This window comes from Mustelus asterias, chromosome 2, assembly GCF_964213995.1.
Source record: "Mustelus asterias chromosome 2, sMusAst1.hap1.1, whole genome shotgun sequence".
Lineage (NCBI taxonomy): Eukaryota > Metazoa > Chordata > Chondrichthyes > Carcharhiniformes > Triakidae > Mustelus > Mustelus asterias.
In genome coordinates this window covers 80037567-80109655 of record NC_135802.1, presented here as the reverse complement: position 1 = coordinate 80109655, position 72089 = coordinate 80037567, and the positions used below count along the sequence as shown (strand labels likewise).

General features: G+C 42.3%; 1 protein-coding gene across 1 annotated transcript; it reads left to right on the top strand.

The window, feature by feature from the left end:
- The first annotated feature begins 16261 nt into the window (after positions 1 to 16261).
- pdk4 (pyruvate dehydrogenase kinase, isozyme 4) lies at positions 16262 to 65161 on the top strand. The gene is made up of 11 exons (XM_078237965.1): positions 16262 to 16409; positions 21563 to 21704; positions 32237 to 32308; positions 33725 to 33909; positions 35326 to 35415; positions 38091 to 38168; positions 54342 to 54418; positions 55024 to 55122; positions 56796 to 56906; positions 61819 to 61932; positions 64740 to 65161. Exons 1-11 carry the CDS (start codon positions 16292 to 16294, stop codon positions 64881 to 64883), a joined length of 1230 nt encoding a protein of 409 aa, XP_078094091.1. The 5' UTR covers positions 16262 to 16291; the 3' UTR covers positions 64884 to 65161.
- Positions 65162 to 72089: the final 6928 nt, after the last annotated feature.

Sequence of the window (72089 nt, the reverse complement as noted above, 5' to 3'; positions counted from 1 at the left end):
GGGAAGTGTAGACAGAGTCAAAGGATGGGAGGCTGGTTTGCGTGATGGACTGGGCTTCATTCACAACCCTTTGCAGTTTCTTGCGGTTTTGGACAGAGCCGGAGCCATACCAAGCTGTGTTACAGCCAGAAAGGGTGCTTTCTATGATGCATCTGTATAAATTGGAGAGAGTCATAGCAGATATGCCAAATTTCCTTTACCTCCTGAGAAAGTAGAGGCTTTGGTGGGCTTTCTTAACTATAGCGTCTGAGTGGAGGGACCAAGACAGGTTGTTGGTGATCTGGATACCTAGAAACCTGGAGCTCTCAACCATTTCCACTTCGTTCCTGTTGATGTAGACAGGTACGTGTCCTCCACTACACTTCCTGAAGTCGATGATTATCTCCTTCGTTTTACTGACATTGAGGGAGAGATTATCATCATCACACCAGTTCACCAGATTCTCTGGTCGGAATTTTACTAGCATGTCCACCTGAGGTTCGTATGATCCTACCCGAGGTCAATGGAGAATGTCATTCTCTGAGCCTCGCCTGCCCTCAGAAGCTGGGCGGACATGCCGGTAAAATTCCGGCCTCTATCTCTTTCCAGTGCTCTGTCTCATCATTGTTTGTGATCTGACCTACTATGGTGGTGTCATCAGCAAACTTGAAAATTGAGTTGGAGGGGAATTTGGCCACACAGTCATAAGTGTATACGGAGTATAGTATGGGGCTGATGACACAGCCTTGTGAGGCACCAGTGTTGAGGTTAATTGTGGAGGAGGTGTTGTTGCCTATCCTTACTGTTTATGGTCTGTGGGTTAGCAAGTCTAGGATCCAGTCGCAGAGGGAGGAGCCGAGTCCTACATCACGGAGTTTGGAGATGAGTTTTTTAAAGAATAATGGTGTTAAAGGCTGAACTGTAGTCTATGAATAGGAGTCTGACTTAAGTGTCTTTGTTATCCAAGTGTTCCAGGGTTGAGTGTAGGGCCAGGGAGATGATGTCTGCTGCGGACCTGTTGCGGCGATAAGCGAAATATAGTGGATCCAGGCAATTTGGGAGGTTGGAGTTGATGTGTGCCATGACTAACCTTTCGACGCACTTCATAATGATGGATGTCAGAGCCACCGGATGATGGTCATTGTGTCACGCTGCCTGGCTTTTCTTTGGTTCAGGGAGACAAAGTTCCATCTTCACATGGAGGATATTCTCCATCATATTGTGTGGCTCTACTGTACTAAACGGGACAGATTTTGAACAGATCTAGCAACTCAAGATCGTGAGGTGCTGTGAGTCATTTGCAGCAGCTGACTGTACTTAACCACAATCTGTAACCTCATGGCCCAGCATATCCCCCACTCTACCATTACCATCAAGCCAAGGGCTCAACACTGGTTTAAGGAACAGTGCAGGTGGACATGCCAGGAACAACATCAGGTGTACCTAAAACTGAGGTGTCAATCTGGTGAAGCTACAACACGGGACCACTTGCATGCCAAACAGCAAAATCAACAAATAATTGACAGTCCTGTCACGTCCAGCCGTGAATGGTAGTGAACAATTAAACAACTCACTGGAGGAGGAGGCTCCACAAATGGGCCCTGACAATATTCCAGCAATAGTACTGAAGATTTATGCTCCAGTACTTGCCGTGCCCTCAGCCAAACTGTTCAAGTACAGCTATGACACTGGCATTTACCCAGAGATATGGACAATTGCCCAGGTATGTCCTCTACACAAGAACAAGACAAGTCCAGCAATGGCTCACTTCTTGTGAGCTGTCCCCAGCATACCCTCTAATTCTATCTTTTCTATGAACAGTATGCTTTATCTGTGTAGCACGCAAGAAACAATACTTTTCATTGTATCACAATACATGTGACAATAATAAATCAAATCAAATCAAATGACCCCATCAGTTTACCCTAGATCATCAACAAAGTGATGGAAAGGGTCATTAACAGTATTATCAAACAGCACTGCTTAGCAATAAACTGCTCGCTGATGCTCAGTTTGGGTTTCACCTGAGATACTCAGCTCCTGATCTCATTACAGCCTTGGTTTAAACATGGACAAAAGAGTAGAATTCCAGAGGTGAGATGACCGTGACAGCTTTTGACACCAAGGCTGCATTTTAGCGAGTGTGGCACCAAGGAGCCTTAGCAAAACTGGAGTCAAAACTGAACTAGGAGAAAACTCTCCGCTGGTTGGAGTCAAACCCAGAGCACTGGATTATGGCTGTGATTGTTGGAGGTCAGTCATCTCACTCTAGGACATCAGTGCATTAGTTCCTCAGGATAGTATCATAGACACAACCATCATCAGCTGCTTCACTAATTACCTTCTTTCCATCATAAGATCAGAATTTGGATGTTCCGGATGACTGCACAATGTTCAGCACCATTTGCAACTCCTCAGATACTGAAGCAGTCCATGTCTAAATGCATCAAGATCTGGACTATATCCAGACTTGGGCGAACAAGTGGCAAGTAATATTTGCGCCTCAGAAGTGCCAGGCAATGACCATCTCCAACCAGAATCTAACCATCACCCCTTGACATTCAATGGCATTATCATTGCTGAATCCCTCACTATCAACATCCTGGTGCTTCCCATTGAGCAGAAACAGAACTGACTAGGCATATAAATGGCATATAAAGAGCAGGTTGGAGGCTCGGAATCCTACAGCGAGTAACTCACTTCCTGACTGCCCAAAGCCTGTCCACCAAGGTACAATTCAGGAGTGTAATGGAATACTCTCTCCTTACTTGCCTGAGAGCAGTTCCATTAACACCAAAGAAGCTCAACACTATCTAGGACAAAACAGTCCACTTGATTGGCACCCCATCCACAAACATTCACTCCACTCATCACTGATAGACAATAGTGGTTGTTTACTAACTACAAAATGCAGGAACTCACAAGGGCTCCTTGGACAGCACCTTCCAAATCCATGACCATTACCATCTAGAAGGACAAGGGCATCAGACACACGGGAACACTACCAGCTGGAAGTTCCCCTCCAAGCCACTCACCATGCTGACGTGCAAATATATTGCCGTTCTTCACTATCGCTGGGTCAAAATCCCTTCCAAACAGTACTGTGGGCATATCTACACCACATGAACTACAGCGATTCAAGAAGGCAGCTCACCACCACTTTCTCAAGGGCAATAAATGGCCTAATCATCCTATGAATTAATTCTTTAAAAATAAATGATCTTCTGCTCCTTCTAACACTCACTGGTCTCTCAGTCACACTTCAGAAAGGGCTATCTATTATGAATCATTTGACTTTTAAAATTGTTATTCTTTTATAAAATGTTACGTGGGAAGCATTTTGAAATGTTACTATAGGCAAATTTTGCATCTTTACCAATACTATGCAGTACTTCTAAGTGACTATTTCATCATCCCTGATGCTGCTGAATTTACAGGCAGTGATGTAGATACATTCACATCGAAGTTATTTACTAGTTGACATTTCTATCAAAACTGCTGTCACAAAACAAATAGCACTCTTGCGAAGATGGTACACTGCTTTTTAATTGATGCCCTCATCACCGTGTTACCAAAACAATTCAGGGAGCCAACAGCCTGGATAGCCGTCCTGTTTCAAAGAACAAAGAACAATACAGCACAGGAACAGGCCCTTCGGCCCTCCAAGCCGGCGCCGCTCCCCGGTCCAGGATTGAATCCTGAATCCAGGATCCCCGCCCAATTTTCCAGCCTATCTACATACCAATATCCTATCCACCGAGCTGTCCCTCACAGCTACGATGCTTTGTTCATTACAACCTATTAACTCACCCCCACCCCCCCATTCCAGACCATGTGATCTCCAGGGAGAGGCGAAAACCCAGAGTGAAAAACCCCAGGGCCAATATGGGGAAAAAAAAATCTGGGAAATTCCTCTCCGACCCCCTGAGGCAATCGAAACGAGTCCAGGAGATCACAATGGCCCTGATCGGAAAATGCTTCCCAACCCTAGTCATTTCCACTTCCACGAACACCATATGAATTCCCTGCCCCCGAGACAGGTTCCCAACTATCCGCAGTCTCGCTCTGTACTGGCACCAGCAAGATGATCATAGAATGAAGCCTTGAAACGAGAAACAAGGAACAATTAGCCCGCGCCGCTCCCTGGTCCAAACTAGACCACTCTTTTGTATCCCTCCATTCCCACTCCGTTCATATAGCTGTCTAGATAAGTCTTAAACGTTCCCAGTGTGTCCGCCTCCACCACCTTGCCCGGCAACACATTCCAGGCCCTCACGACCCTCTGTGTGAAATATGTCCTTCTGATATCTGTGTTAAACCTCCCCCCCTTCACCTTGAACCTATGACCCCTCGTGAACGTCACCACTGACCCGGGGAAAAGCTTCCCACCGTTCACCCTATCCATGCCTTTCATAATTTTATACACCTCTATTAAGTCTCCCCTCATCCTCCGTCTTTCCAAGGAGAACAACCCCAGTTTCCCCAATCTCTCCTCATAACCAAGCCCCTCCATACCAGGCAACATCCTGGTAAACCTCCTCTGTACTCTCTCCAAAGCCTCCACGTCCTTCTGGTAGTGTGGCGACCAGAACTGGACGCAGTATTCCAAATGCGGCCGAACCAACGTTCTGTACATCTGCAACATCAGACCCCAACTTTTATACTCTATGCCCCGTCCTATAAAGGCAAGCATGCCATATGCCTTCTTCACCACCTTCTCCACCTGTGACGTCACCTTCAAGGATCTGTGGACTTGCACACCCAGGTCCCTCTGCGTCTCTACACCCTTTATGGTTCTTCCATTTATCGTGTAGCTCCTCCCTACATTATTCCCACCAAAATGCATCACTTCGCATTTATCAGGATTGAACTCCATCTGCCATTTCCTTGCCCAAATTTCCAGCCTATCTATATCCTTCTGTAGCCTCTGACTATGTTCCTCACTGTCTGCAAGTCCTGCCAGTTTTGTGTCGTCCGCAAACTTACTGATCACCCCAGTTACTCCTTCTTCCAGATCATTTATATAAATCACAAACAGCAGAGGTCCCAATACAGAGCCCTGCGGTACACCACTAGTCACAGGCCTCCAGCCGGAAAAAGACCCTTCCACTACCACCCTCTGTCTTCTATGACCAAGCCAGTTCTCCACCCATCTAGCCACCTCCCCCTTTATCCCATGGGATCCAACCTTTTTCACTAGCCTACCATGAGGGACTTTGTCAAACTCTTTACTAAAGTCCATATAGACAACATCCACGGCCCTTCCTTCGTCAACCATTTTGGTCACTTCTTCAAAAAACACCACCAGGTTATGGAGGCATGACCTACCTCTCACAAAACCATGTTGACTATCGTTAATGAGTTTATTCCTTTCTAAATGCGCATACATCCTATCTTTAAGAATCTTCTCCAACAACTTCCCCACCACGGACGTCAAGCTCACCGGCCTATAATTACCCGGGTTATCCTTCCTACCCTTCTTAAATAACGGGACCACATTGGCTATCCTCCAATCCTCTGGGACCTCACCTGTGTCCAGTGACGAGACAAAGATTTGCGTCAGAGGCCCAACGATTTCACCTCTCGTCTCCCTGAGCAGCCTTGGATAGATTCCATCAGGCCCTGGGGATTTGTCAGTCTTTATATTCTCTAACAAACCTAACAAGTTTCAGAGCAAGTCATAATGGCGTTGCAAAAAGCTGCAAGATGCCAACAGAATTTTCAACTATCAATTGGAAGGCAGGGGACCTCCTGTCTGAGTTTATTTTGTTCTGACAACACAGTGCTGTATTTCTGTACCCCAATATTTCTGAACCAGATAAACATGCCTTTAAAATCAAAGTTGCTATCGGCAATGGAAGTCTGTCCGGTGACCACCTTAAAAATCGGAACAAAATATAGTCAACACACAAAAATCAATTACAAGTGAAGTTCAATCTCGGAATACACTGTCTGGAGTTCATGCCTTTATGCAACAACCAACGGAGACCCTTGACCAATTCGTAAGTAGATACAAGGACACAGAACGTGATTGTGACTCATATCTCAACAGTGATACAGTCAGATACCGAGGATAACCAGATCATCGGTTTACAAAGTGAGTAGATATTCAGCATGGTGAAATCAAATAATGTATTAGCACAGTGACCCCAACAGAAGCCTTTATTGTCATCAATTTTGCTTCCATTGTCCACTCTGCCCTCACCTTCACATATGACAACCTTGATACTTCCCTTCCTTTCCTTGACTTCTCTGTCTCCATTTCTGGGGATAGACCATTAACCAAAATCCCACTGACTCCCACAGCTACCCCCCACTTGCCAACACTTCCTCACACTTTGCTTCCTATAAAGAGGCAATTCCATTCTCCTAGTTTCTCCGAATCCATTACATCTGTTCTGACAAAGCTTCTAATGTATTTCCTTTTCCTCAACTCAAGATTTCCACTCACTATGATTGACGGGGTCCTTGGTCATGACCATTACAATTCTCGCAATTCTGCTCTCACCCCAAGCACGATAGGGTTACTTTAGCACTGACCTTCGAGCACACTACCCCCCCTATTCACTGGATCACCCCCTGCCTTCAGGAAACATATCTTCTTCTCCTCTCCTTCTATTAAGGGACCATTCTCTCTACAACACATGATTCACCTCACAATCATCCAGTACAGCCCCTCCCCTTCTCACAGCACTTATCCTTTGCGATCACAGTATATGCAGCTCCTACCATTTTACCTCCTCATTTCCCACCATCCTACTCCAAACAGCAATTTACTGTTTCAATTTAGCTCTGTATTCATTGCTAACAATAGTCTAGTCTACACTGAGAAGACTAGACACAGATAGGGTGTTTTTGAGGAATACTTGCACTCAACTTCAAGCATGACCATGTGCATCTGGTCACCTATCATCTCACTTCTCTGCCCCACTCTGAACTCTGTCCTTGATCACCAAACCTGTTCCAGTGAAACCCAATGTAAGCTCATGGAACGACACCTTACATTTTGATGAGTTATACCACAGAGCAGCTGGTGGATTAGGTACTTGGAAAATTGTAATTCATCCTCCACCCTAACCGCAACACTTGCACCCACCCTCCCCCACCACTGCCTACCCTCAGTGTTCCACCAGCAAAACGGAGATGGATCATGAAGTTTTGGACAATTTTTCAGCAGAATTTTTGTTGTGGTGATGTAGACACAGGCAAGATTGTAGCAAGCCATTGAATTTGAATGCAATAGTGTGAAGGTAATTGCAAGCTTTAAAAACAGCAAACTCTCATCAAAAAGATCAAGAGCCTACTAGTGAAAACTAGACTGTCTTAAAAATGTCAAATACAGTCATTGCACTTGTAGCGTGCAGAGGAAACCATCTCTCACCTGTGTAATGCAGGGCTTTAATTCTGCTTGGGCAATGTTGCAGAGTTCTCCTGTGCCTAAGTGAAATAAATTGTGGCCATAGAAACTGAAGAGTGGCATTACCTTTATTTCCACTGATAACACCCTGTGAAAGGTGGACAGAGCCTGTTAAAAATTTGATCCTGAATTTGGGGTGTTTTACTCCTCTAATTCTGGCCTCAGGGTTTAGCACAAATGCAGATTAACACAGAAAATCCTAACGCTGGGGTCTTTCATTCACTGCTTCACCAAAACCCCCAATCAGTGAAAGCAATTGAGCTGACAAGAACTTCCCCTTTTCTCCTCAGTAAGAAGTCTCACAACACCAGGTTAAAGTCCATTTTATTTGGAATCACGAGCTTTCGGAGCACTGCTCCTTCCTCAGGTGAGCATGGCTACCCAAGTCCAACACCGGCATCTCCACATCGTGGCCTTTTCTCCTCAGGTTCAGCTGTTGGAAATCTCATTAAAAAGTAAGCCCTGTTCAATGAGTTATAGGTGTTTTTAACAGTGATCTGAGTACTAACTTATCTGGCCCTAAAAATTATTGGAATGTTGTTAAATTTTTTAATTATAGTTAATTATTAGGTTTTGAATAAACTTTTCTTCAATATTTGTTCAAGACATTTTTAGATTTTATCCAAACTCCACTTGTATGTCTCAATCTTTATTTTACTCTCTGTAAATTATTTTAAAAGTGGATTCATTATTAGTGTATTTCATTTTCTGGTTTGCTGTCTGTGAAAATTCTTTAATGTGATTGGGTGCTTAGAGACTTTGATGACATCAATGCAGCACAATGCTGGAAATTCACATTAAACAATGCTATAATCGGTTGCATGTCAAGAGAGGAAATGTTCTCATGAAAAAGAACACTGCTTCACCATTGACAGCCAATTATGGGCTATTAACTTAACACTTCAGTGCAGTACTCAGTGTCAGATTGATAGGGTGATGGTGGGGGGTGGTGGTGGGGACAGAGTTTGGGAGTGGGGGGGGGGGCGGATATATTCTATGAAACATTAAACCGAGGCCCCAGCTCCAATGCAGAGAAACGTTCCTGGTGTTATTCAGAGAAGAGCAGGAAGTATCCTGGCTGACATTATTCCCTCCATCAACAATAAATGGTCTGTTCATTCATCATCTGTTTGAGAGACCTTGTCATTCAAAAGTTGATTGCTGTGTTTGCCTTCATAACAGCAGTAATTGTATTTGATAAGTGATCCTTTGATTGTGAAGCATTTTAGAATATCCTGGGAACATCATAAGGTGCTCTAGAAAAGCAAGTCCTACAAGTTCTACATGCTTTTTTAAGAAAATTATTGCTGTACGTTCCATTTGTTGGAAAACAAGTTATATACCAAACTACAAATATAAATATGTTGAGGTAGAAATTAGGCTCTAGCACCCATTTTTTAGGTGCTAGCATCTCAGCACTGAAAAATGGAGCCTGTGATGCACACTCACAGCACCAACAGGAAGTATGCTGGACACTATTCTGATAAAGGGGTAGCATGCAGAGCAGGCAGATCATAACATCAATCAGTGTGCAATGCTGAGTTGAGGCCACTGCTGCCATTTACAAATACTGCATCCATCCTACGTCTTAACCGCACACATCTGAACATAACATTGAAAGGCATGATGTGTTCATTCCAGGAAGACAGCTGATGAAGGATTGAACTGGAGCCAATCTTTGCACACTTTTATAAGCACTTATTTACAGAGTTACACATTACAAATTTGCACCTCTTAACCATACCCACCATTTCATTCCATTTATTTATACTCTTTTGAGCTCAATGGGTAACCAGTTAAACTAAATCAAATAAACCTCGGGACAATCTGTTAGTTAATGCCCACTATGTGCATAAAATGAAACACAATTAATATACTAATATACAATTAATATATTAATAGATTTTCTTCTCTCCCTTTAAATAAAAATCAGAGTTGCAAAATGAATTCAATCAAAAGCCTCCATATTCTGTACAAACCATTGCATTGTTAGAAGCCCCTCCTCTTGGAGCAGGGTTCAAAATACATGTGGGCGGCGGAAGAATTTGCCCTTGAAACTTCACAAATAACCTGCAGGAAATCAAAGACGTGGGTGAAAAATTCAAAATATTGAAAGATTTTTCTTTCAGTGTATTTTGATTGGAGGAGTTGTGAGTGTGGGAGAGAGTGGGTACTTCTCCAATCACAGATTCTGCCTTTCCCATGCTTGCTGCTCCAGCTCCTCCAATGACAGGTTCCCTCCTTCCTGTTCTTGCTATTCCTCTCGGGAGAAAATCAACGATTGAAAGAGAAGCAAGGGAGAGAGGGAGGGAACCTGTGGCACAAGGTCAAGGAGCAGTTATTCTGGCTGGTCCCGCAACCACCATACAGGAGACTTTTGGCCGGCCTGTTAAAAATTGCTTCGTCCAGCTGCTGATCAACGAGAAGAGGGAGGAGATAATTAGAAACTCATGTAGTGCAGATCAGAACAGATTATATTTTCACTGGGTTACATGTAGCTCTAACCATTTTTTTTCAGCAATGTCTCAAAAACAAAATATCTGGTCATTTTCATTTTTCTGCTTGTAAGGGCTTGCTGTACATAAATTGACATTGCCTAATAAAGGGCACTTTCAAAATGAAAAACTAGCCCCCAAAATCCAAAATGTAGCCCTTGAGAAACTTAAGCTAGTTTTCATTTTCTCAAAAGGATCCTTCGAAAAATAAATATTTTGACCACCATCTGGGATCCCTAACAATTTATTTGTTCATGCATTTCATTTTGTAAAGCAACAAGACATTTGATGAGTAGCAGTCATCCATTTAATTTTAGAGATGTCCTTTCTCTACAACATTTGTTTCTAGGCCGAAATATGTTATCCCATTACCTTTTATGACTTGTGTATTTTGTAGGGTGTACATTATCCCACAATGGACATCCAGTGGATATACTTTCTTCAGTACATCAATTGTACATAAACTTATTTGGATTTTTAATTCTTGACAAATAGAATAACTGCCTTCACAAGTATTTCACCCGCCAAAGACTTTGATAAACCTGTTTATTTTCTTAGCTTTCCAAGCTAAAGGACAATACCTCCTATTCTTACTCAAAGGAAGTAAGTGTGCCAGAATACTGATCAGGGCAATTTGCGTGTGAAGTATTACTAAAAATGATTAGTTTGAGTCACCCAAGAAGTATGCATTTCTCCAAATGTATTTATTTTTAGTGTTTAATTTGCCCTCAAAATGTTCTCTTTAGAGTGCTTCATCATGCTAACTAACTACAATGCATTAAAACTAGCATCTCGTCTGAGTGTCCAACAAGTTGAACTGACCGATCAAGCTTTCCAATTGATCAGTCTCTGCATTAGATATATTTTTTATTTGATGGCCTTGTGCAATTAACTGGGATGGAAGTCATAGTCTATAAAAGGATTGTTGATTTCATGTTAATCCACAGATATTTTACTTAATATCTAAACCAATATATTTAAAAGCTCCACAACCTGGGCTCACAATTGTAAAATCTACTCTATTCTTATTAATAACACATTTTTCAAATGTCACAGTGGGTCAGGCTAGTGGTATAGTTGGTAAGATGTGCCATTTGAAGATAAACTCCCTTGATGCAGAGCCATTCAAGCTCGGTGGTAGCAGTTGATGAGTCCAATGGTGCAGTTCAGGCAAGCTGAAGAATACAGAATCCAGATTCAGAAGCCGAGAATAAATTGTTCCCAATACTTGAAGATAAAATTGGTGGATCTGCTCCATCCAGACCAAATGAATGAGGGTCTGCAGATGTGTGCCTTTTTGGCAAAGGCAGTGCCTATGGAATTCAGGTTGGTTATATTCTGCTGTTGGCTGGGGATCAGGTTACCTTCTGGAAGGAGCGGAGCTAAAATCATTCACAAGGAAGTGAGAGTTTTGAAAAAGTTTGTGGTCGAGTTTAATGACCTATATGCTGTGTGGACTGCCAAGACAATTCGTAAGGACTAGTTGTATCTTCTATTCAATGTATAATTTATAGTTTATAATCAACCACAATTTGCCTGTTAATTCATATTTAATTTTTGTTGATTCTGGATAATAGAGTATAGGAGGTATCTAAGAAGCATTGCTTTGTTTGAATCTTGTGTTGTAAGAATTCTTCTGTTTTAAAATGTGGAATCTTGTGATTCTTTTTAGTAAACAACTAAGATTTTGGATTTAATTTTTTAAAAGTTACTGATTTTGACTGAAATCGTAACAAAATGTAAAAACCCATTCATCCATTGTTCTAATGGAGGTGTTAACCTGCTTAAAACAAAACAGGCTAATATGTCTATAATAAAAATAAAGAATCATAAGCGTCAAAGGAACTAGGAGCAGGAGTAGGCAATTCAGCCCCTCAAGCCTGCTTTGCCATTTGATATGATCATGGCTGATCTCATCTCAGCCTTAACTCCATTTCCTTGCCTATTCACCCTAGCCCTTCAAACCCTTACTAATTAAAAATCTGTCCACCTCTTCCTTAAACTTACTCAAGGTCCCGACATCTACCGCACTCTGCGGTAGTGAATTCTACATACTCACGCCCATTTGAGAGAAGTAATTTCTCTTCATATCTGTTTAAATCTGCTACCCCTTATCCTAAAACTATGACCTCTTGTTCTAGATTGCCCTACAAGAGGAAACATCCTCTCCACGTCTATTTTGTCAACCCCCCCTTATCATCTTATACACCTCAATTAGATCTCCTCTCATTTTTCTAAACTCCAGGGAATATGGGCCTAAACTGTCCAATCTCTCTTTGTAAGTCAAACCCCTATTTTCTGGAATCAATCTAGTGAACCTCCTCTGAACTGCTCCCAGTGCAATTACATCCCTCCTCAAGTAAGGGGACCAAAATTGAACACAATATTCTAAATGCGGTCTCACTAATGCTTAGTACAGTAACAGCAACACTTCACTGCTTTCATATTCTATTCCTTTCGCAATAAATGCCAAGATTCAATTTGCTTTCCTTATTGCCTACTTTACCTACATACTAGCTTACTGCAATTCATGCACAAGGACACCCAGATTCCTCTGCACCAAAGTTTCTCTTCATTTTGATTTGATTTATTATTGTCACATGTATTGGGATACAGTGAAAAGTATTGTTTCTTGCAGGCAATACAGACAAAACATACCGTTCATAGAGTACAAAGAGGAGAAGGAAAGGAGAGGGTGCAGAATAATAATTTGCCTTTGTATTTTTCCTACCAAAATGGATAACTGCACACTTATCCACGTTAAACTCTATCTGCCAAATTTTTTGCCATTAACTTAACCTATCCAAATTTACAAATTTCTTATTTCATTATCGCAACTTACCATCCCACCTATTTTAGTGTCATCTGTAAATTTGGCTATGACACCTACTATCCCTGCATCCAAGTCATTTATATAGATTGTAAAGAGTTGGGGCCCGAGGTCCGAACCCTGTTGAACCCCACTAGTTACATCTTGCCAACCCAAAAAGGACCGATTTATCCCAACTCTGCTTTCTCTTGGCTAGCTAATCTTCTATCCAAGCTAATAAATTACCCTTCATCCTACAAAAACTAACCTTGCATATTAACGTTTTGTGTGACACTTTATTAAATGCATCTGAAAGTCTAGATATACTACATCTGGAGGATCCACATTATCCACTTTGCTTGCTATATCTTTGAAGAATTCAAGTAAATTAGTCAAACATGATTTACCCTTCATAAAATCGTGTTGATTCTGATGGATTACGTTTTGACTTTCTAAATGTCCTGTTATTACTTCCTTCATAATAGATCTGAATAATTTCCCAACGACAGATGTTAAACTAATTGGCCTGTAGTTTTCTACATTTTGCCTCCCTCCCTTTTTGAATAAGGGCATCATATTAGCATTTTTCCAATCCAAAAAGCTTCCCACCGTTCACCCTATCTATGCCTTTCATAATTTTATACACCTCTATTAGGTCACCCCTCATCCTCCGTCTTTCCAGTGAGAACAACCCCAGTTTACCCAATCTCTCCTCATAACTAAGCCCTTCCATACCAGGCAACATTCTGGTAAACCTCCTCTGCACTCTCTAAAGCCTCCACGTCCTTCTGGTAGTGTGGCGACCAGAACTGGGCGCAGTATTCCAAATGCGGCCGAACCAACGTTCTATACAACTGCAACATCAGACCCCAACTTTTATACTCTATGCTCCGTCCTATAAAGGCAAGCATGCCATATGCCTTCTTCACTACTTTCTCCACCTGTGACGTCACCTTCAAGGATCTGTGAACTTGCACACCCAGGTCCCTCTGCATATCTACACCCTTTATGGTTCTGCCATTTATCGTATAGCTCCCCCCTACGTTAGTTCTACCAAAATGCATTACTTCGCATTTATCTGGATTGAACTCCATCTGCCATTTCTTTGCCCAAATTTCCAGCCTATCTGTATCCTTCTGTAGCCTCTGACAATGTTCCTCACTATCTGCAAGTCCAGCCATTTTCGTGTCGTCCGCAAACTTACTGATCACCCCAGTTACACCTTCTTCCAGATCGTTTATATAAATCACAAACAGCAGGGGTCCCAATAAAGAGCCCTGCGGAACACCACTAGTCACAGGCATCCAGCCGGAAAAAGACCCTTCCACTACCACCCTCTGTCTTCTGTGACCAAGCCAGTTCTCCACCCATCTAGCCACCTGCCCCTTTATTCCATGAGATCCAACCTTTTGCACCAATCTACCATGGGGGACTTTGTCAAATGCTTTACTAAAGTCCATATAGACGACATCCACGGCCCTTCCCTTGTCAACCTTTCGAGTCACTTCTTCAAAAATCTCCACCAGGTTAGTGAGGCATGACCTCCCTCTCACAAAACCATGCTGACTATCGTTAATGAGTTTATTCCTTTCTAAATGCGCATACATCCTATCTCTAAGAATCCTCTCCAACAACTTCCCGACCACGGACGTCAAGCTCACCGGCCTATAATTTCCCGGGTTATCCTTCCTACCCTTCTTAAATAACGGGACCACATTAGCTATCCTCCAATCCTCTGGGACCTCACCTGTGTCCAGTGACGAGACAAAGATTTGCGTCAGAGGCCCAACGATTTCATCTCTCGTCTCCCTGAGCAGCTTGGGATAGATTCCATCAGGCCCTGGGGATTTGTCAGTCTTTATATTCCCTAAAAAACCTAACACTTCCTCCCTTGTAATGGAGATTTTCTCTAACGGGTCAACACTCCCCTCTGAGACACTCCCAGTCAACACATCCCTCTCCTTTGTGAATACTGACGCAATGTTAGTTCTAAGTTCCTGCCTTTCCATAACCTCTGCATTTTCTATTTTATTATTGGGATGGAACTCATGTCCTCTGCAGTGAAAACCGAGGCAAAATATTGATTATGTGCCTCAGCCATTTCTATTCACTCCCCAGTCTCATCTTCCAAGGACCCAACATTCACTTTAACTCTGCTCCTCCTCTTTATGTACTTATAGAAGCGTTTGCTGTCCGTTTTTATATTTTGCGCTAGTTTTCTTTTGTAATCTACCTGTCTTTTTATTACTTTTTTAGTGACCCTTTATTGATCTTTATAAGCTTACCAATCATCCAGTGTGCCACTGGTCTTTGCAATACAGTACATCCTAATTTTTGTCTTTATCTGATCCTTAACTTTTTCCCCCTCTTATCAACTTTCATCCTCTCTGGAATATATTTTAGTTGGGAATACTTAAATATCTCCTTAGATATGTGTCACTGTTCATCAACTGTCCTACCTTTTAGTCTTCCTGTCTAGTCCACTAGGGCCAAGTCTGTCCACATGCCTATTTAATTTCTCTTTTTAACCTCCAGAACACTAATGTGGGACTCCAGTTCCTCACTCTCAAACTGAATTTGAAATTCTAGCATGCTATGATCATTCTCCTCTAGAGGATCCTTAACTATGAGAAAATTTACTACTTCAAGCCCTACTTCATCACATAATACCAAATCTAGAATAGCCTGCTCCCTGGTTGGTTCCACAACATATTAATTCAAAGGACAATCTCTAGTACATTCAATGAACTCTCCCTTGAGGCTACTCTAGTCAATTTGATTATTTCAGTCAATATGCATGTTAAAATCACTGCTGATTATTGCTGTAACCCTCTAAACACTTAGTCAGCATCTTAAATCTATGCCCTCTGGTCTTAGACACCTGTAAGAAGTTTAACAACACCAGGTTAAAGTCCAACAGGTCTATTTGGTAGCAAAAGCCACAAGCTTTCGGAGCCTTAAGCCCCTTCGTCAGGTGAGTGGGAGTTCTGTTCACAAACTGGGCATATAAAGACACAAACTCAATTTACAAAATAATGGTTGGAATGCAAGTCTTTACAGGTAATCAAGTCTTAAAGGTACAGACAATGTGAGTGGAGAGAGCGTTAAGCACAGGTTAAAGAGATGTGTATTGTCTCCAGACAGGACAGTTAGTGAGATTTTGCAAAAATTCACCTGACAAAGGGGCAGCGCTCCGAAAGCTAGTGGCTTTTGCTACCAAATAAACCGGTTGGACTTTAACCTGGTGTTGTGAGACTTCTTACTGTGTTTACCCCAGTCCAACACCGGCATCTCCACACTTAGACACCTCTACCATGGGAAAATATCTCAAATAATCTGTGCCTCACCTGGTGCCAGTGTCACTGCTGCCTGCTCACTATTTATCCGCGTCTCTATTAGTTTATGAGAGGCCAATGGCGAAGTTGGTTTATTTACACTAATTCCCATTGGCTGCCTTGAGCAGACATCACAATGAGCACCGCATACCTGTCAGATTCTGGCCAATGAGTGCTCAGGAACGCCCAGTGCCTCTTTCCGATTAGGTGTGTTCTCTGTCAGTCTGGCTGGGCGGCTCGCACTCAGGCTGTGGGGATGAAGATTGTCCGCTGGTTACTGAAGGGCCCGGGCTCAGCCCCCACCCCCAGGCAGCTGGAGCATTTCTCCAAGTTCTCGCCGTCTCCACTCTCCATGAAGCAGTTCCTGGATTTCGGTAAGAGACGGGTTGGAGTTCGGTGTGAGAAGCGAGGCGATTCCGTACCCCGTCCCGCGCTCTCTGTGCCCTCACTGACCCCTGTCCCGGGGTCCCTGTGTCCTGCACTGACCCCTGTCCTGGACTGACCCCTGTCCCCTGTTCTGGGTCCCGTTGTCCTGTATTGACCCCTGTCCTGGGGCCCCTGTGCCCTGCACTGATTCCTGTCCTGGGGTCCCTGTGTCCTGTAGTCACCCCTGGCCTGGGGTCCCTGTGTCCTGCACTGACTCCTGTCCTGTACTGACCCCTGTCCTGGAGTCCATGTGTCCTGGACTGACCACTGTCCTAGTGTCTCTGTGCCCTACAATGACCTCTGTCCTGCGGTCCCTGTGTCTTGCACTGACCCCTGTCTTGGGATCCCTACGCCCTGCACTGATTCCTGAGCTGGCGTCCCTGTGCCCTGTATTGACCCCTGTGCTGGGGTCCCTGTGCCCTGCACTGATTCCTGAGCTGGCGTCCCTGTGCCCTGTATTGACCCCTGTGCTGGGATCCCTGTGCCCTGCACTGATTCCTGAGCTGGCGTCCCTGTGCCCTGTATTGACCCCTGTGCTGGGGTCTCTGTGCCCTGCATTGACCCTTGTTGTGGAATCCCAATGCCCTGCACTGATTCCTGTCCTGGGGTCCCTGTGTCCTGCACTGACCCCTGTCCTGCGGTCCCTGTGCCCTGCACTGATTCCTGTCTTGGGATCCCTATGCCCTGCACTTATTCCTCTTCTGGGGTCCCTGTGCCCTGCACTGACCCCTGTCCTGGGGACCCTGTGCCCTGCACTAACCCTTGTCGTGGGATCCCTATGCCCTACACTTATTCCTCTTCTGGGGTCCCTGTGCCCTGTACTGACCCCTGTCCTGGGGTCCCTGTGCCCTGTACTGATTCCTGTCTTGGGATCCCTATGCCCTGCACTGATTCCTCTTCTGGGGTCCCTGTGCCCTGTACTGATCCTATCCGGGGGTCCCTGTGCCCCGCACTGACCCCTGTTGTGGGATCCCTATGCCCTGCACTGATTCCTGTTCTGGGGTCTCTGTGCCCTGCACTGACCCCTGTTGTGGGATCCCTATGCCCTGCACTGATTCCTGTTCTGGGGTCTCTGTGCCCTGTACTGATCCTATCCGGGGGTCCCTGTGCCCCGCACTGACCCCTGTCCTGGGATCCCAATGCCCTGCACTGATTCCTGTCCTGGGGGCCCTGTGCCCTGGACTGACCCCTGTCTTGGGGTCCCTGTGTCCTGCACTGACCCCTGTCCTGGGGTCCCTGTGCCCCGCACTGACCCCTGTCCTGGGATCCCAATGCCCTGCACTGATTCCTGTCCTGGGGGCCCTGTGCCCTGGACTGACCCCTGTCTTGGGGTCCCTGTGCCCTGCACTAACCCTTGTCGTGGGGTCCCTGTGCCCTGCACTGATTCCTGTCTTGGGATCCCTATGCCCTGCACTTATTCCTCTTCTGGGGTCCCTGTGCCCTGTATTGACCCCTGTCCTGGGGTCGCTGGGCCCTGCACTGACCCCTGTCCAGGGGTCCCTGTGTTCTGCACTGACCCCTGTCCTGTACTGACCTCTGTCCTGGAGTCCCTGTGTCTTGGACTGACCGCTGTCCTGGGGTCTCTGTGCCCTCATTGACCCATGTCCTGGGGTCCCTGTGCCCTGTATGGACCCCTGTGCTGTGGTCACTGTGCCCTGCACTGACCCCTGTCCTGGGGTCCCTTGTGCCCCGTACTGGCCCTGTCCTAGATTTCCTCTGTCCTGTACTGACCCCTGTCCTGTACTGACCTCTGTCCTGGGGTCCCTGTGTCCTACACTGACCCCTGTCCTGGTGTCTCTGTGCCCTGCACTGACCTCTGTCCTGGGGTCCCTGTGTCCTGCACTGACCCCTGTCCTGGGGTCCCTGTGTCCTGCACTGACCCCTGTCCTGGGTCCCTGTGCCCTGTATTGACTCCTGTGCTCAGGTCTCCATGCCCTGTATTGACTCCTGTGCTGGGGTCCCTGTGCCCTGCACTGACCCCTGACCTGGGGTCTCTGTGCTGACCCCTGACCTGGGGTCCCAGCGGCACTGTCTCCTATTGATGTCACCCTCTCATTTACTTGAGGGAAATATATCCTATTTCTTTTCATCCCGAAGGAGTTCACTGTACACTAAATTGCCCCTCAGCTTGGGTTTCCCTTTCTCTGCATCTGCCACTCGGCTGGAAATGGACCTGTGCCCTGTACTTATCCATCTCGAGTGTGAGGCTCCCTACACCTGTCCAACCCCATAGAATATCTCTGTTACTTGCAACCACCCATCTCTTGGGAGGGAATCGCTTTGCATCCCAGGATCAGCATCTGCTTACATCTACATTTAGATGCCCTTGTGGCTTCACCCAATTCCAGGGTTTCATGTATCCTGTATTTATCTCTTCACAGGTGTTCCTGTATCCGGATCTGCCCCTCTTCCCAGAGAGGAGGGCCCTGTGCTGGGGTATGGTGGGGTGGTCCCTGTGCCCTTTAACTTCTCTTCTCCCCAGTGGATTCTTAGGTGGATCTTTCCACCTTATGGTCTCCCTGTGATATACAATTGTTTCTCCTGCCTGGAAGAAATGTTAGCCCTACCACTTTAAGAATGAAATCCTTTTCAGCAGCAAGATTTAATCCAGGATCGATTATATCAATTTTTCTTGCAGGCTTCATTAATTGCTTTGGTAATTGAATTTGGAGTGTTTAGATGGCTTTGTTCAATGTTTGGCTTTTGTTATTGCTACCGATCACAAACATTATGGTTCTTTCAAGCCTTTGAATACGCTTTAATCATATGAATTAGTTTGTGACACAAATAACCACAGTATAAAAATAACACACTGCGAGAGGTAGCCATCATCAGCTGCCTCACAACGCAGCCATAACCTAAAGTTTATTTGCAGGGTATTTGTAATATTTTTGGATGTTTTCAAAGACACTGTGGTATACACAGTAAACCATTATTGTAACAATAATGTAAGATTACATTGTTCATGTCTCTGTGTTGACCTTCGTATGTTCTTCTGTTCCTTTTCAAAGTGACATACCTTTGGGGCTCTGCATTCTTGGCTATGACAAGAGCCATATTTAGCTGAACTTTGTTCTAAGGAAAAGTCAGTCCCAAGCTATTATTACAAGCAGTGTGTATCTTTATTGTTCTCTGCAATGCCATAATGTTAAACAGCATAAGAGTTTTAAAGAGGGAATGCCTGAAGATTTTTGTGTCTCAGTTTCTAAAGCATCTGGAATCATGATCTTACCTGCTTCAATTAAACAATTTTCTAGTTTTGGGAATATAAACAAAAATTCATGTAAGACAATAATTCAAAAGTACCTTGGGGGAGTGAAGCAGTCCTTCACTTTAAAATGTGTTCGTATTTAAAAATCATAAAAACCCAGAAGGTAATATTTTCATAGAAGAGGGAGGCAAGAAGTGGTTGTTCTTTGATAAACCTTTTTTCACATGTTGGTCAATGTGAGGTTATCCACTTTGGTGGCAAAAACAGGAAGGAAGACTATTACCTGAATGGTGGCAATTTAGGAAAAGGGGAAGTGCAACGTGACCTGGGTGTCATGGTGGAACTGTTGCTGAAGGTTGGCATGCAGGTACAGCAGGCGGTGAGGAAAGCTAGTTGCATGCTGGCCTTCATAGCAAGAGGATTTGAGTATAGGAATAAAGATGTCTTGCTGTTTCTTCTCCCAGTTTGAGGAAGAACATTCTTGCTATTGAGGAAGTTCAGTGAAGGTTCACCAGACTGATTCCTGGAATGGCAGGACTGACATACGAAGAGACACTGGATCGACTGGCCTTGTACTCACAGGAATTTAGAAGAATGAGAGGGAATCTTAAAGAGACATATGAAATCCTGATGGGACTGGACAGGCTGGATGTGGGAAGAATGTTCCTGATGTTAGGGAAGTGCAGAACTAGGGGTCACAGTCTAAGAATAAGGGATAAGAGAAAACTCTTATGCTGTTTAACATTATGGCATTGCAGAGAACAATAAAAATACACACTGCTTGTAATAATAGCTTGGGACTGAGATGAGGAAGACCTTCTTCACTCAGAGTTGTGAACCTGTGGAATTCTCTATTATAGAAAGCTGTTGGGACCAGTTTGTTAAATATGGGGAGATTTGATAGAGGTGTATAAGATTTTGATGGGTATAGATAGAGTGAATGCAAGCAGGCTTTTTCCACTGAGGCTAGGGGAGAAAAAAAACAGAGGGCGTGGGTTAAGGGTGAAAGGAGAAAAGTTTAAATGGAATACTAGGGGGGTGGGGGCTTCTTCATGCAGAGAGTGGTGGGAGTGTGGAATGAGCTGCCGGATAAAGTGGTAAATGCACTTTTAACATTTAAAAAAAACTTGGACGGGTTCATGGATGAGAGGGGTGTGGAGGTCCAAGTGCAGGTCAGTGGGACTAGGCAAAAAATGGTTTGGCACAGACAAGAAGGACCAAAAGACCTGTTTCTGAGCTGTAATTTTCTATGGTTCTATGTTCAGGAAGGAGCTGCATGTGGCTCTTGTGGCTAAAGGGACCAAGGGGCATGGAGAGAAAGCGGGAATGGGATACTGAAAGTGCATGATCAGCGATGATCATATTGAATGGTGGTGCAGGCTTGAAGGGCCGAATGGCCTACTCCTGCATCTATTTTCTATGTTTCTATGTTTTTAAGCCTATTAGATTACTAAAGGGATTTTAGTGCACATATACAGATGATTTCTTGTACACACCTTTAATAGTGTGAGCAATACAGTTGGAAAATGTTCGAGCTACTCCATTTATTGAATATCTGATGTGTTCCAAACATGACCAATTTCAGTTGTACCAATATTTAGATATGTATTGGGATACATGTCTCTATAATATTTTGCACATTACTGCATGCATGAAAAAGCAGGGTTATAAAGCTCCAATGGATCACAGTGCAAGAGTGATTGGCGGAACACGCTGTTGTTGCATTTTAGCTAATCAATAAAATTAAGAGTATTTTAATATAGGACTTTGTTTTCTCTCTTCCCTGGCCATTCTTATATTTGAAGGGAAACCTTGATTACATGACAATCTGTATAGTTTTCCTGATCAAAGCACGTTTGTTGAAGCCTCGAATCATGCTGTCTCCATTAGGTTCCGGAAATGGTTGTGAGAAGACGTCCTTCGTATTCCTACGACAAGAACTTCCAGTACGGCTTTCCAATATCATGAAGGAAATCAATCTGCTTCCAGATAATTTACTGGGAACTCCATCTGTTCAAACGGTTCAAAGTTGGTGAGTGATGAGAAAAATAGAAAGGGTATGGAAAAAAATGTTTGTTTAGTTTTTGTATGGTGCACGAAGATTGAATTTGAGTAACATTTTTTTGTTGAGGCTCTTGGCATTATAGATAACAGTGTCCTTCTGATTCTCTGTTTGGTTCCTTACAACATATTAGTGTTTTCTGGACAATTACTTGAACTTCCCTATAAGGATAATAACTGCTTTTAATCATGTTAGTTGTTTTTCGGTCAGGATACAGCGGGGTAAAATATCACTCTTGGCATTATTTTCCATCACCAGCTGCACCATTAGCAAAAAAAAACTGTTGTCAGTTGTTAATTTTAATGTTAACCATTTCTGTTGTAGCATTTGAAAAAATTGCATCCTTGTCAGTTAATTTGACTGTCCAGGAGGCTGTTGAAGCTGGATAATGTTAATAGCATTCTGGCTCATTCTGTGAAAGATATAACTGTGGGAAGTGATTTATGCTAATTTTACCAGAGAGGAGCTGATTGAAAACTAGGGGCAGAATTTAATGCAGTACCGCATTGCAAGTTTAGTTGGGTGGGGGGAGGGTTATTTAATCAAGTGGACCCTCAGCACCCAGGCCTCTGCACCCTTTGCGTCGCCCCCTCGGTGTCTACCCACACCACCACCACCCCCCCCAACCACCCCCCACAACACCCTGCACTTCTGCCATCTCACCTGGGATTGAGCGATGATACCGGGCCTTGGGTTGGTGTCATAGCGATAGCAGCCACCACCTCCTCAGTGGCGTTGATGTTCAGTAGAACAAATTTGTTGTCTGGAAATTAGACCAATTTTCATTAAAACTTGTTTACCCAGGTGCTCTTACTAGTACAAGAAACAAAGGACAAGAGTCGACTCACAATTATACTTAAATAAACTTTGGTCTTTATCTCAATACTCGTGGTACCAGACTTCTTACAAAACTCTTTTAAGTCAAATAAACAACTCTATCTTTCATTCTCTTACTGGCTGACAGCTCTCACTGGGCGAGACTTACACCTCCAGAGTTATTGATCTGAAGGGAAGGCACTGAAGGAGTATCGGCAGCTCTCCAACCAGAGGATGAAATCCCAGTCACCTACATTATATACAGATATAGGTGTTGAAGGCAATTTTTTTCTTTTAAAATTTTATGCTTGTTTATGCTAATTTCATTTGAGTTACATAGATCAGTCAAAAACTATCTACATTGTTTAAAGAACAGCTTGACTTTGCTCGCTGCCCAAAATGTTGAGAAATAGAAAAAGATAAAACATATTGTGCAACCTGGCAGAGTGTTTGGGATTCATTCTTCCTTCGCCATTGAAAATGGTGGCAAAATAAAATATTTCATCCTTCCGGTGTGAAAAAGATAGTAATTATTTATATTTTGAAACTGACATTATTGCAGATGAATATTTGATGCTTTGTGGTCAAACCTTCTGAGTAAGTGAGTGAAATGTTACTTTTCTGTAGCATAAACGTTATGGTATTGTTTTTGAGTCTGCAGATTTTTGAAATTTCTGCTGATTGTTTGAAACAACTAGACAGTTGTAAACCATTCTATGCTCAATCTGTGTGCTTTCTCTGATTGCTGCACTGAGCGAGCACCATGTAGGACAAATTTGTTGTCTGGAAATTAGATACTTCAACCAGTTTGGACTAGAACTCGTTTACCCAGGTGCTCTTACTAGTGCGACAAACGAAAAACAAAAGTCGACTCGCAATTATATTTAAAATAAACTTTGATCTTTATTTTACAAAACTCTTTTAAATCAAATAAACAACTCTACCTTAATTTATCCGAGACCTAGATACTACCCTTGAGATTGAACTGGCCAGGCTTGCTCCACCAGATGTGAGTCTTGGGTCTTCACTGAGTTCTGAATTCAGTCTTCCACGTGGCGAAGGTTGGTTTCAAGTCTTTGCTGTTTCCTCACTGCATCTCTGCTGCAACACCGAGTCTTTGCTGGGATTGACCTCCAGGTGCCTCTTATCGCCCTCTTCCCGCCTTTCTGGAAGCGTCTCTGGCTTCCAGCCAATGCGGTTACCGGACGAAGGGTCACAGCATCCAGTGGACTTGCTGATTCCATATATGGAAGATGCCAGAGCCCCCTAGGTGTCCTTCCTCAGGTGCACAGAGTGTATGTAGCCCTTTTCCATACAAGGTAGCGGTAGGAATTTGAGGTGCCAGAGAGTCTGGCCGAAACTGGGGAATACACAGATACTGTTCTTCTTTGGTCAGGGCTGAGCTCCTCTGGTTCCAATCTCCCCAGCAAGCCCAGACTTGCTCTTGCTCGCCTCTGACTTTTGTTTGAGTTTCAACTTGGCATGTCCGAATTTCCATCATGCCTGGCTGTGGAGGTTGTTGGCTGTTGTTTAATTTAGAATGTCCAATTCTGTATCTGGCCTCGCTGTCCAGGCCACAACATGGAATTTTAAGAGGAAAGCAGCAGATAAGAGAAACATTTTATCAACCACTGAACTAATCACCAAAACTTTGACTTCTGTTGCCAAGTCACAATAGGTTTTATGGAGTATGTACCAAGAAAGTTATTCCAAAACTTGTAATTATATGTACATACTCTGTGGTCATTAAATGCAAAGTTTGCATAATTTTTAAAAAATCTATTCGTATCAGCTAATTGCTCCTGCTTTTCTGCTTGTTTATTTTAGCACAGATCCAGTGTTGAGCTTCAGTAGTACAGTTACGTATGTATTTCAGTAGTAAACTGACACACTGTACTGGAAAGATTTCTTCCAGATTGTTTGGTATGGGTGAGTTGGGAATGGGAGGAGACATAATAAAACTGCTTGACTTGCACTTGAACTTTCTGATTTTCACCACCCATGAAGAACACGGGAATTTTGTTTTATCTCCTGACTGTGGCTGATCTTAAGGAAACAGTGGAGGTGGTGGGGTCAGGCCACTCAGGAAGTTGTGTGTTTATGGTCTAATGTTATCCTGGAATTGACTGTGGTCTTTTATGTTTCAGAAGCTAGCTTTAGCTTGTGAAGAGGAATACAGGAAAATATACAAACCAGTATTTTGTAGAAAAGTTAATTATATTCCACAACTTCTAAAATAGTACTGTGGAAAAAGTACAGTTCTTGAATTGTTAGAATATGTTTAATGAGAATATGAATAATGAGAAACTAATAAAGCAAGCATCACTCAACCGATACTGAGGGAGCTGAAGCCAGTATGACTCCTAGTGATAAATTTATTATTAATAATAGGATAATCTGATTAGCTAATCAGTGAGCATTAGTCACCAATGTGACATATTCTGAGGGTTTGCCATTACCTTTCCTTAGCAATTCATTATTTCAGCCACTGAAAACAGATGCTTCCTTCATTCTATTTGGGTAGAATACTTTCTTGATTTCATTTCATTTATTATTGTCACAGGTTTTAGTATTAAGTGAAAAGTATTGTTTCTTGTGCGCTATACAAAAAATGTATACCATACGCAGAGAAAGAAAGGAGAGTGTGCAGAATGTAGTATTACAGTCATAGCTAGGGTGCAGAGAAAGATCAGCTTAATATAGGTAGGTTCACTCAGAAGTCTGATGGCAGAGGGAAGAAGCTGTTCTCGAGTGGGTTAGTATGTGATCTCAGACTTCTGTATCTTTTTCCCGATGGAATAAGGTGGAAGAGAGAATGTCCAGGTATGTAGGGTCCTTGATAATGTCGGCTACTCTCTTTTAATACTGTATGCAATCATAAATTGATTATTGTAGCAATTATCTTTCTAGAGCATATGTGCATACCTGAATGCTTGGTAATACTGAAAACATCCACCCATGCCATGTGTATGTTAATTCTGTGCAATATTTTTTGTTTACTTACCAGAAATAGAACCCATGTAATTTGAAATGATTTGTGCAAGGTTTTCAATCATTCCAGTGGTGTTATCGCTTTTGCCAATAAGAGATCAGTTGGATTGCATTCCTGAAATGAATCTTCCGGTAGCAGAAACATTTTCCTTGCATTGTGCAAATGTCACATGGTGCTTTGGAATAAAATAGTCCAGTGGGACATTGTTATTCAATTTGGAATTGTCCCTGCTGGTATTCCTCAAACTCAGGACTGCTTTAGTGTGACTGCTTTGCAATTTCTTGCAGGCCACATTTTTTTTAAAAATAACTTTTATTTTGTTAGGCAAAGCCTCTTTTTACAAAGGGCCCAACTGGTTTCAGGATAAGGAAGCAGTCTGGAGAGCCGGGGGGTTGTAAAGTTCAGTTGCTGTATTTGCATGACAAAGAACTTTGGATGATCTCACATCCTTAAAGACTTGGATTTCAGAATTAAGTTTGGCAGTGCAGTACAGAGTGACAAAGAGGGGCAAACAAAGCAAAAAGGGGAGAAACTTGTAATATATCAAATTTTTTTGCAATTACACTTGGAATAAAAAGCAATGTGGGCTCTTTGATAGCAGATAACAGCAAATTCAACGAAAATAAATGGCAGACGTGCTGAGTACCTTCTCCCCGTGTCTGCGTGGATTTCCTCCAGGTGCTCGGGTTTCCTCCCACAATATAAAGATGTGCAGGTTAGGTTCATTGGCCATGCTAAATTGCCTCTTATTGTCAGGGGAATTAGCAGGGTAAATATGGGGATAGGATTGTTGTCAGTGCAGGCTCAATGGGTCAAAGGGCTCCCTTCTGCACTGTAGGGATTTTATTCTAATAATTCGCATTAATATTTACAGTAAAGAAGAAGTCAGCATGCCAGAAATTCCAAGAAAACTGTTTTTGAATCTCGGATGTCCTCAACTAAATTAACATAAGCAGGATAATAGTAATGAAAAATTTAATGGCACTAATGAAAGAAATATTCCCACATCCCAAAGTTTTATAAGAAGAAGGTGCAAACATTGTAAATACTCTAACTATAATCTTCTCATTTCTCTCGATTCAGGAACCTTGAGGTTGTAAAATTCTGCATGTCACTTTGCGACTTTATTTAGGAAAGGTGGGAAACCAGGGACCAGTTTACCATCACCTGTTGTCAGAAATTATTAGAGTCTATAATTAAAGACAGAGTGACTGAAAACCTTGAAAAGTTTCAGCTGATCAGAGAGAACCAGCATGGATTTGTAAAGGTCATGTCGTGCTTGATGAATCTGATTGAATTGTTTGAAGAGGTTTATAAAGTAGTGGGCAGAATGTCTATGGGTGTTATTAATATGGGTCTCCAGCAGGTATTAAATAAAGTCCCTCATAACTGTTAACTAAAGTTGAGGCTTATGGAATTAAAGGTAAGTTATTGATCACGTTAACAAATTGGCTTATCAGAAGGAGAGAGTAGCAATAATGGGTAGATACTCTGATTAGTCGAATGTGACCTGAGGTATCACTGAACAATCAGTTGGGGCATCAACTCTTCACTATTAATAACTTACACTCACCATCCTGACTTGGAAATATATCGCCATTCCTTCACTATCGCTGGGTCAAAATCCTGAAACAGCAGTGTGTGTACCTACACCGCAGGGACTGCAGCAGTTCAAGAAGGCAGCTAGCTCACCATTGCCTTCTGAAGGGCAGCTGGCGATGGGCAATAAATGCTGGCCTGGCCAGCAATGCCCACATCCCATAAATGATTTTCTTTAAATTCATGGAACGTGGACATCACTGGCTAGGTCACTTTTTATTACCCAAGCCTAATTGCCCTGAGACATACCCACAGTGCTATGAGGAAGGGGTTTCCAGGATTTTGACAACAATGTGGAGGGATGGCTATATAGTTCCAAGTCAGGATGGTGAGTGATTTCGAGGGGAACTTGCAGATTGTGGTGTTTCCAAGTGCCTACAGCCCTTTTAGATGGTTGAGATCATGCTTTTGGAAGGTGCTGTTGAAGGAGCCTTGGTGAATTCCTACAATGCAGTACCATGTGTTGGTGATGAAGGGATTGAATGTTGAAAGTGATAGTTGGGACGCCAATCAACGGGCTGCTTTGTCCTGGATGATGTTGAGCTTCCTGGGTTGTTTGAACTGCACTCATCCAGGCAAGTGGAGAATGTTCCATCACACTCCTGACTTGGGTTTTGTAGATGGTTGACAGGCTTTGGGAGTCAGGAGGTGAATTACTCTCGACAGAATTCCCAGCTTCTGACCTCCTCTTGTAGCCACAGAATTTATATGGCCAGTCCAATTCAGTTGCTGGTCATTGGTAATCCACAGGATGTGGATAGTGGGGGATTCAGTGATGGTAATGTCATTGAATGTAAAGAGAAGATGGTTATATTCTCTCTTGTTGGAGATAGTCATTGGCTGGCACTTGCGTGGCATGCATGTTACTATTTGCAGATGACACAAAGGGATAGATTGAAGCATTTTGATATATTAAGTGAATGGATAAATCTGGTAAACAGATTTAATTATAGGCGATTCTCTTTGGATCTTAGCTTTCTAAATGGTAGAAAGTTAAAAACAGTGGCGGTGAAAGAGATTTGGGAGTCCAGGTACACAGATCATTGTAATATCATGAGCAGGTACAGAAAATACTTTTAAAAGCTATTGGATGCTTGTCTTTAAATCCAGGGGAATAGTGTGCAAGGGGGGAGAAAGTCATGCTTCAGCTATACAAAGCTGTGGATAGAGCACACCTAGAATATTGTGAGCAGTTGTGGGCACCACAACAAGGGAAGACATATTGGCCTTTGCAGTGCAGAGTAGATTTACTAGAATGATAACCGGGCTCCAAGTGTTAAATTATGAGGAGAGATGACATAATCTAGGGTTTTATTCCCTGGCATTTAGAAGGTTAGCAGGTGGTTTGATTTAAGTTTTCAAGATATTAAAGGGAGCAAATAAGGTAGGTTGTAGAAATGCTATTTATGCTGGTTGGGAAACCTAGAATGGGGGGCAAGGCACAGATCTTTCAGGAGTGAAATTAGGAAAATCTTCCTCACACATTTTAAAAATTCATTTATGGGATTTGGGCATCACTGGCTGGGCCAGCATTTATTGCCCATCCCTAATTACCCTTGAGAAGGTGGTGGTGAACTAACTTGAACCGCTGTAGTCCTTGTAGTGAACCTTTGGCTGAATGGATATTCCCCCATTGAGACAAGTCTTGAATATGACTGAGGGACTGGTGTGGAGCAGAGGCTACTCCGCAGCCCTGGACAAATAGAAACCCCAAAAATATCCATGACAATTAAATTCAGGGTCACCTGTCTCGCATTGAACTGCAGGGAGCAGATTCATTCCAGCCAACCCTAGTTCCTGTGCTAGAAAGCAATGGGTGAATGATTTTTTTCAGGATTAGATTCTTGGGATTAAAAATTCAAGTAGAACGAAGTGTTGGTTTTAAATCAAGTGCCTGTGTTGTCGAGTATCACTTGGAGAACATTGTCTGCATCTCCCACTGTTTCTCCCTGCAAGATGCTCTGACATTGCACAGTGCTGGAAAATGTTTTTATGTGGTCATTGGTTGAGGATAACATTGGGCATGGATTTTGCTGTTCCTATGCAGTGAAATAATCTTCCACTTTCATTGAGATTTTACATCTCTCCTATTTCCAGTAGACATAGGGCTTCTGCCCACTAAAGATGTGTGCCTCTGACCCAGGGTTTTATCTTTATCCCAGGATTCTCTGGGAGGCTAGGGAGGAGATTGTAGAGCCTTTGGCTTTGATCTTTATGTCATCATTGTCTACAGGAATAGTGCCAGAAGACTGGAGGATAGCAAATGTTGTCCCCTTGTTCAAGAAGGGGAGTAGAGACAACCCTGGTAATTATAGACCAGTGAGCCTTACTTCTGTTGTGGGCAAAGTTTTGGAAAGGATTATAAGAGATAGGATTTATAATCATCTAGAAAGGAATAATTTGATTAGGGATAGTCAATACGGTTTTGTGAAGGGTAGGTCGTGCCTCACAAACCTTATTGAGTTATTTGAGAAGGTGACCAAAGAGGTGGATGAGGGTAAAGCAGTTGATGTGGTGTATATGGATTTCGGTAAAGCGTTTGATGAGGTTCCCCACGGTAAGCTATTGCAGAAGATACGGAGGCATGGGATTGAGAGTGATTTAGCGGTTTGGATCAGGAATTGGCTAGCTGTAAGAAGACAGAGGGTGGTGGTTGATGGGAAATGTTCATCCTGGAGTTCAGTTACTAGTGGTGTACCGCAAGGATCTGTTTTGGGGCCACTGCTGTTTGTCATTTTTATAAATTACCTGGATGAGGGTGTCGAAGGATGGGTTAGTAAGTTTGCGGATGACACTAAAGTCGGTGGAGTTGTGGACAGTGCGGAAGGTTGTTGCAGGTTACAGAGGGACATAGATAAGCTGCAGTGTTGGGCTGAGAGGTGGCAAATGGAGTTCAATGCGGAAAAGTGTGAGGTGATTCACTTTGGAAGGAGTAACAGGATTACAGAGTACTGGGCTAATGGTAAGATACTTGGGAGTGTGGATGAACAGAGAGATCTCGGTGTCCATGTGCATAGATCCCTGAAAGTTGGCACCCAGGTTGATAGGGTTGTTAAGAAGGCATACGGAGTGTTAGCTTTCATTGGTCGAGGGATTGAGTTTCGGAGCCAGGAGGTCATGTTGCAGCTGTACAAAACTCTGGTGCGGCCGCACTTGGAGTATTGCGTACAGTTCTGGTCACCGCATTATAGGAAGGATGTGGAAGCATTGGAAAGGGTGCAGAGGAGATTTACTAGGATGTTGCCTGGTATGGTGGGAAGGTCTTATGAGGAAAGGCTGAGGGACTTGAGGTTGTTTTCGTTAGAGAGAAGAAGGTTAAGAGGTGACTTAATAGAGGCATACGAGATGATCAGAGGATTAGATAGGGTGGATAGTGAGAGCCTTTTTCCTCGGATGGTGATAGCTAGCACGAGGGGACATAGCTTTAAATTGAGGGGTGATAGATATAGGACAGATGTCAGAGGTAGGTTCTTCACTCAGAGAGTAGTAAGGGCGTGGTATGCCCTGCCTGCAGCAGTAGTGGACTCGCCAACATTAAGGGCATTTAAATGGTCATTGGATAAACATGTGGATGATATTGGAATAGTGTAGGTTAGATGGGCTTTAGATTAGTTTCACTGGTCGGCGCAACATCGAGGGCCGAAGGACCTGTACGGCGCTATGTTCTATGTTCTCCGACCTTGTGAACATGTGAGTTTTAACTGTTGTCCAGCTGAAATATGGGAGGAATTTTGCTTGGTGGTCTGCTGCTTTGTTGAGATGTGGGCAACCTTCACAAAGTTCATAAAACATTGCCATTACCATTTGGCCTGTGCAATCCATCCCGTTTTAAGACCTATGTTACCTCCTAAAACATCCCCACCATTTTTGTTATGAGGGATGCGTGGTACTAATATGTCAGCATAGTGGTACGCACAAGGATGAAAATATGCTGCTGGCATATTGTATTTAATTTCAACATGCCCACCCATATGAGCAATTTTCTGCTGGTAAATGCAATGTCTAGGCCTCATTGCCAAGACTTACATGACTGATGAAGATTGAACAGCAATAGTGGGCACACCAAGGGGTGGTGGATATTTTTATTGGGCAATTTTGGTAATATAGGTTAGTTACAGGAAAATTGTTCTTTTTGCATTGTTTGTGGAAAAGGTTTTAATGGTGCCAGCAACTGATTCTCTGATCTTTGCCTTTGCTGAGTTTTAATAGCAAATGATCCCTGTGGGCAGCACAGTGGCACGGTGCCAGGGACTCGAGTTCAATTCTGGCCTTGGGTGACTATCTGTGTAGAGTTTGCACATTCTCCCCATGTCTGCATGGATTTCCTCCGGGCGCTCCGGTTTCCTCCCACAGTCCAAAGATGTGTGGGTTAGGTTGATTGGCCATGCTAAGTTGCCCAATTATGTCAGGTGGAATAACAGGGTAAATCCGTGGGGTTACGGGGATAGGGCCTGGGTGGGATTGTGGTCGGTGCAGACTCGATGGGCTGAATGGCCTCCTTCTGCACTGTAGGATTCTATGATCCCCAAAAAATAAACAAGTCCTGAGTGATGTATAAATCAGAGATCGCCTTCAGATAAGGAAAGAAATTCTTCTCCGTAAAGCAAATATTTGATTAAGCACTGTTTTTGCCTTGAATACAGCATTAATAAATGCATATGGCAGCAAAGTGATTAAATTACTGTTCTAGTAAGGCAGAGTCCTGAACTAATAACCAAGGAATTTTGAATTCAAATCCCAGCATGGTAGTTTGGGAATTTACATGTAGTTTAAAAATTCTGTAAAACAAATCTAGAATCCACCCAGTATGAGTGAAGTTCCACACCATCATAAACTGCCCTGTTCACACAATCATTTGAACAATTGGACAAGGATAATTATACTTGCATTCTGCGTCTGATTCTGATCTGAAGTCTGGACTGGAAATTGGACACTACCTCATAACCATCAAGGAACAATATTCTAAGCAGGAATTACTAAACTTTCACTGGTATTTCATCTGTCATTTAATTCACCATTCACTCCAGATATTTATTTATTATGTTTTTTTTAGATGAAATTATACTGCATTTTGTCTCCTTTTTTTTCGGTTTAGGTATGTGCAAAGTCTCACCGATATTCTGGAGTTTTTGGACAAAAGCCCTGATAATTACAGAGTTTTGACAGAGTAAGTTTAAATTCCAATCTGATTCTAGAAATTCACCTACGTTTCCAATAAAATTGGCAGCCAGAATTTTCCGTTACAGCTTTGGATGTCCAGCCCACCTGAACAAGTGTGGAATTGCACAAGATAATGTCGGGTGGGCGTCCTGACATCAGAGTGATGATGTGCCATATCACAGTTAGCGGCCGTGTACGGGAATGGAAAGCACATCCGCCGACAACGTTTCAGCTACTTGTTGAAGCCCCAGTCAACCAGGATTTTTCGTGGCCTGTGCACTTCTGCGTTGGCTGTTCGGGCCAACTGGCCAGGCAGCCTTCATTTTTTTGCACTGATTCAGGGTGGGATTAAATGCCCGAATATGTATCAAGTTTGATGATTAAGGAGCATTGCTGTCGTGGGGGGCGGGGACTCTCTCTATAAAAGGGGTCTCTGATGGGGGGAAACTCTCTCTATAAAAGGGGTCTCTGATAGGGGAGACTCCCTCTATAAAAGAGATCTCTGATGGGGGGGAGACTCTGTCAGTTGTTTGTTCTTTCATTATAGATAGCTTGAGGCATTTTTTGTGTGGAAATATCTTTCAACAACACTGCAGCTCCCTGAAGCATCTCCATAGCAGTTGTTAGCCTCCAGGGAGCCACATGAAACAAGCTGCCTGCACCATTACTCGTTTTGGTGCTCACCCTCCCCGACAGTGCTAAGTGCCTCTCAGCATGCGTTTCACACTAGCTGCCAGTTAATGGGCCAACCAGTGTGAAATCGCTGTCAGAGGCCAGGAGTGGATTTCACATTGGCATCTGGTCCTGCCGATCGTACTCACCCTATAAACTAGAAATTCAAGTTTATGAGTATGAAGCAGAGTATATTGTCATCACTGAAATTTACTGAGTCAGAAAACTGTCCTCTGCTACAGGATATTGGCATAGTGAGGCAACTTGCAACTCCACTGTAAAGGTAATTTGTGGTTGATCAAAATATATTCAATAACCTATTAAATGAAAAGTTTAAAAAGAAATCAAAATTCTCTTCTCCCTCCTTCCGCCCACTGGTTCCTCCATCCTCCCCTCTAACCTTCCAACCTCCTTCCACCCTTGCCCATCCCTCGTCCCCAGCCCTCTCTATTCCTAAGTCTCTTCTCTGCTATGTGCATCTTTCTGTCTTCATCTTGGTTTTTTGCTTCTCATCCCTGGCTGGGTCCAGTTATTCCACTGACCTGTAACCTGTTTTACTTTTTGCTGCTAATTTCTTGATTCACCATGTCAATTACCTTGTGAGCCCAACTAGTGAAACATAATATTCCAATAAGCATGACACTGAGACATTTTGGGCTCCCTATCTTAGTTATTCTCAACATCAGTTAAGTGGAGTTATTTGAAGTGACATAATATATCATAGATGATTTATTAGCACTGTGTGTTTTAGCTTCTCAGATACACTGATCAACATCCGAAATCGGCACAATGATGTCGTCCCAACTATGGCCCAGGGAGTCATAGAATATAAAGAGGCATTTGGGGTGGATCCCGTAACTAATCAGAATGTGCAATACTTTTTAGACCGATTCTATTTGAGCCGAATCTCTATCCGCATGCTCATCAATCAGCACAGTAAGTATGAGTGGAAAGCCTTATGGTGAACAGTGACAGCTTATCATAACGGTACTCTAACTACAGTATTCTGCCGGTTGGTGCCATGTCAAAACAATTAAAGGGTTGGTGCAAAAGTGAAATATGGTGGATGCTGGATAGTTGAAATGAAAACCAAAAGTGCTGATTAGCCCTCAGCAGGTCAAGTAACCTCTGTGGAGAAAGAAAGAGAGAGAGGATAATGGAGGGGAGGAAAGCATGGAACATCTGAAAGAGGAGAAGGTTTCCACAACCTGGAATGTGGTGAAAAAAGACTGGTGGACCGATAGGGGATCCACACTCCAACCACATGCCCACATCTCCATGGACAGGCTTTTTAACGAGTGAAATAGGTTAGTGGAAATTGGTTGTTGCAAATGGTTGTGGATGCTGGATCAATTGAAATTTTCAAGCCTGAAATAAGTAGATTTTTGTTAGGTAAAGGATATCAGGGATATAGATCAAAGGTGGGCAAATGGAGTTGTGATATAGATTAGTCATGATCTTGCTGAATAGCGAACAGGTTTGAGGGGCTGAATGAATACTGCTGTTCTAGTTTTATGACCAAAAATTATTTGGTTTACAGTAAATGCTACCAATTTTTAAAAAACTTACAAACTACAAATTATTTAAAATCAAATTGTTTTAACTAAGACCGTTAGGTGTACCCATTGGCCATCAAAATAGTTGCACCACTAGCCTGGCCCTGATTACCAACCCAAAGGGTCTGGAGAGTTGCTAAATTCAATAACTTCCCCTTATTTTTCTCATAACATTCTGTATATTTCCTTACTGCCCCTTGTAGTCATTTCTGCATTGTTTTTTTAATGACCCCACATTCACCCTTTTCACCTTCTCTTAATATACTTAGAAAAACAAATCCTATTCTCTTTTGGTATTTTCTTTCTTTGTACTCCTTTGTTACATTTTATCAAATGTTGAATTGAAAACTTGAATTATAGCTAAATTTGGATTGGAAATAGTTGACACATTTTTGTTTTTGTATTGTAATATTTTTGGTATAAAATTATTGGGTCCACAAAACTTAATCGTGTTTGCAAGTTAGATGGTGCTGCTTCTGATAATATCAGATGAGAGTTAATATCTTGCCTTAGAAATATAAGATGCTAATATCAGTGAGAGTTGGCTACACACTAATTTGGTTTTGAAATAGAATTAAGCAATATTTAATCATTGAAAAAGTTGAGCAGATATTATCAATAATTTAAACCACGTGTCAGAAAAGTTTAGGACATGGCCTTTCATAGCTTTCCCTTGGTGAAACTTGGATCTGAATAAAGGCACTGACTATTTAAAACCTCTTACGAAGAAGAATTTCTTGGTATGCTATGAAATAGCGCAACCTAAAACAATTGTTTTGTTATTTTATCATACCAGCCCTTATTTTTGATGGCCGACGTAATCCAGCCCATCCCAAACACATAGGTGGCATTGACCCTAACTGCGATGTGGTTGAAGTGATGAAAGGTACGTAATGCATTGAATGAAATACAATAACTGAAATATTCGAGCATTAGGTTAGCTACACCACATCATTATTTCCATATTGTTGAGCATAATATAAATTTACAAGATATTCCACGAACATGCAATCCATCAAGATTCCTTCAACAGCACCTTCCTAACCTGTGACCTCTACCAACTAGAAGGACAAAGGCAGCCGATGCATGGAATACCACCATCTGAAAGCTCCCCCTTCACCCCCTCAAGCCACCCACCGCCCTGACTTGGAACTATATCATAATTCCTTCACTTGTTACTGAGTCAAAATCCTGGACTTCCTTCCCTAACAGCACTGTGGGTGTACGTACACCAGATTGACTATGGTGGTTCAGGAAGGCTGTCCACCACCACCTTCTTGAGCAGTTAAGGAAGAACAATTGAAATGTTGGCTAAACCAGCAATATCCACACCCAAAAAAATAGCTATTTATTGAAGCAGCTGAAATGACGCTGTGAATGTGCCACTGTCAATGAAATGATATTTTTAAAGAGGAGTCTTTCCAGTTAAATGGTGGGAAAAATGCTTCTATTTTATTTTGCTTTTGAATCCTGGAATCTTTCAAGAATAGGCACAAGAATCTAGATTTGATTTCTCCTATTCCACTAAATTGTAAATGTCATTGTGTTACCTCTGGGAGGTGGTGAGAACAAATCAGACAACTGAATGGACACTGCTGTTATATTGCACTATGTTCAGACATTTTGGGGTCACTTTGTCCATCTTATCTGCTAAAGGAAGTGTGGGGCTCAGAGGAGAAACCAAAGGTAATTCTGTTTTTAATTTAAATCTCTAGATTGCTAATTGGGTGAAGTTCACCTTTGGCAATGGGAAAAGAAGATAGGGCGTGGTGTAAAACAGGGTGATTGTTTGTTTAATACCATTGGGGGGGATCTTGAGTTTGTACTCTCCCTCTGCCGAATCGGTGGCAGAGGCTCAAGATCCAGCGATCCACCGGAAATCGCGAATCTCGCTGCCATTTGCCAGTGATGTAATCAGATTCACGCCCACAATGGAGAGAGAAGCTGATTTTAATGTGTTTAAATAAATTTAAATATAATTTTACAACCCCCCTCCCCCTCCTTGCATGATTTTTCCCCCTCGATAAATTCACAACAGGTTCACCCAGACGTGAATCTTTTGAGGGAATCCCTCCTGGGGTACAAAAGTGAATCTGACCCCGGAGGTGAGGGACATGACCAGACAATGCCTTGGCAATACAAGGTTGGCACTGCGCCCCAGTGCCAGAGATGGGCCCTATGGGAGCATCACATGCAGGGACTCATTTATTTGTGGTGGTTAGGGGTAGTAGGCATGGAAGTGGTGGGGATTCCGGCGATCATAGAATAGAATCATAGAATCCCTACAGTGCAGAAGGAGGCCATTCGGCCCATCGAGTCTGCACCGACCACAATCCCACCCAGGCCCTACCCCCACATATTTTACCCGCTAATCCCTCTAACCTACGCATCTCAGGACTCTAAGGGGCAATTTTTTTTTAACCTGGCCAATCAACCTAACCCGCACATCTTTGAACTGTGGGAGGAAACCGGAGCACCCGGAGGAAACCCACGCAGACACGAGGAGAATGTGCAAACTCCACACAGACAGTGACCCGAGCCAGGAATCGAACCCGGGACCCTGGAGCTGTGAAGCAGCAGTGCTAACCACTGTGCTACCGTGCCGCCCCGAGGAGGAATGCAGCGGGGGTGGGGAGGGTAGAAGTGGAGAGAAATGCTGGCGATGATTTTGGGGGGGGGGGAGAGGCTGATGCCAGTGATGACCACAGGGCAAGGAGGGGATGCCGATGTTAACTGTTTGGGGGGGGGGGGCATGGAGCCCCTGTGACCTTCGTAGTAGTAGTGGGGTGTTATTTGTTTGAACTGAAAGGGTGCCCAATCTCAATGCAGCCAGCTTTGCCGGTGTGCTTAGGACCTGCCCCTCAAAATGACAGCGTGAAACATGCCCCCTGCTTTTTTGATAGTGTCATAAGATCTGGAGAGAAAACCTGCCCATTTCAGAGAAACATGCCGGTTTTCTCCAGATCCTGACACTTTGCCATTTTTTGATACGATTCCGCCCCATATCTCTCTCCACATCACCATTTTTCAGGATGTTTTAACACCACTGCCTAATGATATGCTGAATGGAATTACTGTGATTTCCTTCCTGACTAGATTCAACAATTTACAGTGTTTCATTCAAATTTCACACATATGCTTTGCATCTTATTGAGATTGGCAGAACGAAACCACTACATTAGACTGAGTTGGCACATTGTCACTCCTGTTAGTTTCCACTCTCATCCAGGCTTGTATTCTGCTACATTGTTCATGCATTTTAGGAAAGGTGCCCAAAGTCATCCTGTCTGCTGTAGTTGAATGATTTTCTGATGTTGAACTTTAGGCAAAGAAAAGAAAAAAAACTCACAAAATAATCTGTTCAATCAAAATGCCGTCTTTTCCTCTGAGAGACGTGTATTGCTGAATATGAATTTTAAATCCCCTGTGCTCAGCATGTCGACCTAGTTTAATAATGCAAAGGATGTCTAACAATATTGTGTGTTGGAAGAGCACAATTCTGATTTTAAGAAGAGTTAATCAAATAGACTGTAACGTGTTCCTGTTTCTGGTGATTCATAGATGCCTGTGAAAGTGCAAAGATGCTTTGTGATCAGTATTACTTGACTTCTCCTGAGGTGATGATTAATCAATTCAATGGTAAGTTACAGCTGTATCTTTGTTTCATTGGAACATTGCCTTTAAGGAATTCAAATCATCCTATTCTAATATCATCCTCAAGGGCAGAGAAACCTGGTTCCTTTTTTTCAGGATTAATTACTCCCTTTTCTCTGTCCCTCACCTTCACATCAAATTCCAGGAGTCATTGCCTGTTCAATCTAGTCCATCCATGCAGCTGCCTTTGTTGTTTTTCCTTTAACCCCATCCTTGCACTATCTCCTACTCGCCTCACCTCTGGCCCTGAATTCTCATCATCTTGTGATTTTGCTTCCCTCCCCCGACCCAACTCAAGCTCATTTCCTTGTTAATTCCACCCATTCCTTGCTCAATTGCCTGCCTACTCAACTACTATTCACCTAGTGCTCTTTCCCTGACTCCCATGATGGCTGGTATCTTTCAATGATTTCCTTTCCTGAGGTATTGTCTTCACTACTGCTCAAAAAACCACCTTTCACTCACCAGCTAATCCCCATTTCCAACCACAATCCTCACTTTTCTGTCCTCAGATAGAAACCAGGACCATCCCCAGCTACTCCAGCTCTCTGTTTGAATCGCTCTGTTTCTACTTCTCTCATTAGCACTGAAATGGCCCGAACTAAGATGACATTAAGTCCATTGTCAGTGGTCAGATGTCAGTGATACATTACCGTTCTTGTTTTTCTTCATTATTCAATGACAGTCCCTCCAATTCTTCTGTCTTCACTTTTTAGGCTGTATAGTTCTGCATCTAACTACACTGTAACCTCCCCAGTCTAGGATGCTTGGAACCAAGGCATTTCTGGATTTTGAAATTCTCTGAATTGTAAATAACATTAGAATGATTAAATATTATAAAGCACATGTAAAAAAAAATATCCAAATACTGCATCTTTCATGTTTTCAAAGTACTGCAATTTACTAAAGTAACTAAATTACTGTATACCTTGAAATAAAAACGGAAAGTGCAGGGAAAAACTCAGCAGGTCTGGGAACATCTGTGGAGAGTAACGGGGTTAATGTTTCAAGTCCAAAGTGACTCTTTTCAGGACTGAGGAGAGATAGAAATGTGGTGCCGTTATGCCGTTGAGAAGAAAGGGGGAAGGGTCAGGTAGAACTAAAGGGAAGGTCACTGGTAGATTAGAGAGCGGAGAGATTAAATAAGAAAGATGTCATTGAATAAAAGGCAAAGGGAGTGGTAATAGTTGTAGTAAAGAAACAAAGCATTGGTCCAGAATTAGTAGCAGAACTAAGAACAATTCTTTTTGAAAGCAAAAACCTGAGAAGATACAAACTGGCACTTGGCAAAATAAAACTCAAAATGGAGGACAGAGTTCATGGTATGAAGTTTTTGAATTTAGTGTTGAGTCCAGAAGACTATAAAGTGCCTAACTGGAAGATGAGGTACTGTTGCATTAGTTTGCTTTAGGCTTCACTGGAACATTGCAGCAGCAGAAACATGAGCATGAGAGCACGGTGGTGAATTCTAATGGCAAGCAACCAGAAGGTCAGGGTCTTGCTTGTAGACTTGTCAGAGGTGTTCAGCAAAGCGGTCATCCAGTCTCCATTGGTCTCCCCAGTGTAGAGAGGTTGCATTGTGAGCAGCGAATACAGTAGACTAAATTCTAAGAAGTAGAAGTAAAAGTGCTATTTGGGGCCTTGGAAAGAGGGAAGGTGAAAGGGTAAGTGTTACAGCTTTTGTGTTGCAAGGGAAGGTGCTGTGGGAAGGGGACAAGGTGTTGGGGGGTGTTAGAGGAGTAGACCTGTGTGTCAGAGGGAATGGTCCAATTGTCCCTTCAGAATCCTGACAGGGGAAGGGGAGGTGGTGACATCATGCTGGAGGTGACAGAATTGGTGGAGGATGATCCTTTGAATAGGGAGGCTGGTGGGGTGGTAGGTGAGGACAGGGGAAACCCTATCATGGTTTCAGGAGGGAGGGGAAGGGGTGAAAGCAGAAGTGCGTGAATTGGGTCGGGCACAGTTGAGGACCACAGTGGGAATGGGGGTATCCTAAGTTGAAGAAAAAGGAAGACATGTTGCATGTGTCGATGTGGAAAGTAGTATCATCAGAACAGGTGTGACAGAGAAAATAGGAGAATAGAATGGCGTCCTTAAAAGGACACAGGATGTGAGGAAGTGTAGCCAGGGTGGCTGAGAGAATACTGATAAATACTGGTAGACAGCTTAACCCCAAAAATGGAGACAGAGAAGTCAAGGACAGGAAGGGTCAGAGATGGACTGTGTGAAGGTGAGAGAAGGATAAAAATGAGAATTAAATTTGATGAATTATTTCTGACCTGGGAAAGAGCAGCAAGTGACACCAATACATTCATCGATGTACCAGAAAAGGAGTTGTGGAAGGGGGCCTGAGTAGGACTCGAGCACACAATGTTCTATGCACCCTACAGAAAGATGGATGACCAGGGCCCATGTGGGTGCCCATAGCAGTGCCTTTTAGTTGGAGGAAGTGAGACAAGTTAAAGAAGAAATTGTTCAATTAGGGAACAGTTCAGCCAGGTGGATGAGGGTGCTGGTGGATGGTGATAGTTTGAGCCTCTGTTCAAGGAAGAAGCAAACAGCCCTAAGACCGCCCTGGTGGAGGTGTAGAGGGATTGAACAGCTGTAGTGAAGAGGAGGAAGTTAGGGATGGGAAACTGGAAATTGTTGAAATGACATGGGGCATCAGAAGAATCACAAATGTAGGTAGTAAGAGACTCAACAGGGGATGAAAAAAATAGAATCAAGAAAGGAAGAAATAGGTTCAATGGGCATAAACAGACTGTATACCCTGGGTCTGCAAAAGGACAGAGGACCAAGAATTAGAACTATTAACAGGCCCAGGCTGGAGAAAGTAGGGCCATGATGAACATTCTGTACCTATCTGCTAACTTCTCTTTGTCCATTGTCCATCTTGGCTCTCTCCTATTTCGAGAATGGTTGCAGCACCATGAGTAGTGAGTCTGAGTTGTGGGACCTGTTGAAAAGATTTTGGGATGATTTGTGTTTCTGAATTTCCGGCTGAAGAGGTTACAATGCACCCAGTGCATCTTGAGTAATGGATTCTCTTCCCACTTTGTTTTCTCACCTCAGGGATCCCCCTGGGATCCTTCCTTCCCTTTTACCCTTTTTATATCACCATGCTGGCCTTGGCAACATCATCTGCAAACCCAAGATTGGCTTTCACATGTATGCCAATGATACTCTGCTTTATCTCTCTATCACTGATCACGATCCATCGACTGCCTTTATACCGTAAGACTCAGTTGCTTATAGTTGTGTCTATGTTGGTGTAGATTCTTATGTCTGCTTTCTTGAAGTCATTGAAGTCTAAAGCAAAAGTTGCAGAGCTATTAGATATTCATAGTTCCTATAGGTCCTGGGTCAGATTCATAGAACTCTTGCCATAGATATCATTTGCTGCCGTGCACATTTACAATAGAGTTTATAGAAGAAATAAAATGTGATTCAGTGAAGCAGAATCATGTTTAATATAATAAAATTCCACTACATTGCAAGTATTTTAGAACCATAGAGCCATAGAAAATTACAGCTCAGAAACAGGCCTTTTGGCCTTTCTTGTCTGGGCCGAACCATTTTTACCTAGTCCCACTGACCTGCACTTGGACCATATCCCTCCACATCCCTCTCATCCATGAACCTGTCCAAGTTTTTCTTAAATGTTAAAAGTGACCCCGCATTTACCACTTTATCCGGCAGCTCATTCCACACTCCCACCACTCTCTGCGTGAAGAAGCCCCCCCTAATATTCCCTTTAAACTTTTCTCCCTTCACCCTTAACCCATGCCCTCTGGTTTTTTTCTCCCCGAGCCTCAGTGGAAAAAGCCTGCTTGCATTCACTCTCTCTATACCCATCAAAATCTTATACACCTCTATCAAATCTCCCCTCATTCTTCTACGCTCCAGGGAATAAAGTCCCAACCTATTCAATCTCTCTCTGTAACTCAGCTTCTCAAGTCCCGGCAACATCCTTGTGAACCTTCTCTGCACTCTTTCAACCTTATTTACATCCTTCCTGTAACTAGGCGAACAAAACTGTACACAATACTCTAAATTCGGCCTCACCAATGCCTTATATAACCTTACCATAACACTCCAACTTTTATACTCGATACTCCGATTTATAAAGGCCAATGTATCAAAGGCACTCTTTACGACCCTATCCACCTGTGACCTCACTTTTAGGGAATTCTGTACCTGTATTCCCAGATCCCGCTGTTCAACTGCACTCTTCAGAGTCCTACCATTTACCCTGTACTTTCTACTTTGGTTTGTCCTTCCAAAGTGCAATATCTCACACTTGTCTGCGTTAAATTCCATTTGCCATTTTTCAGCCCATTTTTCTAGTTGGCCCAAATCCCTCTGCAAGCTTTGAAAACCTTCCTCACTGTCCACTACACCTCCAATCTTTGTATCATCAGCAAATTTGCTGATCCAATTTACCACATTATCATCCAGATCATTGATATAGATGACAAACAACAATGGACCCAACACCGATCCCTGCGGCACACCACTAGTCACAGGCCTCCACTCAGAGAAGCAATCCTCCACAACCACTCTCTGGCTTCTTCCATTGAAAGAGTTTTAACAACACCAGGTTAAAGTCCAACAGGTTTATTTGGTAGCAAATGCCATTAGCTTTTGGAGCGCTGCTCCTTCGTCAGATGGAGTGGAAATCTGCCAATGGAATTCTTCCATTGAGCCAGTGTCTAATCCAATTTACTACCTCCCCATGTGTACCCAGCGACTGAACCTTCCTAACTAACCTCCCATGAGGGACCTTGTCAAAGGCCTTGCTGAAATCCAGGTGGACAACATCCACCGCCTTCCCTTCATCCACTTTCTTGGTAACCTCCTCAAAAAACTCGAATAGATTGGTCAAACATGACCTACCACGCACAAAGCTATGTTGACTCTCCCTAATAAGTCCCTGTCTATCCAAATATTTGTAGATCCTATCCCTTATCACACCTTCCAATAACTTGCCCACCACCGACGTCAAACTTACTGGCCTGTAATTTCCCGGGTTTCTTTTGGAACCTTTTTTAAACAACGGAACAACATGAGCCACCCTCCAATCATCCGGCACCTCCCCCGTGAATACTGACATTTTAAATATGTCTGCCAGGGCCCCTGCAAGTTCAACACTAGCTCCCCTCAAGGTCCGTGGGAATACCCTGTCCGGTCCTGGGGATTTATCCACTCTGATTTGCCTCAAGACAGCAAGCACCTTCTCCCCTTTAATCTGTAAAGGTTCCATGACCTCCCTACCTGTTTGCCCTATTTCCGTAGACTCCATGCCTGTTTCCTCAGTAAATACGGATGCAAAAAAACCATTTAGTATCTCCCCCATCTCTTTTGGTTCCATACACAGTCTACCACTCTGGTCTTCAAGAGGACCAATTTTATCCCTCACTATCCTTTTGCTCCTAACATACCTATAGAAGCTCTTTGGATTTTCCTTCACTCTGTCTGCCAAAGCAACCTCATGTCTTCTTTTAGCCCTCCTGATTTCTCTCTTAAGTAGCTTCTTGCACTTTTTATACTCCTCGAGCATCTGATGTGTTCCTTGCTGCCTGTACATTTCATACAACTCTCTCTTCCTCTTAATCAGTGTTACAATCTCCCTCGAGAACCAAGGTTCCTTATTCCTATTTACTTTGCCTTTAATCCTGACAGGAACATACAAACTCTGCACTCTCAAAATTTCTCCTTTGAAGGCCTCCCACTTTCCATTTACATCCTTACCAGAGAACAGCCTGTGCCAATCCACACTTCCCAGATCCCTTCTCATTTCATCAAATTTGGCCTTTTTCCAGTTCAGAACTTCAACCCGAGGACCAGATCTATCCTTATCCATGATCAGGTTGAAACTAATGGCATTATGATCACTGGATCCAAAGTGTTCCCTCACACTCACATCCATCACCTGCCCTAACTCATTTCCCAATAGGAGATCCAATATCGCATCTTCTCTAGTTGGCACCTCTATATACTGATGTAGAAAATTCTCCTGAACACATTTTACAAACTCTACCCCGTCTAAACCTTTAACAGTATGTGAGTCCCAATCTATATGTGGAAAATTAAAATCCCCTACTATCACAACTTTGTGTTTCTTGCAGTTGTCAGCTATCTCTCTGCTGATTTGCTCCTCCAATTCTCACTGACTATTGGATGGTCTATAATACAACCCCATTAATGTGGTCATACCTTTCCTGTTTCTCAGCTCCACCCATAGTGCCTCTGTAGACAAGCTCCCTAATCTATCCTGCCTGAGTACCGCTGTAACATTTTCCCTGACCAACAATGCCATCCCCCCCACCTTTTATCCCTCTGCCTCTATCCCGCCTGAAACATTGGAACCCTGGAACATTGAGCTGCCAGTCCTGCCCCTCCTGTAGCCAAGTTTCACTAATGGCTATAATGTCATATTTCCATGTGTCTATCCACGCCTTCAGCTCACCTGCCTTCCCCACAATACTCCTGGCATTGAAATAGACACACCTCAAAAAGTTATTTCCACCACACGCAACCCTTCCATTTGTGATTTTACTTGAACTAACCTGTCTTTTTACCCCTGCTCCACTATCTGCTCTGACACTCTGGTTCCCATCCCCCTGCAAATCTAGTTTAAACGCTCCCCAATAACACTAGCAAACCTCCCTGCAAGTATATTGGTCCCCTTGTAGTTTAGGTGTAACCCGTCTCTCTTGTACAGGTCCCACCTGCCCCAGAAGAGGTCCCAATGATCCAAGAATTGGAAACCCTGCCCCCTACACCAGTTCCTCAGCCACGTGTTCATCCACCCAAGCATCCTACTCCTGCCCTCACTGGCACGTGGTACAGGTAGCAATCCTGAGATTACTACCCTCGGGGTCCTGCTTTTTAACTTCCTTCCAAGCTCTTTGTACTCACTCTTTAGGACCTCCTCACTCTTCCTACCTATGCCATTTGTACCGATGTGTACCATGACATCTGGCTGGTCACCTTCCCACTTTAGAACGCTGTGCACGCGATCAGAGACATCCCTGACCTTGGCACCCGGGAGGCAACAAACCATGCGGGAGTCTCTGTCCCGACCACAGAACCTCCTGTCCGTACCTCTGACCATTGAGTCCCCTATCACTACTGCTCTCCTCTTCTTCCTCCCACCCTTTTGCACTGTAGAACCAGACTCAGTATCAGAGTTCCAGCTGTTGCAGCTTGTCCCAGGTAAAGTATCCAATTCAGTATACCTGTTGTGGAGGGGTATGGCCACAGGGGAACCCTGCTCTGCCTGTCCTTTCACACTGCCATTTCCTCTCCTTACAGTAACCCAATTTCCTGTGCTCTGCTGCTTATTTTCTGATACTACTGACACTATTTCCACTTCCAAGGGACCAATCTGAAATCAGTTTCTAGATGTATACTTAAAGTTAACAGATAAAAATTGCATATTTTCTGCACCCCTGGTATTTAGCTCAAAATTGATGAACAATGTTCTTCACTTCTTCAAGCAAACCAATTGCTGCAGACTGGCAACAATTAATATATAATCTGTTAAAAAGGTTATGATCAACAAGAGAAACAAGAGAATTTGAAAAAATATGAGAGTTAATTTTTCCTCCATACATCCTCCAGCCCCGCCCCAAATTTCAAATACATCTTTTTCTTGAGCTCTCTGCCCAAAGGTCCGGAGCAATTATTCGACAGAGTCCGACTAAGTGCAATTATTTTTTAATGCTGGTATGGTGAGGAGGCAAACTCCAAGTCTACTTCAGCTGGTATGGGGATCAAACCCCAAGCTGCTGACATTAATTTGGTCTACACACTAATTGTCAAGCCAAATGAGCTAACCAACCCTCCACATTAGCACTATTTCACAGAGATAGTGCAACAACAACTCCTTTGGGAGTTCGACCTTTCCAGGCTTCTTCTGTGCCCACCTGTTGTATGCTGCAGATTAATAGAGCTTTGATCCCTCTTCCATCTAAATATAAAGTGCTGAGTTATGGCATTAATGCTTATTTGCAACGAGGAGCAAACATACATTTTCCCCCGATTAGGAAAACCTGTCTTATCAGTTTTATAGAAAGTAATTTGATGTTTGATTGAAAGGAGGGAGAATCAGTGGTTTCTTTCTGACAGTCCTTATCTGTATCCGCACAAATTGCAGGTACGTTGTATCTGCTGGAGAGGCTGTTTTTCCAGATCCTTGTTTTCTATCTAATCTGGCTTCCTCTTACTCTGCACACTGTTGGTCAACACCAGCCTGTCATAGTCTGGATTCTTTATGTTGCTGTGGTCATGACTCATTAATAAGAATTTGAGGCTTGTTTGTTTCAATCTAAACACCTTTATTGGTAGGCGTTTAGGTTTTGATTGGCGTATGGTAGGCGTATGGTTTTGATTGTGTTGCTCCCACCATGCAGGCTAACTGCTTGCAGCGTTCTTCTAGACTGTTCTCTGACCATGTGGCTACATACATCACACTGTAGGCAGTGCCATTCTCCAGTCCCATGTTAGCTCTTGCTCTGCTGAACACCTTTACATTATAGTGCGTGCAGGTACATTTCACATGCAGCCCAGTCTGAGGTGTGACTGTAGTCCGAGGCAATCTGTTCAGATTCTTCTCCCTCACCCTCATTTGTTCTCATTATTAGATTACATATCGAGTGATTTTTGTATTGAAAGAAAGGAAAATCACTAGTTTCTGGTTTGAAACAAGTTTATCAATTAAAATTAACTTCTGCTACAAATTTAGAAGATAATCCCGTCTAGATTAAACTTTGTTTTTTTTGTAGTTTTTAATCTTTTAGGCTAACAAAAATAACTCATTACAATACATTAAAATGATCATTTCTGGTAAATAATTGAAAGTATCCTATGTCTGTAGGATGGTGTTTCTCACAGTTGTACATTGTGAGTAGTGGTAACCCTGCAGGGGTTCTGATATTTCTATTTTTATAATATGAAACCGCATGTTTGAATTTTTTCAATGTAAGCCACTAACGGTGAGCATGACTGTTCTGCAAGTATATTGAAAAATTGTGTGCACATTAAAATTAATCTTTGGAAAATAGTGTGCGGTTTCCTGATAATTGCACAGCTGGCTGGGGAGGCTTCCTACCAGTACTATGCATTTGTAAATTTGTCCCCAACAGGTAAATGAAAAGACGCTCATCCTCGTCTGCCTGCCCATTCAACAGCCACTGCTGCTGTTCTCTCCTGTAACTTCTGTAACTCCTGTTCTCCATTCCTTTGCTGCTCTGATGGAGAAAAGTGCTTACTTTGCTGAAGAGAATATTGACCTTAATGGCTCACATTTTTCCACCTCCAATTTTCTTGTAAAATAATTTTCCTCCATTTGCTCAAATCTATTCAACCATTATGAACAGCTTCATGCTTTAAATTATCTGATGGTTGTAACCTCTATTTTCTCCCTTATTACAGCATCTCTCCGTGTCACGGTATTTCTTGTCTATTCTATGTTTCATTAATAGCACAAGGTCACTCTTAAACTATCCTGTCTTGTTTTCGCTAAGCTCCAAAAACACTATCTTCCCTATTACTATTTTCCCTTCCCCACACCCTACTCTAACTCACTGCCAGAAACCGGGAATTGTGGAACTTTCCACTTCCTTCAATGGTCAGTCATTTCAATACATGATTAGCGTCACTTAAATGATTAATTCTTGATTTAACAGTATCTGCTGATGCTCAGTGTGGATATAGAAGAGTGCATTGTACTTAAAAGTTGGGAATTTGTTAAGAGTGGGAATTCAGGGAAGGAGGGGGTAGGAGGTGTTGCTTTTTACCTCCAATACTTGTAGTGATTCTTGCAAGCTTCAGATAATAAGTATTTAATGTTTTTGTCCCATGTTTACTGTATAGTGCAAGTATGTAGAATTATTTTTTAACGTAATCCAAAATTAATTAATTTAATGTAAGAACATATACAAATTTGACTTAGCTGTGGCAAAGAAGCTTGTGTGTCTGAACTGTTGTGTTTGGGAGTTTGTGGACTGGACAGCGAGATTGTCCTAAGCTTAGGCATCTGAATCTCTTTGGCTCAAATTCAGTAAGCTGGACTGCAGGTTGGAGACACTCTGACAAATAAGGGAGAAGGAAAACTATCTGAATAGATTGCTCCAGGTTTCAGTCACAGCTTATAGAAAGTTTCAAAACACGGCTGCTGTTCACCAATAGTGCACAGAGTAAGTGGAATCCAGGTGAGATAGAAAATAAGGACCTGCAAAAACAACCTTTCCAACAGATACAGATCCTTGTGCCTATTTTTCAGGGCTATCAAAATTGACCCCTTTGATGTTTCCTTTGCTATTGAAAAATAATTGAAATTATACAGCTAACGCATCTTTTGATACAGTATTGACAATCCAACAAGGGAGGGGGGCCATACTAGACTTGGTTTTGGGGAATGAGCCAGGGCAGGTGATCGATGTTTCAGTGAGGGAGCATTTTGGGCTTAGCAACCATAATTCCATAAGATTTTGGGTAGTCATGGATAAGGACAAGAGTGGCCCTCAGGTGAGAGTGCTTAATTGGGTGAGAGCCAATTACATCTAAATTAGACAGGAACTGGGGAATGTGGATTGGGAGTGGCTATTTGAGGGCAAATCCATGTCTGACATGTGGATAGCTTTTAAAGGCCTGTTGCTTGAAGTGCAGGACACGCATGTCCCCGCAAAAATGAAGAATAGAAATGGCAGGATTTGGGAATGATGGATGACAAGGGAAATTGTAAGCTTAGTCAAAAGGAAAAAGGAAGCATAGAATAGGTCTAGGCATCTAAAAATGACAAAGCCCTTGATGAGTATAATGAAAGTAGGAAGGAACTTAAACGCAGAATTAGGAAGGCTAAAAGGGACATGAAATGTCTTTAGCAAACAGGGTCAAGGAGAATCCCAAGGCTTTTTATACATATATTAGGAGCAAGAGGCTGGCAAGAGAAAGAGTAGGCCCACGCGAGGACAATGGAGGTAAGCTATGCGTGGAGCCACAGGAAGTGGGTGAGATCCTTAATGAGTACTTCGTATCAGTATTCACCAAGGAGAAGGACATGGCAGACGTTGAGGTTAGGGATATGTGTATGAACGCTCTAGAGAATGTCAAAATATCGAAGGAGGAAGTGTTGGGTATCCTAAATTGCATTAAGTTAGACAAGTCCCTGGGGCCAGATGTTGCGGGAGGGGAGAAATAGCTGGGGCCTTAACACATATCGACTACAGGCGAGGTTCCAGAGGACTGGGGAATAGCCAATGTTGTTCCCTTGTTTAAGAAAGGAAGCAGGGAAAATCCAGCAAATTATAGGGCAGTGAGTCTGACGTCAGTGCTGGGGAAGCTTTTGGAGAAGATACTGAGGGACAGGATATATGCACATTTGGAAGAAAATGGACTAGTGACAGGCAGCACAGTTTTGTATGGGGAAGGTCATGTCTCACCAACTTGGCTGAGTGTTTTGAAAAGGTGACAAAGATAATTGAGGGAAGAGCTGTGGGTGTAGTTTATATGGACTTTACTAAGGCGTTTGACAAGGTCCCACATGGCTGACTGGTACAAAAACTAAGATCACATGGGATTGAGGGTAAGCAGGCTGGATGGATACAGAACTGGTTTGGTCATAGAAGTGGAGATGCCGGTGTTGGACTGGGGTAAACACAGTAAGAAGTTTAACAACAGCAGGTTAAAGTCCAACAGGTTTATTTGGTAGCAAAAGCCACACAAGCTTTCGGAGCTCCAAGCCCCTTCTTCAGGTGAGTGGGAATTCTGTTCACAAACAGGGCATATAAAGACACAAACTCAATTTACATGAATAATGGTTGGAATGCGAATACTTACAACGAATCAAGTATTTAAGATACAAACAATGTGAGTGGAGAGAGCATCAAGGCAGGCTAAAAAGATGTGTATTGTCTCCAGACAAGACAGCCAGTGAAACTCTGCAGGTCCAGGCAAGCTGTGGGGGTTACAAATAGTGTGACATGAACCCAATATCCCGGTTGAGGCCGTCCTCGTGTGTGCGGAACTTGGCTATCAGTTTCTGCTCAGCGACTCTGCGCCGTCGTATGTCGTGAAGGCCACCTTGGAGAAGGCTTACCCGAATATCAGAGGCCGAATGCCCGTGACCGCTGAAGTGCTCCCCAACAGGAAGAGAACAGTCTTGCCTGGTGATTGTCGAGCGGTGTTCATTCATCCGTTGTCGCAGCGTCTGCATAGTTTCCCCAATGTACCATGCCTCGGGACATCCTTTCCTGCAGCGTATCAGGTAGACAACGTTGGTCGAGTTGCAAGAGTATCTACCTGGTACGTTGTCTACCTGATACGCTGCAGGAAAGGATGTCCCGAGGCATGGTACATTGGGGAAACGATGCAAACGCTGCGACAACGGATGAATGAACACTGCTCGACAATCACCAGGCAAGACTGTTCTCTTCCTGTTGGGGAGCACTTCAGCGGTCACGGGCATTCGGCCTCTGATATTCGGGTAAGCCTTCTCCAAGGCGGCCTTCACGACACACGACAGCGCAGAGTCGCTGAGCAGAAACTGATAGCCAAGTTCCGCACACACGAGGACGGCCTCAACCGGGATATTGGGTTCATGTCACACTATTTGTAACCCCCACAGCTTGCCTGGACCTGCAGAGTTTCACTGGCTGTCTTGTCTGGAGACAATACACATCTTTTTAGCCTGTCTTGATGCTCTCTCCACTCACGTTGTTTGTATCTTAAAGACTTGATTAGCTGTAAGTATTCGCATTCCAACCATTATTCATGTAAATTGAGTCTGTGTCTTTATATGCCCTGTTTGTGAACAGAATTCCCACTCACCTGAAGAAGGGGCTTGGAGCTCCGAAAGCTTGTGTGGCTTTTGCTACCAAATAAACCTGTTGGACTTTAACCTGCTGTTGTTAAACTTCTTACTTGGTCATAGAAGACAGAGAGTGGTGGTGGAAGGGTGTTTTTCAGAATGGAGATCTGTAGCTAGTGGTGTTCTGTAGGGACCAGTGCGGGGACCTCTGTTGTTTGTAGTATATATAATTATCTGGAGGAAAATGTGGGTGGTCTGATTAGTAAATTTGTGGATCTCAAAGATTGGTGGAGTTGCTGATAGTGCTGGGGAATGTCAGAGGATACAGATAGATTGGAGACTTGGGCACAGAAATGGCAGATGGAATTTAATCTGGAAAAATGCGAGGTGATTTTGGATAATCAAATTCAGGTGTGAATTATACTGTAAATGGCAGAATCTTTAGGAACATTAACATACAGATAGATCTGGGCATGCAGGTTCACAGTTCCCTAAAAGTGGCAACACAAGTGGCCAAGGTTATTAAGAAGGCATATGGCATGCTTGCCTTCATCAGCAAGGGTATTAAGTATAAGAGTTAGGAAATCATGTTGCAGCTATATAAAACCTTGGTTAGGCCGCATTTGGAGTATTGTGTGTAGCTCTGGTGCAAAGAAGGTTCGCCAGGATATTGCCTGGTCTCGAGGGTCCTGAACATGAGGAGAGGTTGAATAAACTAGGATTGTTTTCACTGGAAAGACAGAGGCTGAGGGGAGATCTGATAGAGGTCTAAAAAATTATGAGAGGCATAGACAGGGTGGATCGTCAAGAGGCTTTTTCCAAGGGTGTAAGTGTCAATTATAAGGGGGCACAGGTTCAAGATGAAAGGGGGAAAGTTTAAGGGCGATGTGTGGGGGAAGTTTTTCACGCAGAGAGTAGTGGGTGCCTGGAATGCGCTGCCAGAGGATATGGTGGAAGCCGGCACATTAGCAACATTTAAGAGGCATCTAGATGGGTACATGAATAGGAAGGGAATAGAGGGATACAGACCGAGTAAAGGCAGAAGGATTTTTTGTAGTTTAGTTAGGGCATCATGATCAGCACAGGCTTGGAGGGCCAAAGGGCCTGTTCCTGTGTTGTACTTTTCTTTGTTTTTTGTTCATCTTGAAGTTATCCTGCAGTTTGTTCGCAATTTGAAATTGGTAGAAAGGCTTTGTGGATGGAGGAGTGCAGTTGCTTGCTGCAGAATTTCCAGCTTCTTACCTGCTCTTGTAGCCACAGTATTTACATGGCTGATCCAGTTAGGTTCCTGATCTATGGTAACTCCAAAATGTATTAGTGGGGAATTCCGCTGTGGTGATGCCATTAAACATCAAGGGAGATGGTTAGATTCTCTTGTTGGAGATGGTCATTGCCTGGCACATGTGTGGCACAACTATTCCTTGTTACTATCTGCCAACCCTGAATGTTGTCCAGGTCTTGTTGCAAGTGGACTTAGACTGCTTCAGTGTCTAAGGAGTTGGGAATGGTGCTGAACACTGCAGCCATCAGCAAGCTCTACTGAAGCAGCTGAAAATAGTTGGGCTTAGGACACTGTCCTGAGGAACTCGTACAGTGATGACCTGGGGGTGAAATGACTGGCTTCCAACTAGCCTTGATGCCTCGGGCAGTCATTCTCACCCCACCACTGGAATTCAGCTCCTCTGTCCATGTTTGAACTGAGGCTGCAATGAAGCCTGAAGCTAAGTGTCCCTAGTAGAACCCAAACTGAGCATCAGTGAGCAGGGTGTTGCTGAGTAGTGCTACTGTTGACAACACCTTCTATCACTTTGCTATAGACCTTTATGGACACTGTTGTAGACAGTACAAAAAAAGGGTATAACTCCAAATGGAGTGCAGGAGCAGAGAGGCCAGGGTGTATATGTATGTAAGTTACTGAAGGTGGCAGGGAAGGTTGAGTGAGTGGTTAATAAAGCATACTGTATTCTAGGCTTTATTAAGAGGGACATAGTGTACAAGAGCCAAAAGGTTATGGAGAACTTGTATAAGACACTAGTTCAGCTTCTGCTGGAGTATTACATCCACTTCTGGGAGCCACACTTTAGGAAAGATGATGTTATGAAATTGAATTGGAGAAGTTGTGATTGTTTCCTCTTTGAGAAGGGAGGTTTAGAAGATATTTGCTCCAGGTATTCAGAATCATGAGGGGTCAGGACAGAATAGATATGGAGAAACTGTTCCCACTCATGAAAGGATTGAGAATGAGATGGCACAGATTTAAACTAATTGGCAAAGGTGATCTGAGGAAAACCGTTTTCATGCATTTAAGGTCTGGAATGCACTGTCAGAGTGTGATGGAGGCACATTCAACGGAAGCATTCAAAAGGGAATTAGACTGTTATTTGAAAAAGAAGAATGTGCAGGGCTATGAGGGAAATTGGGAAATGACAAGTAGGTGAATTGCTCATTCGGAGAACCCGTGCTAAAAAGCAAAATTGGAATTTAGTGTTAATTATTGGATAATTGAAATGAATGTGCTATTTTGCCTTTTGCAACTTCTTGACAACCTTAAGTGCTTTGCAGCCAATAACTACATTTGTAGTCAACATATGCAGGCAAACACAAGCTAATCTACTTCAAGGAATGTGAGGTAAATGGCCATCCAAATCTGTTGGCATTGTGTTGAAGGATGAATGTTTGTTGAACTGTGGGGAGAACTCTGTTTTCCTTTGAAAATATGCCAAGTGGTCTTTTACATCCAGCTGAACAAGGGTTAGGGCAACTGTTTAATGCCTCCAACAAAAGGATGTGGTATTTTCAAAAATGTGGTACTTCCAACATCTTTTAAGTATTACATTAAAATATCTGCTTGGATTATCGCCTCAAATTCTGGTGCAGGACTTAAACTCTCAATTTTGTGATTCATACAAATATAGGAAAAATATGTTTAAAATATGGTTATGCTTTAGAAATGTGCGTGTACCCTCCTCAAAACCAAATCTGGATGGAATGCTGAGAGATTTCTTCAAATTAATGATTGATTTGTTTTTGCACTCCTGTAAATCATGAACTAAGTATTGTACATATTTCCTTAATTCTGCTCCATAATTAAGAGATCTGCCAAAGCCAATTTGTTGGTTAAATGTGATGTATGATATTTGAAAACTGCAGTCTTTAAGTACTGAAGTTATTAAACTTGTGTCCAAATTGGCAGCCTAACTAATACTAACGTTTATTTAGTTTTAAATGACAGCATTAACTGAAAGTTAAAAAAAAGGTAGACACTGAACTTCATAATCTTTTAAGTACAGCAGAACAATTGCCAGTATCTACATGCATGTATTTTCTTCCCTTCTCTCCTAAAGGAAAAGCCTCGGGTCATCCTATTCAAATTGTCTATGTTCCTTCCCATTTGTACCACATGCTGTTTGAACTTTTTAAGGTAAGGATCAACAACCCTTTGCTGACTGTCAACTGTAATTATGAAGCGGGGTAGCATGGCAACAGGTTATGCGAGTAAAGCTCTTTAGCAACTGGTTTGACTGGTTAAATCCAGTGAAACTTAATGCTGGGTCACAATTGTAAATCATAGAGCCTGGGCAAAGTGGGAATGGGAAACGCCCCTCAATTCTGTAATTTGAAATTCACTACAATTCTGGTAAAGCAGTCAAAAGCATTCCGTGATTTATACACAGTCCCAGTAGTATTGGGATAATTATTTGTTTTTGTACCAGATTTCTATTTTTGTTTGGAATTAATTTCATGTCAGCTGTGAGAAATGTACTTGGGAGCAAATTAATCTGGCTGGGACAGAACTACAGAACCCAGAGATGGGTTTGTCGATTAACTTTTATAGATTGTAGATAGTATAGAGTATTTTTTTTTCACCGGAACCATGTTTCATTTCAACAGTGAGACTGGGAATCTCAGATAATAATAGCACATATTAAAAAGTACAGCCTTCTGGAAATATGTTATCAGAAAAATACCCCATAAATATCATAATCCTTATATAAGCTGTGTCTCTGGACTTCCGTTCTATTTCAGAATGCAATGCGAGCTACAGTGGAGAATAACAAATCCAACACCACTCTCCCTCCTATTAAAGTAATGGTCGCTTTAGGAAATGAAGACCTTACCGTTAAAGTAAGTTTAATTAATTCAGTTTGGACACTGTCAAGGAGACTTGATTGACATTGTTATAAAAGAGATCAAAGTCCTGGACTGACTCAAAAAAAATCCCTAGGGTTGGATAGTTTATTAATTACAGAGTGCTGAAAGGGCCTATGGAACAGATTTGTGAAGCACTGAAAATAATTATGGAGCAGTTCTACACAGTCAATGGCAACTACTGAACCATTAGTCTACTATTCCATCTTAAAAAATGGGAAGGTTCAAGTACTGACTGGGATATCTGAGGATACAGTCAGGGATCAAGGGTGCTTCTAATTTACGTTATCAACCCAAGATTCAGAAACTTTCAGATAAGAGGGATAAGGTATTGCATTTGAATGAGGCAACCAATGAGCTACAAAATAAGTTGGGAAAGGTATTCAAGTGGACAGAACAATTGCAGATGAAATTTAAGACAAAGAAATGTGAGTGGTGGTGTTTGAGAGGTAATTGGGTAGAGGTACAGTAAAGTCCCACCTTTTGCAACTTCCTTGTCCATGTTTTCATTTATCCAAGACAATCTGCATTTTCTTCTCTCTCTCCTCTTTCTCTGGAGTCAGTTGGCAGCCATGCCAGAGTAGGGACTGGAATGATTGCAACTGAAGTGCAGCCGGAATAAAGGGATAAACCTGAAAATGCACTGGCTCCTCGATAAGTACATCCTTTGAGCACCGCTCAAGTGTGGGATCGGTTAATTTACCTTAAGATATCAGCTTCATCATTAATTAATTAATTTTTCAAAAGATCTTTGAAAGCCAAGACAGATATACTCTGGCAAATTTAACACCGTTAGACATGACTTCCAGAGTATTGAATCATCGGTAAGGAACTCTGATGGATTGGAATGCTATGCTAAAATGGAGGATTCATCAAGTAATTGTTGGGGTCAGTTACTCTCACTGACATCTTTGCAAGTTTATTCAGTAAGTAACTGAACTGTACAGAGTAGGAGGGTCTATGGATCTGTACTGGGCTAGCTGTTCTCAGCTTAGGCAATAACGTTTGGCCTTAGAGATCGGCTTTCCTGTGCCACACCATTACCTGGTAACCCTGGTAAAAGTGCACGCAAATACACATAGTGAGAACAAGTTCTGTAGAGTAACTGCCCTAACCAGTGCTGCCCTCAAATGTCTGGAAGTTATCTAATTGCATCTCATTCAAAAGCATGTTTCTGATTTGCGATTCTGCCATTTGTGAAGTTTCATGGGAACATAATCCCCTGCGAGCAGCAGGTCTTTATCCTTTGCAATGTTAGATACAGTAAAGAAAATATTAACCTGGATATAACTTTAATTGTCAGGAGTAGAGCTAGCAGACGCAGGTTCAAACTGGAGAAGGACAAGTACCTGAAACTTTTTTTACCCACATTCAGTGATCAACAAATGGAATAAGCATCGAGATAAACTAGTCATGAACCATTTATGAAGAAGTTGGATGTTATGAGAGGGGAGGCCTTTGGATCTCTGTGCATAGTCAAATCAAATAGACCAAATGACCTTTCTCATTCCTATTATTAATTTGTGAATGTAACTGGCAGAATATACAATTGACTTGAGTTGAATAGATTTTGTTCACTAAGTTTTATTTATACCTTTGAGTTTTCTGAAACCAGCACTAATGATGATCAAAATTACGTTTACTTTTAGATTTCTGACAGAGGTGGTGGCGTCCCTCTTCGTAAAATTGATCGATTATTCAGTTACATGTATTCCACAGCTCCTAATCCAGTAGTTCAGAATTTCCATACAGCTCCTCTGGTAAGGAATCCTTGTATATAATTGCGTGTGAATGTGCCTTTTTTTTTTGCTCTTTCCACCACTCCCATCCCATAGATTTTTCCTCCCATCTTTTTAAAATGTTCGCTCAAGTCTAACTGCACAGATCTCAAAGACCTTGTACCTCTTGTCTATTCTTTACCCAGGATTTTGTGGCCAGATTTCAATTGTGGCAGACCCAATTTTATTGTCATCTGATTCTGCACATTCTCTTCTTTTCCCAGTAACCGCTATTATTTTGTTTTCCGCTTCCCATAGGGTCATTGAGTATTCACTTTCTGTTCTGTTTTATGTAGTGGAATACCAGGTGTGTCCAAGCCTTTGTTTTTTGTCAGCTGCATTGGCATAGAGCCATCTGGGTAATATTTAAGATTTAACTCTATGTTCCATTAATTTACATACATTTTAAATTGTCCAAATTAACAGGTATACATATTTGGATTTAGAATTTTCTCCACTGTTAGGCACTTTCACCAGTCACTTCCAAATCCCCAGACCTACAAACTTCAAACACCAAGTATGAACTAAAATTGAGGTACTTGTGCTTTGAGGATTGTCAGGATCAGAGCCACTTTTAATCCATGGGCTTCAAGTTTGTCTTTCCTATATAGGTCACAGTGCAAGCTAAATATGGTACAACCATGTAAACTTGGAGTCATGACAGCAAAACCTGTTTATCTGACCAGGAAATAATTATTGTACCAGATGTAATCCAAGCAGCTCAGGAACGACAAAGCCTTGTAGGGATTCTGCAGTCTAGTGCTCTGAGGTGGAAAGTCATTGGCAAAAAGTGTGAATCAGGACTTTTGGATTGCAGTCTGAGAAAGTGAATCATGTACGTTCAGGAAAATAAACAGGTCAATGCTAAAAGTGTTTGAATACGGTTTGAAAACTGGCATTAAGGAAAAGGAAACAAACTAGTTTTAATTAAGGAAATATAAAAGTTTATTTATTAGTCACAAGTAAGGCTTACATTAACACTGCAATGAAGTTATTATGAAAATCCCCTAGTCGCCACAGTCTGGCACCTGTTCTGGTCAATGCACCTAACCAGCACGTCTTTCAGAATGTGGGAGTAAACTGGAGCACCCGGGGGAAACCCACGCAGACAGTGACCCAAGCCGGGAATCGAACCCAGGTCCCTGGCGCTGTGAAGCAGCAGTGCTAACCACTGTGCTACCGTGTTGCCCCATAGAAGTATCAAAGATATGAAACATCCATTTATGTCTGTGGAATTATTGTAGAATTGGGCAGCAAAAAAGGAGGCCATTTGGCCCAACATGCATGCAGATGCCAGCTCTTTGAAATAATTATCCAATTAGCCCCATTCCCTTTTTTCAATAGCGCTTGTCCTTTTACCTCGTTATAGTTTATATGTAAAACAGCAGAAAATACTTGAGGTTTTGCAGTGCTAAAACTGTTCAGTTCACTACTGGAAAATATATGCACTAAGTTATCGAATAATAACTAAAAGTTTCATTAACGTATATTTTAACATCATGAAATCAAATTCAAGGATAATAGCTGTGAAGTCCCTCTAAGAATCCTTTACACATTGATTATCTTAATCGGTAAGTGGGGAAGATACCTCAGCCACTGAAGAATTTGAACTAGCTCAAGAACGCTCATGCTTAGGGCTTCAAATAACTTGCAGTGCCATTGAAAAGCAGCATTTGGAGCTGCAGGACGGGGACAAGTTGGTTTCACGCCCTTGTGCTAAGCACAAGTCAATGTGCTCCACAAATAGGTATTTAATTAAATTACATAACTGCATGTACTCCTGCTGACTGCATCTGGATGTTGTTCACTGATCGCTAGCATTTTTAACGTGCCGTTGAAGCAATGTACTGGCCTTTTACAGGCTACCTGTGTATTCTAGAGATGTATGGTGGACTATAAAAGTACAGTAAGAAGTCTCACAACACCAGGTTAAAGTCCAACAGGTTTATTTGGTAGCAAATACGGGCCAGTGCACCCTTTCTGTGGCTGGTGCGCCCTTTGACCTGTTATAGACCATTTGCTTTGTAGCTGTATTCCAAAAGAATTCAATGAGGTGCGGAGTCTTGCTGCCACTGGCAGCACAGTGTGAAGAGCTGGTTCAATAAGTGCTGCTTGTTCCTTGTTAAAGTGCTTTTATTCTCTCTGGTTGTAATGGTTACTAAGCATGAATCTAAGAAATTGGGTGAAGGCATTGCGATGTGAAGTTATGAATGAATCTTTTTTTATTTATCAATTGTGAACTGCAGATATATTTACTGCTTAAGGAAGACGAAGAAACAAAAATTTATGTAATTAACTTTGTGCACTGAAACTAGTAAAAAGACGAGTCATTCCCATCTGGTTATTCTTGATAGTTTTACTGTGTGAAGACTTCGTGAATACCCAGGAAGGGCACTTTTGATTGGCGAATTAGTTAAAAAAAAAAATTAATTGAGAAGTTGATGAAAGGAAAATACCGTGGATACTGGAGACCTGAAATAAAAAAAATGTGTTGAAGAAACTCAGCAGGTCTGGCCGCATCTTTGGAGTGAGGCACAGAGTTGACATTTTGAGTCCATTATGACTCCCCCTTGGCACTGAATAGAGGCAGAAGTGTGATGGGTTTTATCCTGTTAAAAAGGGAAAGGGTCAGGTGGAGCAAAATGGGAAGGTCAGGAATAGGTTAAGAGGATGTGGAGATTAAATTACAAATATATCTTGGAATAAAAGTCAAAGAGAGTGGGAATGGTAATAGTAAAGGAACAAAGCATTGATTCAAAGTAGGTGTTAATAGCAGAATAAAAGTCAACACTGTCTGAAAACAAAGTAGCAGAAAGTGTTAAAAGTGGAATAAAGTTCAGTGCTGTTTAAAAGCAAAACATGAGAACAAGATATAGACTGAAATTTTACCATCCAGCCCGCCATAAAAATCAGAGCGGGCGAGGGGTGTTCAAAAGGTCCATCGACCTTGGATGGGATTTTATGGTTTCGGGATGAGCAAGGCCGTAAAATCCCGCCCATAGACTGGCACTGGGGAAAAATTAGAAAATGGGGGACAGAGTTCATGGTCTGAAGTTGTTGAGCTCAATATTGAGTCAAGCAAGATGTAAGGTGCCTTATCAATTGCACATAGAAAAGTTAAGATCTGCTGTACGGTCCAGAAAATTGAAGTGCTTTGCTACCATATTTTTTCTGGACCAAGTATGTTTTACATTGTTTAGTTTTGTTAATCTGAAAATATTCTTCTGGAAATAATGTGCTACATTATTTTCAGGCACTTATAAACTGCTGATATTTTTCTACACTTCTTTGTATTTAACACTTTGGAAACTGCTAACTCTCATACCGTATTGGCTCAAGCCTTTCAGCTGTCTTCTGTTAGAAGTGATGTTGCTTTTGTACTGGGGAATTAAAGAAAAGATAACATGACCTACAGTTTAACTTAACTAGTAGCACATCTATACTCAAACATGCTCCTCAGTGTATGTTTGGATGTTAGGGGTGGGGTGGCTGGGGGTTGGAGATTAAGGGGGTCGAGGTGTAGTGGATGCTGGTGTTGGATGGCGAGGGTGGGGGTCCAGGTGGATTGTGGGAATGGAGGGAATCCCGTGCTGGGATCGGTCTGGGTGTTTAAAATGGTTATTAGAAGTTAAAAGAGGTTTTATTTCTTCTAACCTTTTCTGAGTAACTATGAGCGTGACCCTGGTGAAGCCATCTAAAGTTAGCAATTTAAATGTTTCATTGAATAGTTAATAACACAATGCAATTGTTCAGCTGAAGTTGGCACTTCTGGGTAGTTGCCATGCAAATCCTTACCTGTGAAGTTCTGAATGGGATTCCCCAACGCATCTTTGGGGTACCCTCCAAATCCGACACTGGTGATCCAGAAGTTATGACCCAATGTCCTAAGAACTAGGAGCAGTATTCGGCCATTCAGCCCCTCGATCCTGCTCTGCCATTCCATAAGATTATGGTTGATCTGATTGTAGCCTTAACTCCACTTTCCTGCCTGTCCACATAACCCTTGACTCCCTTGTTGATCAAAAATCTGCCTAACTCAGCCATGCCTATATTCAATAACCCAGCCTCCACTGCTCTCTGGGGATGAGAATTTCAAAAAACAATGGCCCTCTAAAAGAAGAAATTCCTCCTCATAGTCATAGATGTATACAGCATAGGACCAGGCCCTTTGGCCCATTGAGACTGCACTGGTCAAAGACAAACCACCAGACTCTTTTATTCCCATTTCCAGCACTTGGTTCATAGCATTGTATATCTTGGCATCACAAGTGCACCTCTAAATGCTTCTTAAATATGAGGGTCACTGCCTCCACCACCTTTTGAGGCAGCGAGTTCCAGACTCCCACCACCACCCTTTAGGTGAAAACATTTTTCCCCACTTCCCCTCTAAACCTTCTGCCCTTTAGTTCTAAGTGGGAGACCTCATATTTTTAAATTGTACCCCTTAGTTCTAGATTCCCTTACGAGGGAAATAGTATAAACATATAATAAACATCCTCTCAACATCTACCCTATCAAACCCCCCTCAGAATCTTTCATAAATTTCAACAAGGTCACCTCTCATTCTTCTAAGCTCCAGTGAGTACAGGCCCAACCCACTCAATCCTTCCTCATAACATAGTCCCTTCATCCCATGAACCAGCTGAGTGAAGTTTGAATAATTTTGACTAATCAGCAATCTGTTTCAGATACTAAAACAGATTAAACATTAAATATGTGTTGTCACAGCAGCAAAGTGTTTGAAGGGCCTTTACACGCCAATGTGATCACAATACCTAACTCAAAGAATGGTGACTTTTTTATTATTACAGAAAATTTATACTTAGCTATTTTGAGTATTGGAGCTACCTTGCATTGGCTGCCTAAATAATTAATTCCTTCACTTCTTTAACAGGCTGGTTTTGGATATGGACTCCCTATTTCTCGCCTCTATGCTAAGTATTTTCAAGGGGACCTTAACCTGTATTCTATGGAAGGACATGGTACAGAAGCTATTATTTATTTAAAGGTAATGTTAATATCATGGAATGTTAATTACTTAAAAACTGTGCAGATAAAGAGGTGTTGTGGTGGACTTCTTCCAACAAACCACCGGAGTCTCTAAGGCAGGTTATGATCATTTATTCATGATTCAAACATAGGGGGGCACTACCCCAGAGAAACCTCTGAGGCAGCTCTCTTCCTCCAAGTAACAGATATACGCTCTTCATACAGGACACAGAACATTGTTTAGTTTCCAATCTTGCATTATTAAACCTTTCACCCAAAAGCAGGACTATCTCCTCCTAATTAGAGACTATTTCCTGTGATGTAAACAACCAAGGTATTGCTGGAGGGTTCTTGCTGATCTCAGGTCCTTGAATGTGTGTAAAGTTTGTTCGGGGTGTAAGAAGTTGACTAACATGTGATTTTACTCTTATGCAGGAGTTTTAGCTCCAACTCTGCTTTTACTAAATCTATCCATGTACCCAAACAAGAAGATATAACCTTTCCTTTAAATTTCCTGTAAGGAATTTGTAAAGGCACTGAAAATGATTGCCTTAGCAGGGATATAGTTAACTAAAGAAGTAGGAGATACTGTGTGTAAAGCTAGTCAGTACAATATTGAACAAATGAACTTTTCATACAGTTCTTCCAGACTGCAAATAAGTGACCACTTTAAATCACAAATATATTGGCCTGATTTTGTGGAGGGTGTAAAATGTTGGATAGACTTACAATTGCACATGTACATTTCAAATAAAATGCCCACAAAATTGCTGACAGTGTGAGCTGGTAACAGTGCAGTGAGATCAACAGGCTACCTGGAATAAGAACAGAAAATGCTGGGTAAACTTAGCAGGTCTGGCAGAGAAACAGAGTTAATATTTCAAGCCCATATGACTCTTCTTCAGATACCAAGATATCTCTAACTTTGGTGATAACTGGACAAACAGCCTACCTCGACCAGAGAGATTAAAGGATTCAGAAATAAATGAAAGAGGGTGAATGAGAGTGGGTAATTCACCATCAAATCAGATACAGAAAGAAAACTGACGAGGGCAAGAAAAATTGGCTTAAGATAAAGCAAAAAGAGAACAGAAAAGCAAGGTTTTAAAAATAAAACATTTTTATAGACCATTTAAAACCATTCACAACCTGACTGTTTACTTTCTGTGCAAGAGAGATGAATAGTCTTTAATATTTATCACATCATTATAGCATACTTAAACTATTAATTTCTAGACTTTATGTGGTGAGTTTAGTGTGTAAATACAGAAACTTCTGAAAATCATTGGAGGGTTCTTGCTGATCTCAGGTCCTTGAATGTGTGTAGAGTTCATTCAGGTTTAACAAGAGAAGCTATGTCCTTTCACTGACCAGAAGGGTTTTTTGTGAATTAAATTCCAGTATTCTCAACCTTGATTTGCATCGTCTTTCAGTGCAAAACTGCCCGTAATTCCTGCACTAATCAATAATGTTGCTGATTTTAACACGTCCAAGGATAGTTAAATCAGCAACCATGGTTCACTGCTCGTACATTCACCTCTGAGTAAGAAAGTTGTGCTTTCAAATCCCAACGCAGACATTAGAGCAAGTAACCAAGGCAGACATCTCAGTGCAGTACTGAGAGAATGCAGCCTTGTTGGAGGTGTTAAATCAAGGTGCTCTCTGCTCCCTCAGGTGGAGGTAAAAGATGCAAATGGATTATTTTGAAGATGCTGAATAAAATGATCTGGTTATTATCTCATTTTGTGTCAGTCATGTGCAAATCGGCTGCCTGTTTCTTACACTAAAACTGACTATATTTCAAAATTACATAATAGTTTTAAAGCACTGGAATATCCTGAGGGTATGGCAGGTGCTATAAAATTGCAAGTCTTTTAATTGTAGCCTGCTAGTACAGTAGACATTCCCTTCATACCCCCTCACGGTGGCACAGTGGTTAGCACTGCTGCTTCCCAGCGCCAGGGACCTGGGTTCGATTCCCGGCTTGGGTCACTGTGTGGAGTTTGCACATTCTCCCCGTGTCTGCATAGGTTTCCTTCGGGTACTCTAGTTTCCTCCCACAGTCCAAAGATGGGTGGGTTGAGTTGATTGGCCATGATAAATTGCCCCTCAGTATCAGGGAGACTAGCATGGTAAAAATGTGGGGTTAAGGAGTTAGGACCTGGGTGGAATTGTTTTTGGTGCAAGTTCGGTGGATTGAATGGCCTCCTTCTGCACTGTAGGGATTCTATGATCTAAAACTGTTGTGGGGTTGGGGCAAAGTGTGGCTGTTTAAGTCTACATTTAGCTGGTAATGCTTGATGTTGCCACTGGGCGACGACATATGCTATTAGAGCAAAACAATTGTTCCCAAGATTTTTTTTTGAAAATCACTAAAAAATATAGAATAGATTTAGATCAGAGTGTGGAAGGTTAATACACAGATCTCCTATGTCCCAAAAATGATGCAAATTGATGACATGTCTGAATTCAATTAAGATATTTGGAGAAAAAATTTGAAATATGTTTTATTTTGAAACTTGGAGAAATATATTATTTGTATGTTACTTTCCACTGTAATGTGACAAGCATTCCTAGTGTTCAGGCACAATGTCAACCATTCTGTGCACTGACAAAATAGTTTCTTCATTTAGGGATCACTTTAAAAGATACCAGATAATGTCACTTTTTGCTTTGCTCAATCACCAGAACAAACTCCTGTTAATTTTAAAATTATTTCTTGTGGGTACTGAAGAACTGTAGTGACTAATTTGAAATTATTTAAATGTTTAACATTTGAAAAAAATCTTTCCAAATAATCGTTTATTTCTGTAACTATTTTCATAGGCTTTATCTACAGATTCAGTGGAGAGATTGCCTGTTTTCAATAAGTCTGCTTGGAAACATTACAAAAGTAGGACTGAAGCGGATGACTGGTGTATTCCCAGCAGTGAGCCCAAGAACCTCGCCAAGTTCGATCATCACATTTGAAGGAAAACATTGAGGTAGAAGGTTGAAGTAATGTTCACAATCAGACTGTGGCCTTTCAGGATAAAACTACCAAAGAAAATTACTCCTGGTGTGGAAATGAATTGGTGGTGAGCTATGGATTGTGTAGCCTTGTATAAAGCATTCAAACATGCATATAGTTATTACCAACTAAGTACAGCAGAATTGCATTTGAGTAATGAATTGGCCAGTGTTCACCAGACAAAAGGGAACAGCAATGTGCGAATTAAATGCTTCATTTACAGAATGAGAATGGGAAGGGAGAAATAAGGCCAACATATGTAGACTTGCAGTTATTTAATCCTGTGGCTGTGTTGTTTTTCATCTGCTTGACTGAACTAGAAACTTGGCATTGTGGGAATTACAGGCTTGAACCAGTATCCTGTTACTCCAGTGTCTGGGCTACAACAAATCAATTCCACAGGTGGCAATACTCTTTCTCTGAGGGTAAATACAGGACTAGGATATCATTTATTGTGTGACCAGTCTGTGCCCTCATCACTCAGCATCAGAAATTTGAACATATTTTCAGGAGAAGAGCGGGGGTGTTCTCTCTTATGGTCCAAATATAAAGGCCTGAACCAAGATCACCAGAAGAAAATTTGGTCATTTACCAAACAGGTGGTCGTGGAACTTTACCATGAACAAGTTGGCTGCAGAGTGACTACTCTTCAAAAAGCACACTCGTTTTGGGACATCCTCAGGTTCTGAAGGATGCAATATAAATCCAAGTTCTTTCAATTCTATGATGCCAATCAGTGCTGTGCAGTACATTGCATTGTGTCACCCTTGGCGAGGGTTTCAACAGACATGCCTCCTTTTTGGGTGAGGGACGAAAGGTCCTTCAAGTAAAAGAACAGTAATTGAAGGGGAGAAAACAGTGACTTCTGGCACAGCAGGAGTCTCCAAAAAGAAGCAGTGTATCATTTTAGTTTGGGCATGGATTGAGGTGGCATTGGTAAAAGATAGAACTGGGGAAATTCTCAGCTTTTGATTTTTTTTTAGCTGCAGTTGAATTCAGCTTTCACCTTCATCCTACTCTTTGGACACCATGCAAAGTGTGCACACTGGCATTTTTGTGGTTCTGCTAGTTACTGATTACTGGTGTACCTTGCAATTAGTTATAAAATTACATTAAGTTTTACTGTTAAATGATCTATGAAAGATTGAACAACTAGGTGTAAATCTGGAATGGAGAATGCAAACGTTCTGTGGAAATAATAATTGAAGCCTATTTATCATGCCATTGCTGAATCTGTGAAATCAAAATGCTTACCTTAATATACAAAATAGTTTTATAATGACTTGGTGCATAATTATTGAATTGTGATTATTGAGGCTACAACAATATGAACAACAGCCTTTCAGAACAAGGTGCTTTTTAGTGCTGAAATAAAAATTTCCTTTTGAATAAATGAATCTAAACTTTTGTAGCCTATTGAAACGTGACAGTTACAGTTTTCGGTTGGACAACTACTGATATCTATCTCAGTGTATTTCTGTCTTTAGCAATGCTTACATTTCACATTGATTTAAGTTACTGTGAAGAGAAGAGCCATGCAATCCAACAGCAACCCTTGATCTCCAATTAAGCTGTGTGGATTTCTTTTATTACAAACACTGTGCCCGCCTCCACCACGATGTTGATTACACAATTGAATTTATTTCAGGATGACAGCAATTGGTATAGAATTTACTTCCTAAAGCATTGAAGTATTAAGACCATAAGACATAGGAGCGGAAGTAAGGCCATTCGGCCCATCGAGTCCACTCCACCATTCAATCATGGTTGATTTCAACTCCATTTACCCGCTCTCTCCCCATAGCCCTTAATTCCTCGAGAAATCAAGAATTTATCAATTTCTGTCTTGAAGACGCTCAACGTCTCGGCCTCCACAGCCCTCTGTGGCAATGAATTCCACAGACCCACCACTCTCTGGCTGAAGAAATTTCTCCTCATCTCTGTTCTAAAGTGACTCCCTTTTATTCTAAGGCTGTGCCCCCGCGTCCTAGTCTCCCCTGTTAATGGAAACAACTTCCCTACGTCCATCCTATCTAAGCCGTTCATTATCTTGTAAGTTTCTATCAGATCTCCCCTCAACCTCCTAAACTCCAATGAATATAATCCCACGATCCTCAGACGTTCATCGTATGTCAGGCCTACCATTCCTGGGATCATCCGTGTGAATCTCCGCTGGACCCGCTCCAGTGCCAGTATGTCCTTCCTGAGGTGTGGGGCCCAAAATTGCTCACAGTACTCCAAATGGGGCCTAACCAGTGCTTTATAAAGCCTCAGAAGTACATCCCTGCTTTTGTATTCCAAGCCTCTTGAGATAAATGACAACATTACATTTGCTTTCTTAATTACGGACTCAACCTGCAAGTTTACCTTTAGAGAATCCTGGACTAGGACTCCCAAGTCCCTTTGCACTTTAGCATTATGAATTTTGTCACCGTTTAGAAAATAGTCCATGCCTCTATTCTTTTTTCCAAAGTGTACAACCTCGCACTTGCCCACGTTGAATTTCATCAGCCACTTCTTGGACCACTCTCCTAAACTGTCTAAATCTTTCTGCAGCCTCCCCACCTCCTCAATACTACCTGCCCCTCCACCTATCTTTGTATCATCGGCAAACTTGGCCAGAATGCTCCCAGTCCCGTCATCTAGATCGTTAATATATAAAGAGAACAGCTGTGGCCCCAACACTGAACCCTGCGGGACACCACTTGTCACCGGTTGCCATTCTGAGAAAGAACCTTTTATCCCAACTCTCTGCCTTCTGTCTGACAGCCAATCGTCAATCCATGTTAGTACCTTGCCTCGAATACCATGGGCCCTTATTTTACTCAGCAGTCTCCCGTGAGGCACCTTGTCAAAGGCCTTTTGGAAGTCAAGATAGATAACATCCATTGGCTCTCCTTGGTCTAACCTATTTGTTATCTCTTCAAAGAACTCTAACAGGTTTGTCAGGCACGACCTCCCCTTACTAAATCCATGCTGACTTGTCTTAATCCGACCCTGCACTTCCAAGAATTTAGAAATCTCATCCTTAACGATGGATTCTAGAATTTTGCCAACAACTGAGGTTAGGCTAATTGGCCTATAATTTTCCATCTTTTTTCTTGTTCCCTTCTTGAACAGTGGGGTTACAACAGCGATTTTCCAATCCTCTGGGACTTTCCCTGACTCCAGTGACTTTTGAAAGATCATAACTAACGCCTCCACTATTTCTTCAGCTATCTCCTTTAGAACTCTAGGATGTAGCCCATCTGGGCCCGGAGATTTATCAATTTTCAGACCTTTTAGTTTCTCTAGCACTTTCTCCTTTGTGATGGCAACCATATTCAACTCTGCCCCCTGACTTTCCTGAATTGTTGGGATATTACTCATGTCTTCTACTGTGAAGACTGACGCAAAGTACTTATTAAGTTCCTCAGCTATTTCCTTGTCTCCCATCACTAGATTACCAGTATTAATTTCAATCTTTCATTTCTAATAACTAAAAGAGCATTTCATTTTTTTCAAATTAAGTTCTACACTTCTTAAAACAATGTGTAGCCGTTGTGTTTTGTGAGTTACAATTTGTGATTATAAATTTCTCTCCAAACGTGTGCTAACTAACTTACATTTCTTTACTTTGGCCCACAAGTGCATAAAATTAATAGTAAGGAGATACAGATGTGAACAGAAAATGGATTCATGTTAAAGGCTTGAAAAGGAAATGGAAAATAGAGCTGTTACTAATGGGCTTTTACATCAGTGCTACTGCCTTTAGTAGTGGCTGTAATTTCCCTGACCTTTCCAGCACCTGCTTTTATATTCCTGGTTACCAGCATCTGATTCCGTGCTATTCGAATTGATTCTTGGCAAGAAGCCTAACAGAGTAGCTTGTTATCTGCAAAATGTAAATTGAGCTGAAGAGCTTGATAAAAGTGTTTTTACCTTTCCTAGATGAATGTCATTGCTCCCCTCCACTAATGGAATATATCCTGGCAGATAAAATAAACCACCCTGTTGTCAAGAAGCAGCATTTTAATTCAAAACGATCCCTTACAACTTCTTTGACGCTTGATATTTTTTCAATGTTTTGCGGCGTAATTTCTTGAAAAAAGGACATTTAAAATCAAAAAGCATCAAAATAGTTTTACCTTCGTGAAAAACAAATTGCAAAATAATGCAAGTACCTAATGACAAATCACAAGAAAGTTGGGTTACTGATGTATTTATCATCTGTGCTCCAAGCTGAAAACTCACCAAGGCACATTGGCCCTTTTTATAAATCCTGCTCACGAGAGGACCACACCATCTCCCTCCTCTCCCAACCAACCTCTTGCCATCTGTACATGGAATAGATTTTATGAATCATAATTCCTGGCACCTCAAAATTCAGGCCCAGAGGGGAACACATCTAAAATTAATGTACAGAAACTTGTGTGGGGCCTGCTGAACTCCCAGCTTCAACCAGTCCTGTCATGGGCTAGAAGTAATGAGTCTTAAAATCATAATCTATCACTCTCCTTTGCTTTCATTCTTTTGTCAGTAGAATAATTCTCACACCAGATTGTTATTTTATTTTTATTAGTTTTTTTAAAAAAATGCTGAGCATCAGACTCTTCCCTGGGGTACAGCTGAAGCTCCCTGCACTCACTTGTGTGTCTGACTGCCTCCTTTCCCACATAGTTAGGCGACTGCATGAACACGAAGACAGTTTGGTGCTGGTGCCAAGGAGAATGGGACAGTAATTATAGGCGCCTATAATAATAACCTTCATATAGACCAGAAAAAAACAAATTTGTAGTTAGAGTGTGGAGGATGAGTTCATGGAATGTACACAGTAGTATAGTTTTCTCGTACAGTTTGTCAACCAACTATACAACAGGCTATTTTGGATCCCTGTTGTGCAATGGGAAAGCGTTAGTTAATAACCTTGAGGTGAAGGGGTCCCAAAAGAAGAATGAACAGAACATAATTGAATTTTATATTTAGTTTAAACCTAATTTAAGCTCAAAACTGGAGTCTTAAATCAAAATTAAACAAGCGATGTCAGTATGAGATGCAAGATGGCTAACGTAGATTGGCAATCTATGTTAAAAGATATGGTGGGAGGTGAGCAATGACTAGCTTTTAAAGTATTGATATATAATTACAACAAATATAATTCAGTTCAGCCACATAAACACCACAGAAAACATGGTCCAACCATGGCTAATGAGAGTTAAAGATAGTATTAGATCAAAGGAAGTGGCTTATAATGTTACTAAAAAGATTAGCAAGTCTGAGGATTGGGAAGAGTTTAGAATTCAGCAACATAGGGCCACAATTCTCCTAAAAAAGTTCCAAGTGTTGAATTTGTGGAAAAACTGGAGGAAATCATGCCAGTTTATTCAGTGCAACTTCACACTCGAATCTCCCACACTCTGTGTAATGCAGAGGTCACAAGCATGAATATAATTAAATGCTGGGGTGGGGGGGGGGGAGGGCTATTCACGCTGGAGTCTGACAGCTCTGGAACTCTGCGCCTGCACAGTGGCGCTGCCCATGTTTGATGGGCAGTGCCAAGGTGACCCATGGGCATGGGCACTTTGCCCCTTGGGCAGTGTGGGATGGGAAAATTGCCCCCATAGTGTCAAGCAATTGTTTAAGGGAATAGATGAGAATAGACTAGAAAGAGACATAAAAACTGATTGTAAATTTCTGTTGGTATGTAAACTGGAAGAGATGAGTGCAAGTGAATGTGGGCCCTTTAGAGGCAGAAACAGGTAAAATTATAATTGAGAATAAGGAAATGCTGAAGACGTTAAACACACATTGGGATAAACTTTCCAGGTTTAAAGGTCTGTTGACCTTGGACGAGAATTATGGACAAAGTGACCTCCGCAATCTTCCAACACTCTCCTCATCACGGTCAACACCGTACCCACATTGAGGAAATGCCTTTCACTGCACTGTGCCACGTCCACTTCAAGAGATTAAGTGTAACTCAAATTTAAAGTGGGAATATTTGGCAATGACGTGCAGATCATTGAAAAATACTTCATTGCTGCAGCGCACGGAAGAATCTCAAGCGAAGAATGAGTTACAGCACGCGTATCCCATCAGGAACGGCAAAGCAACAGGTCATTTTACAGAGTGCTCAGTCGAGATTGCCGGCATCTCAGTGTCACTTCTTACCGAGATTGGAGCAAAAATATTGACATTGAGCAACAAACTCTATCATGGGAGGCTTGACTGGAAAATCCCACCCATTGTGTCTGTCTTCACGGTTGAAGGCACAGAAACTATTCCAGAAATAATGGGAAAGGATCTAGTGAGAATGAGGAACTTTAAAAAAAATTGGAGTCAGTTAAGAAAAGGTACTGAAGAATTTAATGAGACTAAGTCGTGACAAATAGCCTGGTCCTGATGACCCAGACCCTCAGGTTATAAAAGGGGAGCTGCAGAGATAGTGAACAGAAGAAATAGTGCAGGAATCGACCATACAGCCTGCCAAGCTACCTCCACCATTCAGTACAACCATGGCCGATCTCCAGCTTCAACTCCATTTCCCTGCCACTCCCTGAGAGACCAAAAAACTCTATTTGAGCCCTAAATATACCCAACAATAAACCATCCATCATTGTTCAGAGTAGAGAATCCCAAAGGCTCTCACCCTTTGACTGAAGAAATTTCTCTTCATCCTTCCTATTTATATCAGCTTTTGCCATCACAATGCTGCTTAATCACTCTTCTATCAACCATCACATTGGCTGCCCTTTCTGTCACTAACCTCCCCATTTTTCTGGGCTGGGAACCAACACTGATAAGGAACAAAGAAAATGACAGCACAGGAACTTCGCCCCCCCCCCCCCCCCCCCACCCCCCGCAAAAGCCTGCACCAACCATGCTGCCCGACTTAATTAAAATCCCTTACCCTTCTGGGGACCGTATCCCTCTAGACCCATCCTATTCATGTATTTGTCAAGACGCCCCTTAAAAGCCACTAACATATCCACTTCCGCTTCCTCCGCCGGCAGCTAGTTCCAGGCACCCACCACCCTCTGTGTAAAATATCTGCCTCGTACATCTCCTTTAAACCTTGCCCCTCGCACCTTAAACCTATGCCCCCTAGTAATTGACTCTTCCACCCTGGAAAAAAGCTTCTGACTATCCACTCTGAACATACCTCTCAAAATCTTGTAGACTTCCAT

Bases quoted from the DNA above. Each gene is read 5' to 3' on its own strand.
- pdk4 (XM_078237965.1), top strand. From the start codon at position 16,292: ATGAAGATTGTCCGCTGGTTACTGAAGGGCCCGGGCTCAGCCCCCACC. The intron at 32,309-33,724 runs GTAAGTTTAAAT...TGTGTGTTTTAG, and splicing joins AATTACAGAGTTTTGACAGA to CTTCTCAGATACACTGATCA. The intron at 38,169-54,341 runs GTAAGTTACAGC...TCTCTCCTAAAG, and splicing joins GATGATTAATCAATTCAATG to GAAAAGCCTCGGGTCATCCT.